The sequence below is a fragment of the Cynara cardunculus genome (genome assembly GCF_001531365.2).
Source record: "Cynara cardunculus var. scolymus isolate 2C chromosome LG 13, CcrdV1, whole genome shotgun sequence".
NCBI lineage: Eukaryota > Viridiplantae > Streptophyta > Magnoliopsida > Asterales > Asteraceae > Cynara > Cynara cardunculus.
This window is the reverse complement of record NC_037540.1, coordinates 10859638-10931726: the sequence shown is the minus strand read 5'-3', so window position 1 is coordinate 10931726 and position 72089 is coordinate 10859638. Positions and strand designations below refer to the sequence as shown.

The 72089-nt window shown below is 33.8% G+C and overlaps 6 protein-coding genes across 8 annotated transcripts; 4 read left to right on the top strand and 2 right to left on the bottom strand.

Moving 5' to 3' along the window:
* The first annotated feature begins 2058 nt into the window (after positions 1–2058).
* LOC112524702 (spliceosome-associated protein 130 A) lies at positions 2059–8555 on the top strand. The gene is made up of 4 exons (XM_025134655.1): positions 2059–5136; positions 5834–6325; positions 7923–8061; positions 8317–8555. The coding sequence occupies exons 1-3, from the start codon at positions 2128–2130 to the stop codon at positions 8058–8060; spliced, it is 3639 nt and encodes a 1212-aa protein (XP_024990423.1). The 5' UTR covers positions 2059–2127; the 3' UTR covers position 8061; positions 8317–8555.
* Positions 8556–11114: 2559 nt separating this feature from the next.
* Positions 11115–13461, top strand: LOC112524676 (60S ribosomal protein L35-2-like). Its single transcript, XM_025134609.1, has 4 exons — positions 11115–11196; positions 11282–11417; positions 12065–12221; positions 13233–13461. Exons 1-4 carry the CDS (start codon positions 11193–11195, stop codon positions 13305–13307), a joined length of 372 nt encoding a protein of 123 aa, XP_024990377.1. The 5' UTR covers positions 11115–11192; the 3' UTR covers positions 13308–13461.
* Positions 13462–21361: 7900 nt separating this feature from the next.
* LOC112525550 (ankyrin repeat-containing protein ITN1-like) lies at positions 21362–25416 on the top strand. The gene is made up of 4 exons (XM_025135717.1): positions 21362–21479; positions 22440–22937; positions 23323–23732; positions 24461–25416. The coding sequence occupies exons 1-4, from the start codon at positions 21458–21460 to the stop codon at positions 25289–25291; spliced, it is 1761 nt and encodes a 586-aa protein (XP_024991485.1). The 5' UTR covers positions 21362–21457; the 3' UTR covers positions 25292–25416.
* A 7828-nt stretch (positions 25417–33244) lies between these two features.
* Positions 33245–42442, bottom strand: LOC112525606. Of its 2 annotated transcripts, XM_025135797.1 has the most exons (8): positions 41918–42426; positions 41255–41366; positions 40084–40125; positions 39966–40002; positions 35830–35978; positions 35594–35745; positions 33802–33916; positions 33245–33717 (listed from the first exon to the last, which is right to left on the bottom strand). In XM_025135797.1, exons 1-8 carry the CDS (start codon positions 42397–42399, stop codon positions 33580–33582), a joined length of 1227 nt encoding a protein of 408 aa, XP_024991565.1. In that variant the 5' UTR covers positions 42400–42426; the 3' UTR covers positions 33245–33579. The 2 variants fall into 2 exon arrangements, with proteins under 2 accessions (XP_024991565.1, XP_024991564.1); XM_025135796.1 differs by having other exon boundaries at positions 39966–40125; positions 41918–42442.
* A 7401-nt stretch (positions 42443–49843) lies between these two features.
* Positions 49844–58289, top strand: LOC112525527. 2 transcript variants are annotated; one of them, XM_025135690.1, is made up of 12 exons: positions 49844–49922; positions 50279–50381; positions 51575–51702; positions 51785–51935; positions 52081–52190; positions 53433–53516; positions 53617–53665; positions 53779–53870; positions 54237–54369; positions 54597–55695; positions 56147–56257; positions 57640–58289. In XM_025135690.1, exons 2-12 carry the CDS (start codon positions 50289–50291, stop codon positions 58236–58238), a joined length of 2649 nt encoding a protein of 882 aa, XP_024991458.1. In that variant the 5' UTR covers positions 49844–49922; positions 50279–50288; the 3' UTR covers positions 58239–58289. The 2 variants fall into 2 exon arrangements, with proteins under 2 accessions (XP_024991458.1, XP_024991457.1); XM_025135689.1 differs by having other exon boundaries at positions 54231–54369.
* Positions 58290–58683: 394 nt separating this feature from the next.
* LOC112525398 (AP2-like ethylene-responsive transcription factor TOE3) lies at positions 58684–62152 on the bottom strand. Its single transcript, XM_025135517.1, has 10 exons — positions 61563–62152; positions 61238–61263; positions 61133–61163; positions 60967–61054; positions 60735–60880; positions 60525–60569; positions 60322–60425; positions 60074–60204; positions 59658–59765; positions 58684–59072 (listed from the first exon to the last, which is right to left on the bottom strand). Exons 1-10 carry the CDS (start codon positions 62150–62152, stop codon positions 58833–58835), a joined length of 1509 nt encoding a protein of 502 aa, XP_024991285.1. The 3' UTR covers positions 58684–58832.
* Between the last annotated feature and the right edge of the window lie 9937 nt (positions 62153–72089).

The window sequence follows — 72089 nt, the reverse complement described above, 5'->3', positions numbered from 1 at the left end:
AGATCAAGATGACCAGGGCAAAAACGGAGATTGTAGCATCATAGTTGCACTCTCTGGCTCGAGTCTCTCTCACTAGCGCTCCAACTCCTAGCTCTCTCATATGTCGTTGATGCCATCTTCCACCCTTCACCATCGTTGCTCCCCTCCTTGTTCCTCCGTCATAGTGATAGTGTTGAACTTTGATCGCATGTTGAAATACCTAAAACATGTACAATCTTCCTTCCTTTTTTATCATCAGTTGCCTTTTGTTTGTTGTGCTTTTCTTCTTTTGCATTGATCCAACTTCAATTAATTGATTGTTTTTTTCTAACTTTTCATAAAGTTCCTAATTATCAATATTGGGCAATTCATATTAGAGCTTGCAATAATTTGTTTTCAATTTCAAGAATTATATGGGTTGTGTTCATTTTCAAGAATATTTGGGATTTTTGAATTAGAAAATGTTGTTAAGCAACCATATTAAGGGGGTCATTTTGTCCGATTTTTGATTTTATTTATGGCTTGGTTTGATGGAATTAGGGGCTTGCATCGGGCGGAACAGGAGGTCAAACCAAAAACCCAATCGGATTTCATATATGGAAACCAAGCCCTGAATTTTGAGTTTCGCATTTCAAATTGTTTCGGGTTAGGTTGCTTGGGTTTCGAGTTGGGGTATAATTATATGCAAAATATATATATATATATATATATATTTGTGTGTGTGCAATGTCATAACATATTGTGATCATAGACATCCTCTTTGTTTTTTTCTTATATTTTTATGACTGTTCTCATTTTTTTTAGCAAACTCGAATAAATAAGAAAATAGATGATACCATCTTGTGCTTAAATTTGTTCACATCAAGAAGCGGATGTTGAAGGATTGTTGTCTTTCTTCCTTAGCCTCTTCTGTGGTTTCTTCGCTCGCTTTCGTTTCAGGTCTTCCTCTCGGTTTTTTTAATTTTTACAGTTCTTTAACTTTCTAGCTTGTTTTACGTTGTTTTGTCTTTTTTTCAGTGTTAAACTTGGAGTGATGCTTTTTAACTTAAAGCTCATTTGGTGTTATTTTTGTTGAGTATTTGCTCATGTGTTTTTAAGGGGTGTTTGAGATTGCTTATTTAAACTGTTTATTGACTTATTTCGGTGTTGTACTGGTAATAAGCAATTTTTAGTGTTTAGATGGGGAAAGAAAAAAAAATGTTTATACCGGTACTAAACTGGTAATAAAGAGTTTTTGATAAGTTACACTCTTCTGAGTTATCAAAACAACTTATTAGCATTGCAAACCAAATTACATTTTGACTTTTTTTTATAACCCTAAAACTAAATTGATTTTCCTGCAGAAATTGATGAAATCTTGAAGCTTACGAACGATTTTACTCATCATAATGTCCATTGAATCACACAAATCCGTTCGTTTTCTGTGATAATTTCAAGAAAATGGGTGTTGGGGGAAATTTTTGGGATTTACTTATTAAACCCTGTGCTTGAACATAAGGGTTTCATATTCTAAGAAACAAAAGGGTCACCATTGATCTAACGTATTGGATTGTTCAGCATGAAATCGTCATTAAAGCTCACACAAGAAACCCTCATCGCAGACTCACTTTCTTCCGTACCATCAATCTGTTCTCCTAGGTAAATCGACCTTCTGTTTATATTTTTGCTCGATTCTATTGCGATTGCTTAAGAAGGCGATGAATCATGGTCGTCTTCATTTTGAAGACGAGGGCGGAAGGGTGTCATTTTACATATATAAGCAAAAATTGACAAACACTAAAAAAACAACTTATCAACTTATTATGTTTTAGTACCATCGTAAGTTAATCAAAACACTTTTTATAAAACTCCAGTTTAACACCACATAAGTTGATAAACACTTTTATTAAAAAAAACGTAAGTTATAATCCCAACCACCCTTAATATTGTGCCTAAAAAATCTTTGAATTTAAAGAAATTAGTTTATAATATTTACATTTTACTCGCAAAGTCCACGAAACCGCAGCCATCGTTGCCTAAACCCACCCCTCTTCCTTCTATTCTGTCGATTTCATAGTAAAAGCCCTAGCCTTGTCATTACATCGAACATTTGGGCTCCATTCTTCCCTCCTCTTCTTCACTGCCTAGGGTTTTAGCAAACCCATTACCATGTATCTCTACAATCTCACTCTTCAGCAAGCCACCGGCATCGTTTGTGCCATCAACGGTAGCTTCTCCGGCGGTAACAAGTCTCAAGAAATAGTCGTCGCCCGTGGAAAAGTCCTCGAACTCCTGCGTCCAGACGAAAACGGTAAGATCCAGACCATACTTTCCGTTGATGTTTTCGGTGCTATTAGATCTCTAGCTCAGTTTAGGTTAACCGGTGCCCAAAAAGACTACATCGTTGTGGGTTCTGACTCTGGTCGTATCGTGATTCTTGAATATAACAAGGAGAAAAATGTGTTTGATAAAATTCACCAGGAAACTTTCGGGAAATCAGGAAGTCGTAGAATTGTTCCAGGACAGTATTTAGCTATTGACCCAAAAGGTCGTGCTGTTATGATTGGTGCTTGTGAAAAACAGAAGCTTGTTTATGTTCTTAATAGGGATACTGCTGCTAGGTTGACAATTTCGTCGCCGTTGGAGGCTCATAAGTCGCACACTATTACCTACTCAATTGCTGGGGTTGATTGTGGGTTCGATAATCCAATATTTGCTGCGATAGAGTTGGATTATTCAGAGGCTGACCAGGATTCTACCGGTCAAGCAGCAAACGAGGCTCAAAAGCATCTTACCTTTTATGAACTAGATTTAGGGCTTAATCACGTTTCAAGGAAATGGTCTGAGCAGGTTGATAATGGTGCTAACATGCTGGTAACTGTTCCGGGTGGTGGGGATGGTCCAAGTGGTGTCCTTGTTTGTGCCGAGAATTTTGTTATCTATAAGAATCAAGGTCATCCGGATGTTCGTGCAGTGATTCCTAGAAGGGCGGATTTGCCTGCTGAGCGTGGGGTTCTTATAGTTTCGGCCACTATGCACAAGCAGAAGTCCATGTTTTTCTTTCTTTTGCAAACTGAATACGGGGATGTCTTTAAGGTGACACTTGATCATGATAATGAGCGGGTTACAGAGTTGAAAATCAAGTATTTTGATACTATACCCGTGTCATCTTCGATGTGCGTCATGAAGTTAGGGTTTCTGTTTGCTGCATCGGAGTTTGGTAATCATGCTTTGTACCAATTCCAGGCTATAGGAGCTGATCCTGATGTGGAGTCATCATCGGCTACGTTGATGGAAACTGATGAAGGATTCCAGCCAGTATTTTTCAAGCCTAGAGGGTTGAAAAATCTTGTTAGAATTGATCAAGTGGAGAGCTTGATGCCTATCATGGACATGAAAGTTGTAAATCTTTTTGAGGAAGAGACTCCTCAGATTTTTACACTTTGTGGTCGAGGGCCTCGTTCCTCTCTTAGGATATTGAGACCGGGACTGGCTATTAGTGAAATGGCTGTTTCACAGCTTCCTGGTGTTCCCAGTGCCGTATGGACTGTGAAAAAGAATGTTAATGATGAATTTGATGCTTACATTGTTGTTTCATTTGCAAATGCAACTCTTGTGCTTTCTATCGGAGAGACTGTTGAAGAAGTTAGTGACAGTGGGTTCCTTGATACCACACCTTCGCTTGCTGTTTCGTTAATAGGTGATGATTCTCTCATGCAAGTTCATCCTAGTGGTATTAGGCATATAAGGGAGGATGGGCGTATTAATGAGTGGAGAACTCCTGGAAAAAGAACGATTGTTAAGGTTGGATCGAACAGACTTCAAGTGGTTATTGCTTTGAGTGGAGGGGAGATCATATACTTTGAGGTAGATATGACCGGACAGTTGATGGAAGTTGAGAAGAACGAAATGTCTGGTGATGTTGCTTGTTTGGATATAGCTCCTGTCCCTGAAGGAAGGCAGAGATCTCGTTTTCTTGCAGTTGGATCATATGACAACACTATCAGAATATTGTCCTTGGATCCTGATGACTGTATGCAGGTTCTTAGCCTGACAAGTGTTTCCTCGCCTCCTGAATCGCTTCTTTTTCTTGAGGTTCAGGCTTCTGTAGGTGGGGAGGATGGTGCAGATCACCCCGCTAGCCTCTTTCTGAATGCTGGTCTTCAAAGTGGGGTTCTCTTTAGGACAGTTGTGGACATGGTCACTGGCCAGCTTTCGGATGCACGTTCCAGGTTCTTAGGACTGAGAGCTCCTAAACTCTTCTCAGTGTTAGTGAGAGGACGAAGAGCCATGCTTTGCTTGTCAAGTAGACCATGGCTTGGTTACGTCCACCAAGGACATTTTCTGTTGACACCTCTTTCATATGAAACTCTTGAATACGCTGCCTCATTTTCATCTGACCAATGTGCTGAAGGTGTGGTTGCTGTTGCTGGGGATGCTTTAAGAGTCTTCACAATTGAAAGATTAGGGGAAACATTCAATGAAACTGCTATACCTTTGAGGTACACACCAAGAAAATTTGTGTTTCATCCTAAAAAGAAGCTTTTGGTAACAATCGAGAGTGATCAGGGTGCGTTTCCAGCAGAACTGCGAGAAAGTGCAAAGAAGGAGTGCTTTGAGGCTGCTGGACAGGGAGAAAATGGGAAAATGGAGATAGAGAATGGCGGTGATGATGAAGATAAGGATGATCCTCTTTCTGATGAGCAGTATGGCTACCCTAAAGCAGAGGCGGACAAGTGGGTTTCTTGCATCAGAGTTCTTGATCCGAAGTCAACAGAGACAACTTGTCTGCTGGAGCTTCAGGATAACGAGGCTGCTTTCAGCATATGCACAGTAAACTTCCATGACAAGGAGTATGGAACTCTTTTAGCCGTGGGTACAGCAAAAGGACTCCAGTTCTGGCCCAAAAGATCTCTGACGGCTGGATATATTCATATTTATCGGTTTGTAAAAGATGGAAGATCGCTTGAACTTCTACACAAAACCCAAGTTGATGGCATTCCTCTTGCATTATGCCAGTTCCAGGGAAGATTGCTTGCTGGAATAGGGTCTGTGCTTAGGCTTTATGATTTGGGGAAAAGAAGGCTGCTTAGAAAGTGTGAGAATAAGCTGTTCCCCAATACAATCAATTCTATTCATACATATCGTGATCGAATTTATGTTGGAGATATTCAGGAGGTTTGTTATCTAAGATCTACTTCTCTGTTACCTTTTTTTCTTTCTGCTAGTTTTCCTTTTCCGAGCATGCTTGGCACAATTCTATGTTATGATAGCATCTGTGTGTTCATTATTTTTGCACTTTGATCTGCACCTTAAGATGTTGAAATGTTCCTATACCACCTCCTCTTTGCCACTAATTTCTCTACTTCAGTGCATATGTTTTAGAAAGCATGTCAGGTAGCATGAACATTGTTGCAACTTGCAACTGGCATATATTTGAGCCCAGTTTAGATTACCATGATGGATTGGCATCCCCTTATAGCTTATCATGTTTCAAAAGGTAGACTGCTAAAACACATGAATTTTTGTTAAACATCTTCTAATGTAAGGTGGTTTATTGTGATTGGAACATGGACGCATGAAATTCTGTTAATTTTCTTCTCACATTTTTGAAAAGATCGAGTTTGCAGCATTTTCTCACAGATCATATTGGTCAAGTCTGGTTTGATATGGTTCGCTTTGTCCTTTACAATCACATCTTTGTTATTTCATTTAAATTAGCAAGTTGATGGTCGTAGCTCAATCTTGAAATCCAATATTATGTTATTCACACTGCAAAACATCTTAGCATATTCAATGTTCATTGAAGCATTCTCTTTAATGATAGAACTCTCTTCTGACTAGTGTATGCTTCTTTTCTCTTCTCTTCTTACAGTCATTTCACTATTGCAAATACCGACGAGACGAAAATCAGCTATATGTATTTGCTGATGACTCTGTTCCAAGATGGCTTACTGCAGCATACCATGTAGACTTCGACACCATGGCAGGTGCAGACAAGTTTGGAAACATTTATTTTGTGCGCTTGCCACAAGACGTATCAGATGAAATTGAAGAAGACCCAACTGGTGGGAAGATTAAGTGGGAGCAAGGCAAGCTTAATGGAGCTCCAAACAAGGTTGAAGAGATTGTGCAATTCCATGTTGGTGATGTGGTCACATGCTTGCAGAAAGCATCCCTAATTCCAGGTGGCGTGGAGTGTGTGATGTATGGAACTGTGATGGGTAGCTTAGGGGCATTGCTTGCATTCAACTCCCGTGATGATGTGGACTTCTTTTCCCACTTGGAGATGCATATGAGGCAGGAACATCCACCTTTGTGTGGAAGAGATCACATGGCCTATCGATCTGCCTATTTTCCTGTTAAGGTAATCACATTAACTCTTGGTTTATTTACAGTGGATGTTGCATTGATGTAGCCTGCTTATCTATGTTCGTAATTTATAATCACAAATTTTTTTGGGTTGCAACAAGCACTAAATTCTTGAACCCAGTGCAACTAAGTGACTAAGATATATAGAAATGCTGTGGTTGCTTCAATGTTTAGTGACTGGTTTAACTGTTAAAAGAGATAAATGAAGTATGGCATGTTTTCATTTTTAAGTATCCATTTTGAATTATAGGCAATTCTGTGTTATCAAATGCTATTAATGACACGTGCATACTTTAGATATCTTAAATGCATTTTATGGCTGGTATCTATTATTATTTGGTTAATGGTGCCAATGGAAATTTTCCTTTGGGTATCCATCATTTTCACCAACTTAGGTGATTTTAATGTCAAAAGCTATATGCTGGTGTTGTAACAAAATCTTAAAATATCCACCAAATTGGTTCCACCTGTCATGTTGTATTGATTTGGAATACTTGTAATCCAATGTGCTTCTTTCAATCATCGTTTTTGTCAAGGTGGGTGAGGTACAACGGCCCATCCACAGCTTTTACCAAGTAAAGTGATTTTAAAGCCATAAATCGCAAGCCTCCATGTTTCAAAAATTAAAAGAATCCACCAAATTGGTTGGGGCTCTCATGCTGTGATATATGTAGAAATCTAATATTGATTCCTGATTCTTTTTGTCTTCTATTTATATCAAGTTTGCTGGTGTTTTAATGCTTATTGGGTTTGTAACTTTTGTGAGAATGTCTACAGATTTTTTATCTTCATCTTTCTTCTGCTTCTTCCCGTCTTATTTCTCTGAGTGAAGCATTTTTATTCGATTTTTATTAAAAAAATTCTTTCGGAACTTTTTTATATATGGGGAGTATGAAAGAGACATCCACAAATTTCTATCTAGTAAAGTGCTTGCATTTCTCTTTTAACAGTCTCAAAAGATTAAGAATGGAAGTTCCATTTGTTTTGTTGCACAGTTGCAGTTGCTAGTCCCTTGTTCACCGTTTGTTTTCTTCTTTCTGTTTTGTTTCTCAGGGTAGAGTACATGTTTTCTCTTTTATTGATTTTTCTTGTATTTTGTTTTCTATGGAAAGTTGGAAACAGATATCTATGAGGCTCTATCCAGCAAAGTGCTTGCATTTCTCTTTGAAATGGTCTTAAGGAACAAGAACTACAAATTTCAATTTGTTTAGGTTGCACTTGCAATAAAATAACAGATGGGTACATAACTATGATGTCTAGGATTCCTTTCTCATACCCGTCCAAAAGAAGATGTTAAACCATGTTATTTATTTGCAGTTACCAACCTAATTTGGTCAGTTGCTACAGAAACACGGTAAAAGCAGTTGTTGTATCTACTTAATGGAGTGCGAATAGAAATATAGGTGCCTTGTCAACGCCAAAATTTCATTGTGCATGGAATCTGCTCTTCTCATTATCTCTCTAAATACAAGACCTTATTGGCCGCATATCATTTTAAAGAAAAGTTTGATCGTTACATGTTGCTTCTACAGTTTTCTGACAGTTTATATCTGATTCTTGAGTAACACCAAAAATATGGATACTTTTGGCAGGATGTGATTGACGGAGACCTGTGTGAACAGTACCCCACGTTGCCACTAGACATACAGCGGAAAATCGCAGATGAATTGGATAGAACTCCTGGGGAAATTCTGAAGAAACTGGAAGAAGTTAGAAACAAGATTGTTTAAGGTAAAGGTTAACACCCTGCACTGGTTTCCTATTATACATGTTCATATATTCCTTTTAACTAATCGTATGCTCATTACCTAAGTGGGTGTTCATTGGACATCCAAAATGGAAAAGAGGTTGCAATTTTTTTTAATTACATTGAAGCTGACAATGTCGTATCTCTGATTTGAGGACATAACATAGCTGAAGAACATGTTATTTGTGGAGATTTGTGTGCATAATGGCAACGCTGAGCCTGGTTTCTAATGCATGCAGATTGTGCTATGCGGTTAGCCTCTTGTTCTACGGAGATGGGTGCAAGCCAAACGATTAGCAACCATACAACTACCATAAACTTGAACCACTGAGATCATACAGGTTAAAATTGTACTCGGCATTCAACTTACTTAGCAGCCTCCTATCGTTTATTAGATGCTTTGTTGTAATTATTGCAGATATTGTTTTTTTTAATGGAATTTACTCGAGAGCTTTATGTAGAGCTGACTTTTTCTAGTTCTCTGTTTTGGGTAGTTTGTTAACTTGTTATGAAACAAGGTTAAAGCTTCTCAAAAGATTTGGTGCATTTATCAGTTCCACTTTTCCATCATTTCTGCAGCCAGCAGTTTAAAAGGTAATTCCTTTACATACCTCTGGAGTCATATCCAGCATCGTTGTTATTATAACGACTTGTACCGTATACAGGTAATGTTGTGAATTGCTACTGATTTGGTAAAAAGTTGTATGGTATATGAGATTTGGTCATCTCCAAACGAACCATTTGAGTCGACCATTTAGACATCTAGTGGATCGTTGTATACCTGATTTGCCTCATGTGAGGTGATCTATCTAAGGATTACAAACTTTTTTTTGGCTAAACAATCACATAGGGTTTTTTTATTAGAATAAATGAAGTATTTTTAAATCATGTTACATAAATGTCCAAAAATATGTTCATTTGAAACACGTATTTTTATATAATATAAATCAATGGTTATCAAGTTTGTACGAAATATCAAAAGGAAAAGACTTAAACCCGACTCGGATACGAGGAGTGGGTTTAACCGGGAGACATATTTAGGCGGGTTTTCTTTGAAATATAACTCGGCTTGTATTGTTGGAACCTATCGATGTTGTCAACTTATCGGAGGATATTGTTCGAGGAAGATCGATTAAGTTGAGCCCTTTAGTTGAAATCAAACAAGCTAACATGACCCTTCTTGACTTGGACTCGTGACCTTAAACTCATCAGACTCTTGCAGTAAATTAAACCATAAGCTCCAATAAAACAATCACCAAGTCGTACATTTATTATTACTAGAAGGGTAATTGCGCAATGAAGCGAGATAAATCTTCATTTTAATGTTTAGTTTTTATTCTTCTCTATCGATATAATACGATTTTATGTGGTTTTAAGAAAACGATAATGTTTTTATTTTTGAAGGAAATATAAATTTGAAAATAGCATAAAATTTGAATAGAAAATCGATATTAGTATCAAATTAACTATTTAATATTTCTCATTTTTTTGATGTATTTCTTTGATTCAATTTTTTATTATACGTTATTTTAGATTTAATAACAAAGTAATTTAATTTTGGTTTAATAATATAATTTTTATAAATATAATAATTAAAAATTCTGTTAAAACTCAATGATTATCTTAATTATAATTTACATTTTCTATATTTAAAATGAATGTTTATCCTGTATTTGATTATATTTATCTGCAGTTAGTTACACGAATTTAAAAATGGAGCTTTAATAAGTTGTACTTATGTAAAATTACTTGTACTCCTGAATTTTAAGTAATATGCATCAATAAACAATAATTTATACATAAAAAATGGTTTTTAAAAGTTTTTATCAAATGCTTTATAATATAGTATAAATTCTTTTATATCTTTACCTCCTTTTAATATATAATTTAAATAGGACTCAGTGTTTTATTTGTTTTTTTATTTATTAAAATATATTATATAAAAAATATGATTTTGGTGTACAACAAATATATTGTGGTTTATCAAAATCATAAATTTTCAGCCATCGTTTCGAAAACCAAAAACTTACATCACTTAAAACTTGGTCCTGGGATGGGCAGGGCCGAAGCCGGTCTCGGTCATCAAACTTGAGCCCGTTAAATTTGATCCATAGTCGGTTATGGGTAATCGGTCCCTACCAATTTATTTATTTTAATTTATTTTATTTTTTAATGATAGAGTTTTTAATACATTAAGATATTTGTAATTGGGTCAGTCAAATACACTTTAAAAATACGTTTTATTATAATTAAAATTACATTCAGATATTCAACTATTTGAAAATACACTTATTCATCATCAGTATCCCATGTCAGATTGATTTGAAGACTTCCGGTCTCTTAAATTCTTCTAATAGTCTCTTATTCATCAAGATCATCAATGTCGAGTTCCTCATCATCGTCATATTGTGAGTAAGTGTTGTTGGTACCGGTAGTTGGCAACGTGCTTAGTCCCATGACAATTTCATTTTTTTCCAAATTTTTCTAACACCTATTCAATCTCCACTTCTAACGATAGAAATAAATGAGAATTGTGAAGTGGAAGCGATAAATGAATACGAGCCGAAGTCACAAAATATAGCGACAAACCGAAAATTGTTAACGTTTTTTGCGTTTTGTAAGTTGGTATCTTACACCATACTCCATGCCACTTATATATATATATATATATATATTGTTTAGAAGGCCAAAAAGATTAAAAAAAAAAAAAAAGGGTCAAAAATCCAAAAACCGGTCATATAAACGTTCCCAACGGTAAAAAAAAACCGGCTCTTTTTTTAACTCACCGAGCCAGGCCGGGCCCATAACCAGTCCTGGTCCCACAAATCCATCCAAAAGCATAACCTGTTCCGGTTCTCCGGCGGTCCCGAATCGGACCGGTTTAGCCATCACTAATAAGTAAATAACACAGGAGCTAAAGCTTTAATTGGGCTAGAATGGGCCTTTATTTAAGGAGAATAAACTGGGCCGAGCTCAAAATATTTTACATTGCCCGAGCCTTTCCTATATACAATTACCACTATCCCCAAAACCCTAGCCTTCTTCCATTCTTCATATTAGGGTTTCAGAGCAACCCTACATTGCAGCTGCGGCTCGTACTACTCACGCATAATCCATGGGTAACCCTCCATTTTCGTATGTTGATGACATTTTTCTTTCGAATTTATGTTTTCTACGTTGTTTAATTTGTTACGTGAATTGCAGCTCGGATCAAAGTTCATGAGTTGAGGGACAAATCGAAGGCTGATTTGTTTGCTCAGTTGAAGGATCTTAAGGCTGAACTCGCTCTTCTTCGAGTTGCCAAAGTCACCGGTGGTGCTCCCAACAAACTCTCCAAAATGTAATTTTTCTCTTTCCGATGTGTGCGTGTGTGTGCATAAACACTCTCACACTCAGATCGTACATGTATGTTATCATTAGTTTATATTTTTTGTTCAAATTTATGTCGAAAGAACGTCATTCTGATATGACCTTGACTACATACTTAGAAACAACCAACGATTCATCAAAATCGACATTTGTTGATCTAGCGCTTAGAATTTGGCTTAGCAACATCTAGATACTTGAGTTTGTTACTACTGGACTGCTTCTTAGGTTTTGAATTTCTGATATCTAGCATTTGTAGTGAAGAATGTTCAATCTAAGTTTGATGTTTTGTAAATTGTAATTGTATATTATTACGTCTAGTGAGATGGGTTATGTCTCTTTTCGATTGCTATGCTGTATTGGTTATTATACATACTATTATGGATTCCATACCACAGTTTCAAAACTGACTATTGTTGATTCATTCATTTTCAAGTTCTTTGGCAATTTAGATTTGCCATTTTTTGTTCTTGTTTACTTTTTAGACTCTTTACAGTGAGTTTTGTAACTGTACTGGGTTTATGTTTTTAGACTGCAATGGAGTAATTTGTCTCCAATTATTCACTTAATGATTGGCTTCAACATATTTGTTCTTTTTAATGATTTATCTTTGTGGTGCAGAAAAGTGGTGAGAACATCTATTGCCCAGGTGCTGACTGTCATTTCACAGACACAGAAGGCCAAGCTCAGGGAAGCTTACAAGAACAAGAAGTACTTGCCTCTTGATTTACGTCCTAAGAAAACCAGAGCCATCCGCAGGCGTTTGACCAAGCACCAGGTATCCATCACTGTTTCTTTTACTCGTATGAATGGCGATCATACCAAAAGATTGGTTTCTAAAATGTGCCTCAATGTTTATCATGAAAATGAATTTTTTTCGCTTGTGGAGAACAGGTGAAGTCTTATCAGTTAGTTGAAATGCCATGTTAATTTAACCTGATTTGAACTCTAGCTGTTTTCACCGACTTCATTACTACTTGCTAGCACCAGTTCCGTTTCATGTTTTAGCCTTATAATAAGATCAATGACAGAAGCTATTTTCTAGTTCTTGGTTCAACTACGTAAATTTAAAAAAAAAGTTATTATAATAACCGAGTCTGTATGAGGTGCTTAAGCTTGGCCTAATATTGAGTCCATAGTTGATGGCAAGTAAGTTTTACCGAAAAAGATGAAAACATGCTTAAGACAAGAAGTTGCAATGAAGCAAATGGCAGGATGATTTAATCTTCAACCTTTTCAGTTGATGAAGGGATTCTCTGAAACAATTTTGAAAATTATATCTTCAATACCCTGTGTGTTCTTGGTGCCTTATCTGAAATCTCTATCCAGTGATTTATCTTGACCAAGTAGAAAGCTTTTAGTGATTTCTTTTTAGGGTTTCATGCTGCTATAGATCATTTCATAAGCTGAAGAGTTTATCTTAATGGGGTTGTTTGTTTACTTCTTAATAGTTCTATTAAGAGACAACCTCTGAATCGTCAAGAGGTGAATCTTGTTTGGTAAAAAAAGTCTGCCTCTTAATGGTTCTAAAATTCTTTGAATGATTTTGCATCATGGGCTTTCCTTAACCATTTAACCCCCTAATTTCATTGTAAATTTACCAAACAATTATATTTCATTATGTACTATATCATGAGAGTCTCTAAATCATTCTGACCACCAAACCATTAGGCAACTATCAAACAGCCCCTTATTCATATATATAGTTTAGGAAATGTAGATACTTGTAATTTGTGGATTTTATGAGTAGTCAAGTGTCAGCAACATGAATCCATATAATGCGATGCAGGTATCTCTGAAGACTGAACGAGAGAAGAAAAAGGAGAAGTACTTTCCATTGAGGAAGTATGCTATTAAGGTTTAGGGTAGCTTAGGTAGTACTTGATTTTTGAACTGGGTTTTATTTAAATTATATTTTCATGTTTTGGATCAAATTGAATTTTGGGAGTTGAAATTATAGTGTTCTGTTTTCTCCTAGTTTTACAGTGGTTAAATGAATGGTAGACAATCTTTGTTACATGAGGTAAGTTATTTATTACAACTGTCATTGCATCCTCAAAATAAAAATTGGATGGTTCTGATCTGATCTGATCTGCTCTGCAGACCCATTTATTCAATGCACAATAAATCATAAAAAGGTAGTTGGTAAAATGGTAGTTGTTTTGTTGTACTCATTTTACAGAAAAGGTGTTGTAATATCATTGCATTAACAGTATAGTTTTTTAGAACCTCCATCTTTATAACATAACAACTTCACAATAGAGGTTCTTGTTCTTGTTCTTGTTAAGAACCTCCATCTTTATTATTTAAATAACATGTTTGTCTAATTTACCCTATGTCATCTATGGATTAGATTATCGGCCTGACCATATTCACTCGATAAGGTACATGACATCCGATAAATGTTTGTTAAATGATCCCTTAGTCTCCATGCATTGCCTCATCGTCGTCACTCCTTGTACGCTCCAGTGGTGGATCCGAGATGTAAATGCAACCTTGGGAGAAAGGTTGTTTGGATCGTTTGAATTGAACTTTTTAAAAGTTTTTGGCGCTTCAAACATACAAAGACGGAAATAAGGTTTGAACACAAATATTCTACTGCATATACAACTATAATACAAATACGTAATGTAAAGAGTTGAGGGTTTGAGATACTTTACACTAGTTTTATCGTGGTTCACCCAACTTGGCTATGTCCACACCAAGTTACTTCTCAAGACACTTCACTGTTGTCGTTCTTTAACAAAACCTTACAAATTGATCTTATAAATAAGGTGCAAAACATTCAACCTCTGGTAAAACGGAGAACACTCAAACCTTTCACAAAAAATGGAGAATCACTCAATGGTGATCTTCGTAGGGAGATGACTCAAACCTCACACACAGATGATAAAAACACAAAGATAACAGTGGGAGAAAACTTCTCAAACCTAACATAATATTCACATACTTTCAAAACACATGTACAACCGTAAACCTAAAATTCTTTTTTCAGGTCTATTTTTAAAACCTCAATTTAAAAAATAATATATCCAAATCGAGATAATTATACCATTTGATATCATGTAAAATTCGGATGACAACTTCACATTGGCTCGGATTTACACGTTCTAATGCAATCTTAGACTTTTGTCTATTGGTATGGCTCTCGAGGCAATGTGACACCTTTCCCTAGACGACGTCCTTTATGGATTAACTGACTGAACACGAATCTTTACTTGACTCTCAACATATCTTAAATGTGCACATCAAGTAAAATCGTTAGTCCATTAAACATTTCTTGTGTTTATAATCATCAAAACATATATGTAAAAATACATAGATATGTGGTACACATACACCAACAATCTCCCTCTTTTTGATGATGACAAACAATACGAATAGTTTGAGAGAATACCAACTTCTCTCCCTCTTTTGTCGAATCGAAAAGGCGAGGGAAATTTATAAATGCACTCCTTATCGAGATGCTCCCCCTCAAGAAAAGCATCGATCAAGGTGTTTTAACAGACATGTAAACACAAACTATCATGCATAATGGGTAGACTACTAGACACTAAAACCGATAAGAATGTTAGCACATAAGCATACCCGATAAGCGCTTATCTATAAGAGTTAACACTATGATTTATTTTGATGCGCAAGATTATAAAGCACATAATCATTCATGACATTGAATTGATGGATCAAATCACATAATCTAATCTATGTACAAAGTTTTTTAAACCAGTATTATCCAACTGACAGTTTGATTGTTAAAACAATTTTTTAAACATGTGGATACTCAAATATATTGCACAAATTAACTGGTGATATCCAACTTACAATTGGATACGTGGATCATAACTCACACTTGGACATCATCTAAAAATATTTTAGAAACCAAAGCGTCTAAAAACATTTTAGAACTTGTGACTTGATTTTCGAAAATATAATCGTCAAAACTGTTTATTTGATTACAACGGATACCAAATTAGGCACTCGAGATTCAAAGGCATTGGCTAGCTACGAGCCATGTTAACACGTGAAATCACCAACAACGTGTTCTCAAAAACTCTCTTTCAATACAAGGCATTGTGGGAACCGTTTATTTCTTAATTTCTCATTCAAACTTTAAAGGTTTTAACGCTTAATAGTTTCAACTTAAAATATCTTACGGTTTCACCCTAAAAGACTTGTTGCTTCACGTTTATATACCTTAAAAAACTTATAATTAGGCCCTGCATTTACGTTGGCCACAATAGTACTGATATTTCTGCGGCTGTTGGCACGGAGTTAGTCAGGGCTTCTTGTCATGATCGCGCACAGTCGTTTCTAAGGAATTTCACCTCTTCCTTCCCCAGGTTACTTGACTAGATTTTTTTGTGGTTTAACGGACAACCATACCCTAAATGATGGGCCTAATGGCAAGACTCCGATTTTGAACATAGCGGCAAATGGGTTTAGGTTTTTATATATGCAAGGATTCTACTGAAAACATAAATATTAGTTTATTGCAGACCAAAGATCTTAGTATTTATTAGTTTTTTTCCACCACCACAGACTCCATTTGGGCTATCTGCAAAACAGGTGGTTGTCCTGAGATTAGTCGGCTCGCATAACAGGTTGAATATCCAGATTAATCAAAAAAAATTATATTAAAATATATAATAAAGTATGGTATATATAGTATACAAAAGGATATGAGTTGTAAATTATAGCCTTCACAAGAAAATAGATACTTATATTAATACATTGTTAATACACTATAAAGATAATAATACTTTTGTGTCTTACAAGGAAACTCCATTCTTTTTATTTATTTTTTTATTAACCTGGATATCCAATTTGTTATGCGAGCTGACTAATCTCAGAACAATCATCTGCTTTGCAGATAACCCGGAGTCACCGCATTTGAACTTCTGTGGTCACAAGAGAATTTTTATTCCTTCTTGAATTTGAACCTGAGACCTCCTGATACTTTTAACCTTTAAAGCCATACTCAAACCAATCAACCACCATTCATGTGGTTTTCACTCCATTCTTTTGTGTGGCTATACATACATTTTTACAAATGGACTACCCAATATTAACGATTATTGATGCATCTTCATAATAACTTAAATGAAAAAAAAAATACTGATTCAAACTAAATGCTTTTAAAATAATGTTACTGTACGAATAGCAATTATTTATTTATTATTTTCATCTGGTAAATAATTATTAAGTATTTAAAAATATATTTAAACTGTCATTACATAAAATACGAATTCAGAGCCAAAATCAATTTTAATTAAAGTCTTGAATCTTTTTATGAAACATAATATTGTATGTTTCTGAAATATCGAATTTGACGTCTCTACACAAATTTAACGCATAATGTCATGTAATTCTCATTTTTAAAAACCCGTCAAACAAGTCATACCCGTTTATAAGAATCATTTAGTAAATAAATAATCATATTATTCATCAAATAAAATAAAATAAAATAAAAATAAAAATCCGAAACCAAATAATCATGTCGTAAAATCTAAAAATATATGTCAAATATGGTGTTTTAAAAGGCTCGTCACGGCTGCCTCGTGACGTGTTATAGCTCAAAGCTCGCGTATAACGCCACGTTAAGCTTATGCCACATCATGGCCCAATGCACGGTTGGTAACGCGATATTTGATTTCTCTTATGTTTATGTTCAATGTCTTGCTTTTTATTTTTTATTATATAATCTGATTTAAATTGTTTAATACTATTGACTCATTGAGTAATAACATAAAACATATGTGTATATATATACTTACATATATTAGAAAGGTACTCGCACAATATCTCGATTTTAAGGTTTCGTTTTATTCTGTCACAGTAGATATTTTAATACGGTTTTTATGTGGTTTTGAGAAATGGATAATGTTTTTTATCTTTGAGTAATATATAAATTTGAAGATATCATAAAATTTCGCAAGTAAATATATCAATATTAGTATCAAATTAATTATTTAAAATTTCTTGTTTTTTGTGTAATTTCTTTAATTTAATTTTTTTATTATAATTTAATTTAGATTTAATAACAAAGTAATTTATTTTTGATTTAACAATATATAATTTTTTATAAGGATACTAATTAAATATTTTTGTTATATTTTAGATTTTTTATATTTAAAATGAAATGTTTATCTTGTATTTGACTATGATTATCTGTAGTTAGTTACACAAATTCAAACGTGAAGCTTTAATAAGTTGTACTTACGCACAAGTTGTTTGTAACTTTTAGTTTTAAGTAATATGCATCAATAAATAGTACTTCAAGCATAAAAAATGATTTTCAAGAGTTTTTGTCAAATGCTTTATAATATAGTATAGATTAATAACGGAGTAATTTATTTTTGATCTAATAATATATAATTTTTTATAAGGATAATAATTAAGTATTATGTTAAAACTCAATGATTATTCTAATTATATTTTAGATTTTTATAATTAAAATAAAATATTTATCTTGTATTTGACTATGATTATCTGCAGTTAGTTACACGAATTCAAACATGAAGCTTTAATAAATTGTACTTACGTACAGTTTGTTTGTAACCTTGAATTCTAAGTAATATGCATCAATAAACAATACTTCATGTATAAAAAATGATTTTCAAGAGTTTTTGTCAAATGCTTTATAATATATTACAGATAATATACATATTTGTCGTCATAAATCATGTTTTAAAAAAACATCATCATCCAGCCATCAATCCTAAAAGCTTGAGATATGATCCCGCCGTCACGTCACGTCTCACGTCATCTAAAACCTTGAATAACAAATCCTCAAACTCTCTCGATCATTGCAACTTGATCTCCTCTTGCCAAACCGGATTTGGGATTTTCGGTTTTCCGTAGACAGTTCAATTATATTACAGAATAAAACTATTAAATCGGATAATCATATTATTTTTTATTTTTAAATATTCACAACAAAAAAGTGCTATTTGTCAATGATGACAAGCATTGTGGTTGAATCTTTAAAGTATTCAACATGGGAAGAAATGTAAGTCCAATTAGGTGACCACAAGAAGCCAAGGGGGAGCATTGCATGGAAAGTGTTAGGAACTTTACCAAAAGAAGATAAAAAATTTGTTATATATTTTCATAAATGGTCCTTATACTTTAACCAAATGTTCATTCTCTTTTCTTTTTTCAGAACAGTTACTTTTGGACATTTAGGGGGTGTTCGGGATTGCCTATAAAAACAACTTATTGACTTATTCCGGTATAATATCGGTAATAAGCACTTTTGAGTGTATGGATAAACAACTTATACCGGTGTCAAACTGGTAATAAGAAGATTTTAAAGAAGTTAAACCCTTCTGACTTATAATAAGTTGATAAGTGCTTTTATAGAAGAAAAAAAAAACATAAGTTATTTCAAATAAGCAATCCCAAACACCCCCTTAATCCAAATTATATCATTTGGTTGATTAGTCAAATATTCTTCCCTCTTTTTGTCTTTTCAACATGAGTTAGGTAACCCTATACAATAAATAAAACTTTCATATTATATGAAATTAATATTTCTAAAAATCATTTAAATGATTGGAATGAGGGGCACCAACCAACTACACCAACAATAAACAATTTTCCACAACAAATGTTATGGAAGATGTTTCGTATTTTGAAGGTTAGGTGGGGGATTTTGAAGAATAATAAAAATAAGATTATAATGATATGTTTTTTTTAAAATATATAATATATTTTATATACAGTAAATGCAATAAATAAACTCATACACTCTCTTCATTATTGGTAAGGTTTAAACTATTTACCTTCTAAGAAGCAAGAGACTCAGATACCACTAGGCCAATGGCACTTGTTGTTTTCTTTATAATAACAAAAGTAAAAAAAAATAGAGATGAGAATAATATCATGTATATTGCCTCATAGACTCCAATTAGAAATTTATTGCACAAAATGTGTTTGAATAGTGAAGTGCTATAAATTGACGATATGTAATAAATTCATGATTTGCGTTACATAATAGTGAAGTGCTATAAATTGCAGATCAACTAGGGAATGAGTTTTTGGCATTTTCTACGCTAATCTGCAAGGGATCAACGAGGGATTGTCCAGAAACTCATTCTCTCGCTGATCCATCGCAGATTAGCGAGGGATTAACGAGGGAATGGTCAAAAACTCATTCTCTTGTTGCTCCTTCGCTGATCTGCGAGGGGTTTTTTTTCTTCGCTGATATTCGTCGCTAATACCTGGTTTTCTAGTACTATACATGATTATGTTTTATTATTGATTTATTATTTAATGCATTCAATAATAGATATGAGAGACAATTGTGTATTTAAGATGTCAGCCTACGAAGGCTTTAGTAAATATGGTAAACTGTATCGGTTTTAAAGCGGATAACGACTTTAATTCTAGATAATTACATAATCTAGAATAAGAACTAAAAGAACCAGTTCCTAATTCTAGTATATTGAATTAAACAGCACATTGAAATATAATCGTTTGATAATTGTTTAAATGAAATTAGGGCGCTGAATGGTTAAGGGAGGCTTACGATACAAAATCATTCAGGTGGTTTTAGAACCATTAAGAGACATTTTTTTTTGTCAAACAAGATTTATCTTTTAACGATTCAGATATTGTTTCTTAATGGAACTATTAAGAGGTAAACAAACGACTCATGAATCAAGTAGTCAAGGATTGAGGGTGAAAAAAAAGGTTGGCAAGTTATCTATGATATATTAAGTGGGACGAATACTAGTGGGTTTGGTTATGACAACTTGAAATATTGTGTGATTATCGAACCATCGGTTTGGGAGTTTTATCTAAAAGTACACGCGAATTTATTTTGTTACTGAAAATATTAATTGTATTTTACATGTTAGATTTGTAGTTAAACTTTGCTTATTTTCAGCTAAACATTATATCAGTGAATAAGTTCATAAAAAAGCTGCTAAGTGGAAAACATGATATTTTCTCATTTTGAATATTTATTTATTGTTTTTGAAAAGATCGATCTCAAAAGAGTATAGCCAAATATTCGTTGAGAGGAGGATGCAGATGTGAAAGAACAAAAACAACATTTGGATTATAATTTGAACGATATGACAAAAGATAATGCATATTCCACTGTTGACTGTACTATAGATGTGCAAAGTCAAGAATGTACAAGTGGTAGTAGGAAGGGAAAAGATGAGGGTATTTACTTGACGAAAATCAATAATGTAGCTACCAAGGACAAGCTTATGTAAGCATTGACAACTTTGGTACGAGATAAAGTGGATCTACAAAACAAAGCTACCATTATCACTTCTAAAGTTTCAAAAATGGCCCAAAGGGCTATCTGATCTGGTCATGGGGGGATAGGGTACCTTCGATCGGTGGCTGGGCAGTGATCTTTGTGGGAGCGGTTGAGGGAAAGAATTGGATGTTTATGTTTAAATTTTGATTAATAAATTATGAAAGTCTTGAGAACCGGTGCATGATTTGTTATTTTACATAAAAAGATTCATTGAAATATAATAGGTCATTTACCAAATGCTTACTCGGATAACCGCTTACCAAATCACATTACCATACCGGATGCATATGACAAGGATCAAGAATCTTACTCGGTAAGAGCAAAAATAATGACCGAGAGTCTTACCTAGCAAGTGAGGGTAACGACTATTAAATTACAACTATCATAATATTTGTAGTTGTTATTTGATTAAGTGTGGTATATATGATTATATGGTTATATTAGTAATTAGTGCACATACAAACATCTTTTGATACGAAAAATAAAACTAAGGGTAGTTTTTAGTAATATCGTTAAAGTTGAAGGACTAAATGGAATCATCCTTTTAAGGCGTGGGATTTGAACCTTCTTAACACCTTCCTCTTGTCTACTTTCCGGTGGGTGTGTATGGAGTGTTTGTTTAACTTTTTTTTCTCCTTCGTAAGGCAAATGCCATCGAAACTCTTTCATTTGTAAATACTTGTGAAACACTTCAGATTCTAGAGTTTGGTCGTTGTTTTTCTTCTGCAAATCCAAGAATGGGTTCAGCCATAGATGAAGGTACTCTTCTAAGCTCTTTCATACGTGTGTGTTTGTGCTTGCTTTTTGTTAATTCTGTGATAGATTACAATATGTTCGTCTACGGATTTCTCAAGTTTTTTATATCATTGTTAGCCTGAATGTATCAAATTGAAGTCTGAAGTAGTCGCGAGACGATGATCAACATGATTAATGCATTTCGTGTTTCAAGAGACGGAAAATTTTGCTGAAAATCGATTGATGTTCTTAGTTTGGTTTAGGTTTGTGCTTGCCTTTTCCAATTTTGTGATCGACCAAAATCAGTTTATCTGTATCTAGGGTTTTAAATCATAATATTAACTTATATATATATATATATATATATATATATATCAAGTTGAAGTGCTTGTACTATGAAGATTAACTAGATAAATGCATTGTTTGTATTAAAAGATGGAAATAATGCTCAAAACCGATTAATGTCTTTAATTTGGTTTAGGTTTATGCTTATTTCTTTTAATTCTGTGATTAATTAAAATCAGCTCGTCTGAAATTCCGAACTTCTTTATTTGTACTTCTAAAGTGTTTACCAGATGAAGAGTAACGAGATTAATGTATTTTGTGTATTAAGAGATGAAATTTATTCCCCAAATCAGTCAATGTTCTTAGTTTGTTTTAGGTTTTATGTGTAGTTATTGTATTCGTATAAGTTGTAACTGGTGCTAGTAACTTGGTAATTTGTGGTCTGTGTTGGATCAAAATTTGTTTATTTGCAGATATATATACATATATATGTATGTATAATATATGAGTGTTTCGTCATAAAAAACTTTGCAGGCTGATTGATTGCACAGTTCTGGTTGTTCATATTTGTGTATTTGTATCTGTAGGAACAAATTATGCTAAAAGCAGTAATTTCTGTTGCATCGAATCTAATTTCATTTATCATGTTCTGGGAATCTCTGCTATTATTAATTCGACAATTGTTATTCAATGGAATAGGTGACTTAGAGAAAGGGCTCATGACTCCATTAAAGCAGAATCAAAATTCCAACCCTATAGGCGAGCCATCACCGTCACTGTCCCCATCTTCCATGTCTACTCCAGCATTGGTACTTACAAATTCCGGGAAGCGGATTGATCAGGTTGGGAAGAAGAAGTACGTGAAGCAAGTGACAGGCAGGCATAATGACACTGAGCTGCACCTAGCGGCCCAACGAGGTGATCTGGTGGCTGTGAAGCAAATCCTGGACGACATTAATTCCCAAATGGTGGGAACGTTAAGTGGAGCTGATTTTGATGCAGAGGTTGCCGAGATCCGGGCATCAGTGGTGAATGAGGTGAATGAGTTGGGCGAGACAGCATTATATACAGCTGCTGAGAGGGGGCATCTTGAGGTTGTGAAAGAGCTTTTGAAGTACTCCGATAAGGAAACAATTACCAGAAGAAGCCGGTTGGAGTTTGATCCTTTGCATATAGCTGCTAGTCAAGGACACCATGGTAATGATCTTTAAATTTGTTCTAATTTTTCGTCTTCGGTTAGCTTATTTCACTACGTGAAGGTTCAAATAAAAAAACCATAAATATTTTGAGAACTGTGAGAACCATGCATATACAGTTATACACTACGAATTGCATTGAATATATGCACCAATGCATATATACTACATATACATTGATGAATATACTAATTGATTGATACATAACTTGATAGTGTATATGCATCAATGCATATCATATTGGGTCTCACGGATCTCAAAATATTAATGGTTCTCGTTTGAACTTTTCCCCTATTTCACTAATGAGCTAGATTTAAATGGTATCCTCTCTTGTTAAATATATATCTGCTGTGATGCCAACATCTTTGTGTTGACTCTTATTGCAGCCATAGTCCAACTGCTACTTGACCATGATGTATCACTATGCCAGACCAGATCACAAGGAAACGCAACCCCTCTCATTACTGCAGCTTCGAAAGGACACACAGCTGTTGTTCACGAGCTGCTGTTAAAGGATCCTAGCTTGTTAGATATTTCCAGGTCCAATGGTAAAAACGCATTGCATCTAGCAGCAAGATCAGGGCATGTTGAGACTTTGAAGGCTTTGCTTGACAAAGATCCACAACTGGCCAAAAAGACGGATAAAAAGGGGCAAACTGCACTGCATATGGCTGTAAAAGGGATTAGCACCGAAGTTGTTAAATTGCTGCTGGAGGCTTATGCAGCTATAGTAATGCTGCCAGACAAGTCCGGTTTTACTGCATTGCATGTAGCTACCAGAAAAAAGAGAGCAGAGGTACACTTCGATCCTTCCAAATACCTGTATTCGTCTTTGGTACTTTTGTTATATACTCGTTGTAGTTAGTCATTGACATTGCACCGATCATGCTCTAAAATGAATGCCAATGTGATTATGTGTTATAGTCTCACATTGGCCAGACTTGGACCCTTTATGCTTCAATGTATGTTGGAACCTGACTTCTCTCTTCAAGGACTCTTTTAGGGAGTAATCTGCTGGGGTTCTACATATTCCAACATGGTATCGCATCCAAGGTCTACCTTTGGGACATTTGTGCCCGTCTAGCCTCCATTGGAGGGGGCGTATTAGAGTCCCATATCAACTAGACTTTGACCCTTTGTCTAAATATATGTTGGATACCCCATTCTCTCCTCGAGGGCACTTTTGAAGGGTAACCTTATGGGGTTCCACATTATGATAAAAAGGTTATCCATTTAACGCGCTTTTGAAGAGTAATCTAATGGTGTTCCACATATTCTAACAAAATAGTTATCCATTTAACGCTCTTTCGAAGGATAATCTAATAGGGTTCCACAAATTCTAACAAAATGGTTATCCATTTAGGGCCCTTTTGAAGGGTGGTATGATGGGTTCGACAAATTCTAACAAACTGGTTATCCATTTAACATGGTGATGAGTTAGGCGTATATTTTCATACATGCATTTTCAACATGAATATGGTGTTGTAAATGAGAATCTTACCACCTATTTGCACGTTCTTGCAGATTGTAAACGAGCTGCTTAGTCTCCCTGATACAAATGTTAATGCACTAACCAGAGATCACAAAACTGCTCTTGACATAGCCGAAGGCCTTCCCTTATCTGAAGAATCCGCAGATATAAGGGCCTGCCTCGTTCGCCGTGGTGCAGTCCGAGCAAATGAACTGAACCAACCAAGAGACGAGTTAATCCGAAACACCGTGACTCAGATAAAAAATGATGTCCACATCCAGCTCTTGCAGACCAAAAGGACAAACAAAAACGTCCATGGAATCGCTAAAGAGCTTAGAAAACTCCACCGTGAAGGGATCAACAACGCCACCAATTCAGTAACCGTGGTGGCCGTGCTCTTCGCAACTGTCGCTTTTGCCGCCATATTCACTGTTCCAGGTGGCGACAACGATGACGGCATGGCAGTGGTGGTCAGCCGGACTTCTTTCAAAATCTTCTTCATTTTCAACGCGATTGCTCTTTTTACGTCGTTAGCCGTGGTGGTGGTTCAGATCACATTAGTTAGAGGCGAAACGAAAGCGGAAAGAAAGGTGGTGGAGGTGATCAATAAGCTAATGTGGTTAGCTTCTGTGTGCACTTCGGTGGCGTTTATGGCATCGTCTTATATAGTGGTTGGTCGGAAGTACGAATGGGCTGCGATTTTGATTACGGTGGTTGGAGGGGTTATAATGGTGGGGGTGCTGGGAACGATGACGTATTATGTGGTTAAGTCGAAGAAAACTCGATCAATGAGAAGGAGGAAGAAGATCGCAACGAGTGGTACAAACTCGTGGATGGCGTCCGAGTTTTCGAACTCGGAAGTGGAAAGAATCTATGCTATTTGAGGTACAACATTTAACGTTGTTTATAGTTAGATTTAGGAGTTACGTTGAAAGCAATTCAAGTACATTTTGGTGCATTTGTTTTTGGACTAAAAGCTCACTTGGTATTTAATTCTTTTAATTCGTGATTTGATTCGTGCCACCGAGAGCTTATATGGTCAACGTTTGATAAACGACCCTTGTTTTGATGTTTGTAGACTTCATGTATTTAGAACTTTCAATCGTCATTTTTAGAAAAAAGAGGCGGATTGAATTAGGTCGAGTAATATATAGAGTGAGGTGATTTATTATACAACCCATTACATGTGTACAACCAAGACAATCTAATCTCAACCGTTCATTTAATTTGATGAATATGTGATTTCATAAATATCTTGATTGTTTTCTAATATAAAGCATTGATCATAATTAATGAAGTCTAATTATATTTCATGAATATTCAAATCATAATATGAACTTTTATTATTTTTATAAATATCTTAATTGATTGGATTACATTGGTTGTACAAATGGAATGAGTTGCATTTGAAAGCATGTGGTCGCCCTAGGATTAGTCGGCTCACATAGTGGGTTGGATATTCAGGTTAATCAAAAAAAATTATCGATTTTATAGAACCAAACAATTAACTATTTTTAGACTATTTTTACCAGATAAATGTATGTGATTTAATAATAGAACGTACAATTATTTGGTCTTATAAAGTCATTCAATTATATAAACAAACTATGTCATATATAAAAGTATTACAATCAGTTTTTAGAGTGCTTTTAGACATTTTTTAAGAGACTTTTTAAAATAAAGTGTCCATTTAATTTTTCTCATATAACAATTTTGAAAAATGACATTTTTATATGGAAAGATGTCATTATAAATAATTAATTAGACACTTTATTTTAAAGATGTTCTAAAAGACGTCTAAAAGTATTTTATAAACTTATTGTAACATATTTATATGAGATATACATTTGTTTGTAATAAATTAATGAGTTGTGAGACCAAAAAATAATACATTCTATTAATAAAATACATACATTTATTTGGTAAAAATAGTGTAAAATTCAGTTAATTTTTTGAATATAACAATTCAGAAAAATGACATTTTTATATGACGTCTTTTTGCATTTATATTTTAAAAACATACTCGTTTATATGGCATTTTTAAAAGAAAAGTGTTACAATAAATTTGTTATCTGATATTTTTTTAAAAATTACATTTTTATATGACGGCTTTTCGGATTTATATTTGAAAAAAGATGTGATTATAAAAAAATTAATTGGACACTTTTTTTAAAAAAAATCTAGAAGACGTCTAAAAGTATTTTTATAAACTTATTTTGACACATTTATATAAAATATACATTTGTTTGTAATAAACGAATGATTTGTAAGACCAGATAATTATATGTTCTACTAGTAAAATATACATTTTTTGGTAAAAAAAAGTAGTGTAAAATTAGGTGGTTGTTTTTTTTATTAATTTGGATATCCAACCCGCTATGTGAGCCGACTAATTTTAGGGCGACCACCTGCTTTGCAAATAGCTCGGAGTCACCGTATTTGAACCTATGTGGCCACAAGGGGATTTTTATTCCTCTTTGGATTTAAAACTGAAATCTCCTGGTACTTTTGATTTTTGGAGTCAAGCTCAAACCAATCGGATACCACCCTTGGGGTTAAATTAGGTAATTTTTTGTACATATGAAAAATATAATCCTCTGATTTGTAATTAAAAAGAATTAAAAATACTTTTATATGAGATACACTCAATGGCTTGTCATTGAACGATGTTAATGGCATAAATTGTAATCATAAGAAACTAAAATTATAATGATTACATAGACGAAAATCATTTTAAAAATAATATTAATAAATAAAAAAACTAACTGTTTTAAAAATATTTAATTATTTATCATAAACAATAATAAAATAATATAATTTTTGTATTGAATTAGTTTATTATCAAAAAATATATTGTTTTATTATATTAAAAAGACTAAAATACTAAAAAGGAAAGCAAAGATATATTTAATAAATCAAAAAGATTAAAATACTCTTAAAATAATATATGATTTTTAACATATTTGATATTAGAAACGAGAAAAATAATAAATTATAAATTATAGAAACGAAAATTACAATTTTAAAACCACATAAATCAAAATTAATTATAAATTATTTAAAACCTGTTAACAAATTGCCAATTTAATAATCTTAAATGTAGTTTTGGAATCTTCTAGAAAACAGTTAAATTATTATAAATATAACAATATTTAATGGTTATAACAACAAATAATCCACAAAATAACAAAAGAATGGTAATTAAATGTGAAGCTTAAGAACAGGGGTATTTTAATTACCGACCAATCCAATCAACCCGGTTAACTCGATCTGGAAAAACCCAAAAAATTCAATTCGAGCTAATTCGATACATAGTTGATATAAAATTAGATCAACCTGTTTCTATTGGGTTGAAATTGGGTTAAGATTTTTTCGAACCCAACCTAACCTGAACCATTTCTATACTATAAATTTAATATGATTTTTAAGTACTTGATTAACATATATACATTAGACATTAGATCAATTCATAATTAGCTATATTCAAAATTATATTACAATATCAATCGTAATTTTATTTTCTTATTTACATGAACCTTCAACTTTCTTTTTTGAGTTTTTTAGTCTTTTTTATATGTTATCATTTTGATTTTACTTCGTTTAAACAAAAATACTTAGCTAGAGTTTAAAATGATATAGCAAAGTTTCAACCCAACCAACCTGCACAGTTTGAGTTAGATTGGGTTGTATTTTTATTTTTTATTTTTTTTTGGATTGGGTTATGTTAGGTTGAGATTTTTCAAACTGTAGACATTGGATTAGGTTATTCAAATGTCTTCAACTCGATCAATCCAACTCATATACGACCTTTAAGAATATGGATGGCTTTTTTCCTTATAGTATATTTAACAAACGATATAGAGAAAAAACCAAGTGGAAAGATGACGAGCATTGTCCAATCTCGAAAAGGAAAAGACGACCATGTTGTCTTGCTTTTACTGTGATATGATATAAATATTATTCGTTCTTTTTTATATTCGTCTTTTATATCATCTTAAATATTAAAAAAAAATCAAAATTCTATCCTATCATCATTTTAATAATATGATTATGTTTCCTTAAAAAGTAAACTACAATTTGGTCCTTCAAGTGTACTGAAATCTTTGAAATTGGGACCTAAACTTAAATAAGTCAGGTTTTCATGTAACATCTTCGGCCAACCGTACTAGTGCCGGATATTGTTCGCTTTATCCATACACCTGGAATCACGGTTTTAAAAGGTGTCTGGTAGATGAGGTATCTAGTCCATTATAAGGCAACTTTAGTCCCTTATAACGCGTTTTAACTTATTGTAATATAATAGTCGATCCTTGTACCATCGGGATAGTGGTACAAGCCGCGTCGGCTTATGATGAGTCCTCGAGGGGAGGTGTTTATAACATTTTAGGCGAATATCACATCGCTAATGACAAAGAGGAAGATTTTGGACAGGTCTGACGAGGACGTCAAAAGTTTAAGTGGGGAGAGTTTGTAACAACTTGTTATACATAAATAGAAAATTGGATTTGTAAGCTTCTTGTAAGCCTCAAGTTGTAGGCTACCAATAATTTACATTATGGTTTGAAGTTAGATTCAAGTTATTTGGTCAGCCTTTGCTTTGGGCTTCGGAGTGTTACATTTCATCTTCCAAGTATGCATTTTGGGTTGGACGATTTTACCCCTGACTCTAACGGAGAAATTAGATACTTAGATCACAATTCCAGAGCACAATGCATACCTGGAGGACGAAAACTCAATTTATCAAAGTTTATATATTTCTTTCAAAGATTTCACTAAATCTCAAAACATCAAAATTGTAGTTTAATTTTCTTTTAATTTACATATCCAAACAAAAAAGTTATAAAGGGCATATTACGACCACAAAAAGGATCTGAAGGCTCTTGGGACGTACCCCGATCCCCGATCCAAAAAAAGAGTGATATACGAAACTATGTGTAAAGTCACAAAAAAGGTCTTTAGCAAGGCTTAGAATGTTCATTATTCATAGATTTAGGGGCCGTTTACCAAACGCTTACCCAGATAAATGTACATTACTTACCGGATAAATATGATAATGACCAAGAATCTTATCCAGTAAGAAGAAGACAAGGACAAGAGTCTTACACGGTAAGTGAGGACGATGACTCTTACCATAGTAAGCACTTACTCTGTAAATTGTTGCATACGATGCCGTTTTGATGGACTAAAGTCTCAACCCGGTAAGTAAGTAGTAGTGTTAAATTTTACCAGTAAGCGCTTACCGGGTAAGTGTTTAGTAAACAGCCCCTTAGTACCATTTTGAGACATCCTCTCAAGTGTTTTGCTAAGTTTCAAAATGTGTTATTAGACTACATACCATTTGCTATCTCGATAACATGTAGAATAAAACGCTTTTGATCTACTGACTCTCTCTTTTATGACTTTCTAAAGATGATGCAAAATGTGATTGGTTTTCTATCGGCATGCATTAATGTTCGTCAATTAAACTGATTCCTTTGAGCATCTGAGTAATAATATTTGATGACGGACACCAAACATAAATAGTTGTTTTACAATTTATTTTTAAGAGTCTAAAACTTACATGCATGGACACATGAATATATATATATATATATATATATATATGTATATATATATATATGTATATATATATATATGTATATATNATGTATATATATATATATGTATATATATATATATATATATATATATGTGTATATATATATGTGTGTATAGATATATATAGATATGTATATATTATAGTAAACTACAAATAGAGTTCCTATGGTTTGTAAAAAATGACACTTCTAGTCCATGTAGTTTTGAAGTTACAATATGATCATCATGATTTATAAAAAGATCTGGATTTTGCCCCTTCCTCTAACAATTGTTAAAAAAAATCCATTAGATGACAAGCCAAAAAATGGATAAAGAAACAAAAACCCCCTACGATAACAAGGTCTTTTTAATGGCTGTTAGAGGGAGGGAACAAAAAAAACGATCGTTATTTTATAATTTCAAAAGTGTAAGGATGAAAAATGGTATTTCTAACAAACTAGAGGGACCAAGTTTGTAGTGTACTTGAGATCTTATATACTTGGTTGCTGCTAACTTCTTACAATAATAAGAAATTATTAGGTATACTATATAACATTAATCCATTAACATGGATGAAATATTTATATACCTTTTTTCCCTATTTTTTAATAAGATATATGATTTAATATTTCACTAACAGAGGCCCCCATCAGGGGCGGATGCAATGGTAAAAAGGAAGGAGAAAGAGATCTCAGTCAAAAATTCAAAAAAAAAAATCATAGGTTAAAATTTAGGTTTTACATTATTTACCTTTCACTTTCCCCCATTACATTTTTCCACGGGTCCCAGCCCCAATCGAAACCGTTACTCTAGCCAAAAAAAAACTGTTGAAATCAATAATAAAAAAAACCAAAAAAGTTATTAGAAATCGACAAAAACACTAAAAAAATACCTCGAAATCAACCAAAAAAACTTTAAAATTCCCTCGAAAACGTTGTAATTAGGTTAAAAACACATCGGACGATTTTAGGGATCGTTAGTCTACCTTAAAGATGACCCCACTAAACAAAAATCATGGATCCGCCACTGTCCCGTATTACTCGTGTCTTATCGGCGGAAACAAAACGATTTGCTAAACATTTTTGTTGATGGTATTGATTTTATTATTTGAATAATTAAAAATATATCGAAAGTCATTAAATAACAAGACATGTGATATCGTACCACCACCCAATTAGTTCACGTGACCATAAAAAGGTGGTTAATAAAATAAAGATACACAAACCAACATGACAATATATCTTTTTAAACACTATGAAAGGTCAAAGACCATGGGCATGGGGGCATGTTTCTAATAGCATGCCCTATTTGGTATTATTTATATACATATAAAACATATAATAGAAGAAGTTATAATGTAATAACATCTTCTAACAGCTTCTTTGAAATAAAGAAAATAGAATTTTTGAGTCAATATTTTGTTATAACAGTTTTCCTAAAACTATCTTCAAAATGGAAAAAGTATGAAAGTGAAGAGTTTTTTCTCCAAATATAGAGAACACCTTAAAAATGATTACCAAGTGAGACCACCAATAGAACTTTAAAAAAAATATTTAGAAAGAAAAATAATATTTAAATAAATGAATAAATATTTTAATATTATAATCAATGTTGAATTCTCCAAAATGAGAAATATGTTGGTTCTTTATTTTGAAGAAATTTTAAAAAACTTGTTGGAGATATTAATAATAGTATCTTTCTGAGCCATGTGCTTGGTTCTTAATTCCCACTTAAACATTGTTCTTTTTACAAGAATGAAACATTCTTTTTTATGTATCATTTCCAAATTGATGACCTAACACATGTTTATCAGGTAAGTCTTTACCGTGAAGAGCAGAGCAATCATCGTTACTTATTTTATCGCATAGTATTCTTGGCTATCAAAATATATTGTTGGTAAATGTCTTTTACCAGATAAGTATTTATCGTGTAAGATTCGCGGTTCGTGTTATGTCTCTTTACCAAGTAAGATTTTTGATTTTTATCGTGCTTATAAGGTAAGCGTTTGATAAACTACCTCTTACAAGTTGATATAAAGTAATAAAGATGAATTTAATAAGGGTCGTTTACATATATAAGCTTAAACAAGATTGCAATTAAACTCGTGACCTCATTGATATATTGAAGCTCTATATGGGCAATAAAAAATATGTTTTAATCATTTTCAACCGATAAGAAATATTAAAAATAAGAGAAAATGATATTTTATTAAATATTTTTGATAATATAGTTAATGTTAAAATAAAATAGATCTTAGAGTTTAATATAATTTTCTTTTAATAATTTTGATTTTCAAAATTCTATTTTCTATGGTTGTTAGAGATCTTTGTTTGTCACTTGCTGAATAATTTAATGTAAAATGATTAAGTGATCAAAATAATTAAGAGGCTATCATGATACAGTAAAAAATGAAATATAATTATTGTATAAATGTTTACAATAAAACTAGGACGTTTAATGGTTAAAGAATGCCCAAGATACAAAATCATTCAAAGAGTTTTAAAACCATTAAAAACAGCATTTTTTGTTACCAAACAAAATTCACCTCTTAATGGAACTATTAAGAGGTAAACAAGCAGCTCTTAAGTAACCTAAAAACCTTTCATTTAGATAGATAATGAATGCTTATTGTTTCAACACAAGTTTTACAAGAATGTAATTTTACAAATAAAAGTTCAGTTTACCAAGCAGAAGGATTTTACAAAAAAAATTAGAGCTCTCTCTAAATGTTTTTTAAAAAAAATAAAGCAAAAAATTAAAAAGATTTACAGTTAACTTCAATATATATTTTTATTTTTAAACATAATTATATATAGTTTTATCATCCCAATATATTTTATAAAATATGATGGGATTGCTGTAGATATACATGTCTCCCTATAACAACTCACTACAGAGATGCACAAAATACCAGTCAACTGATTTTGGACCGCTCCTAAAACGGACTAGTTGGGGGACCAGTTAGGACCATCGTCCTGATTTGGTCCTAAATTTTTGGCTTAAAGCCCGGCCCGCTCTTCTTTTTGGCAAAATAGGGCCGGTCTTTTTAGGTACGGTTAAAAGCCGGTCCTTGTGCACCCCTACAACTCACAAAAGTTGATGATAGGCCCTGCAGGTGAATTCAAACAACAATACTTCTATTCTTCAATTATCATGCTAATCCTCTCAATCACAATCACAATCACAATCACATTCACATTCACATTCACATTCACATTCACATTCACATTCACATTCACATTCACATTCACATTCACAGGTATGAAAAAACCATTTACTAGCTCATTCATTATCTCAGTAAATATATAATAACAGCAAGTAAAATCAAGTTACCATTACAAAGGCAAAGATATAAAGTGGTGTTTAACTCTTTTGAGGACAAGAGAAACTATAACTTGATGGTTGTGCATTTTCTCCATATAAAGGAAGGATTTATGATGGTCATTACTCTAATCATACCGTAAAATTCAAAGCAGAAGTTAAAAAAAAGCCGATAAATTGAAGAAAAAAGGCAAAGCAGATGGAAGATGAGGCGACCTCTATATACAGACAGCATGGCTGAGCATCAACGAGTTGAGCAGAACACTGATACATTCTATAGGGATGTGACAGACTTATGGGCAATGTCATAAACAGATATAAGAATTTCCGCACCTATGAGTATAATAATCAGCCATTCCAGAAAATCTGATTTACGGTTCTGAAGAATCTCTTGAAGAAAACGAATGTTGTGCTGCAACAACGATATAAATATAAGTGTCATCCCCATGGCCAAATTGTTCAATGAAAAGAAATTAGGAATGAAGAAGCATCTTACCTCCACAAATTTCAACTTGAAGTCCAAACTTGCAAATCTCTGGGTTAACTCAAACTCATCTCTTAGATACTCCCATATCTGAGCATATTTGGCATCCTTCCAGGCAATATCAGATCTATTCAAGCCAATACAATTTTCCATCAAATTATATCCATTTATTGATTTTACACAAATGAATTCAGAGGAAGGGGCTGTTTGGTTGGTTTTCCATCCTGTATTAAAGTTGTATTTGTGGATTAATTTGTTTGTATAGATTGGGAAGGTTCCTTTTTGGGAGGGTTTTCTCCATAGATGGAATGAGCATGTTTTTTAAGTGGGAAGGGCAAGTTTGGAAAAAACTTGGCTTTCTGCATAAAGCTCCCCTTAGAAGCTTATTGAATAAGTCACTTTCTATATCATTAGGCCACTACCAAACAATCATGTATAGCTGACCGAATAAGCCCTGAGTTCTATTACGCTCATTAAGTTGCTAACATACAGGCCAGAAGTAAAAGATCGCTACAGATATCGAGCCACCATTTCATACATAACACAAAACCATCAATGACAGCATGCCAAAAGGCTCAGGAATACTCTCACCCGAAGGTAAGTAAACAATTCTTGAAACACATGCTTTACTAAAACCATGGAAGGTGAAGTCATTGATGTTCTGTTTTATATTGTTAGATATGTAAGCATTGTTAGTTTGTTTGTTCAGTTATTAAAGTCTCTTTGATTATCCATCTCATAGTAATATTTACAATTTCGGCAAAGTAGCACATGCATTTAACATAGACAACATTATACATTAGTCTAGGATTGAAACCTATATGTTGTGGTTATAGTTGATAACTTTCTTAAGAAAAAGTAAGTTTAAATTTAAAATTAGAGGCGGTAAATAGGCAGTGTCTGGCAAATATGATAACGGGTAGATTAGTTTTCATTTCTCTAAAACATTCAAAAACTTATTTTCATTTTATATTGAAAGGAGACGATTCTTACAAGAACAAATACATATCATAAGAAAAGCAAGAAGTTGAATCATATTAAAATATGAAAGTATTTAATTATCCTTCATGAATAATATTCCCCACTCCCTCCATCCCAAAATAAATGTCCACATTGAAAATGGCACACTGTTTTACGAATGTGTAAATATTACACTTTTTAAGTAAGCAAATGACAATTTTACCCTTAATAATAAAGAGAGAATTTTCTCCATCTTATAATTAAAGGGTCATATGGGAAGGTAAATATTTACTTTTGAAAGTTGGCGCTTATTTTGGGACAACCTAAAATAGAAATGTGAATAATTATTTTGGGACGGAAAGAGTATCATTTTCCCGGCATCATAAAGACAAAACTCTAAAAGAAACATTAGATATGGCCGATATTTGCTTCTAAAAGAAAGTACTTGCTAGTATTTACATTAGTTTCCAATTTCTTTTCGTAAAACTATTTCTGAAATTGAAGCATGTTTTTGCAGGAAGAGAATCACAAAAAAACTCTTACTACCTCCATTCTAATAAAATGTAATTTCATACTTATTACACTTTTCATATTCACAAATATTTGACACCCTTATGTAAGATATGATATTTTTCTGGAACAGTGTAAAACCATATAATGTTTCAAATGACTCACGACAATACATGTCATATAGTAAATGTTACAACTGTATTGAATGGAAAATGATTTAATCAGCTTTTATTTTCTTTTTATCGTGAGCTAAAATGTGGCAGGAAACAGGGGGTTGGTATATTAGACAACAGAACATCACTTTCCCACACTTAGAGCGTCAATTAAAGGTTACCTCTCGAAAAGTCCAAGCTTAAGTATCACATCAGCAAGATTTGAATTTGCCTTCCCTACCAACTGAAATAGTTTTTTCCTTTTCATCGTGAAGGTTCCAGTTTTTTCCATGCCGCGATTTATATCAGTGAATTCTGCAACCATCCCATCAACCTAAAACAAGAAGTATGAAGAACCGGACCAGGCATTCATAAAACTATTAGAAACTTACAATGTAGAACCCATGAGTTCACCCACCTGGCGAACATAGTAATCAAGTGCTATACTCTGACCTAGAACACTGCCAATTGTACGTATCCCATCAATGTTCAAATACTGCAGCATTATATAATCTAACCCACCTTGCATCCATGTGCCCAAAGTTGGTTTCTCCCTAACCTCATACTCTGAGTTCAAACATCAAAGAGCTCAGAAACATATCAAGTAAATGAGATAACTAGAAAGCATGTATATTATTTCCTCAAGTAGCAGAAAAGAAGTATCTCCACAGAAGCCAAGAAAACAAACTACATAAAAAAGATTGAATCAAAGCAAAACAATCCAGTGATTCACAACTTCAAAATGTTGAGTTTACATATTTGCAATGCACTACAAACATCTGCCCAAGCCATGTTACAGCCTTACAGGTTCCTTCTTATCAGCATCTTTAAATGCTATCAACCAAAAATAAAATATAGAAACATGAAGTTCATATTAACAAACCACACACCACATCCATCAACTCAAAATTCCTATTAATAAGTCAAATAAAGCAAGAAACTAGGGTAGTAAACTAGGGGTTGAGATCGAGATGGGAGGATGAAAACTAGAGAGAGAGAGAGGGTAGGGTTAGGGTTAGTGAGTCGATAGTTAAGTTTTACGTCATTCCTGTACTTGCCCCTTTCCGTATTGCAGTTGCTTACCTATATACAACTCTTCTAAATTTTGATCGTTCCAGCTTTTCTCTTCCTAAGAGTAGTTCGCACACTTTTTACAAGCTGGAATCTTCACGGATACAACCACTGTACCTTTGGGTGGGATTTGCTGGTTTCGTTTTGGTTGGTTTATATAAAGCAAGAAAATCCATAGTAAATGGATTATAGTAATATAATACCCCCTCAATGCAGACATCAATAAAAAAAGCTTTAAATGCTTAAAAGGATGCGGTAAATCATAATATATCTCAAAGATGCATTGCTGATCTCAGACTAGGTATATCCTTACAGTCAAAAGGGATGCTAGATGTCCTGAAGCAGATTATTTACATGTGCAGCTTCAACATACAAGCTTTTTTTGGTGGGGGGTGTTTTCACGGATGGTGGGTAATTTTAGAAGCTTTCATGCAACTAACATGCATTTGATGTCACAATCAGATATCACAATCCAATGCCACTACCAGAGATGCACCAAGGTTTGTGCTTAAGAGTGACAAGGGTTCATCTCCTAAAAATGCAAGTGAGCATAAAATATGTAATTATTTGGTATATATTTGTTCCACAAACAAATCTGTAAAAATAAATGCTTCATAAATTTATATGCAGTTAATAGCACGCTTTGGCGGATAGCAGTCCTAGAGAAAACAGCGGTGTGTTATAGCGGTACCCAAATAGCTGCCGCTATTGATCGCAATTTTGGTAATCAAATAGTCGTTGCTATTACCGATCTCTTTCGGACTTCTTCTTTTAATTTAAATTCTATTTGGGCTTTTGTTGTGTCATTTCTGTGGGTATTTAGAGCGAAACTTAGGCCTGCAAACAAAAAGGAAATGGTTAAATCAGCAATAGGAACAATTAGGTCAAACTTTGGTATAGATTCCAAGTCCAAAGCTCTGCTCATCTATTCCAGGTCCAAAAAGCTTCAACAGCTCGAATCTTCTTCTCTACTCCACAGTTTCACGGGTTTTCTGCTGGATTTCTAATGAGTTTTCTTCTCGACTTTTCTTCTCGTCTCGACAGCACAGCACCTGCTTGATTTTACAGCTCCTGCTCGATTCCTGCTCTGGATTTCACAGCTGTTTGGTTCTGCTCGAACCATTCCTACTCCTAATCCAATTCTACTATGAGCTTTATAAACTCTATTACTATGTTGCTTGTGTGATTTGAATTGTTTCACTTGATATATATTAGACATACAATATTTTACGTTTTATACATTCGTATTAATATTATGAACATAATTCTTTTACCGCTATATCATGACAATAACCGCTATTTCAGATCAAGGTCCCGACAGCTGTTTCCGCAATCAACCACGTTAACTGCTTATATCATTCTTAAACATATTCAATCCAACTTGGTACTAGCAAGACTGATGCAATCACAGGTGTAGGTTGACTTTCTTTTATTTTGATTATGGCAAGTGAAAGTTCATCATGCCAGCATAACAGAAGTATTAAAAGTATGAAACTATAATTGATAACTGAATATGTCAAACCGCAACCAAAAAGAACTAATTGCGTGAATGAAGACTTAAATGAATAGCCGAGAAGGGGAGGCTCGCAGCTTCGCTCAGCAGAAGAGCCTGATTTTCTATTAGGCTCTAGAATAGTCAAATTAATGGTCAGTCTAACTCTTAACTCGTAATGGCCTGGTGAGTTCCAACTTGAGCTTACCTTTAGAGCTTCCTGGGCTCTAGGCTCCACAACGTGCACAATCTGGATTACAGGCCAGCAAGCCCGGAATACCATGTGACATATGCTACTTTCTTCTTGCAATTACTATGTTCCGGGGAAGTGAAAAATATTATTTTTTGACCCTATAGTATTGTGTGGTTGAAGACAAATGACATTACGTGCAATAAGAATAGCAGATGTGTTATTGTTGCTTCAAAAGAAAACAAATGAAAATTGAGGAGAATGAATAGAAGAATGACTAGCCGAAGGTACACATCACAGTGCTCATCTGCTCACCGTCCTATGTTTCCATGATTTTGTCACTGCCATATCTCATGACCTAATTGCCAAGCTTTGTGGTCGATTCTCTCCCAAAATTAATTTTAACCTGATTGCCAATGGTGTATTATTATTTTTTAGCGGCACCAGAGAATCAAACCTGGCCCAACAGAAGTCAAGAAATCTATCGGACTGGCTTTCCCCAGATGAATCAGCAGCACCTGACCCAGTACCAGACCGGTGAAGGGTCTTCGCCAATCGCCATGGTTGGCAAACCCATAAACCAAGGATGAGAAATTATACTAGTTATGCGTATAAAACACTATGGACATGTAAGCCATCGAGAAAAGGTACAGAACTTCAGGCCCTCTGTTTTACAATAATTACATAATCAACAATGGTGGACAATCTCAATTTTCCACAAAGCTTAGTAATGCAAGACCCAACAAACCCATAGCATAACTGATCTTTCCCAATCATGCAACAAATGCCAGCTATAAAGCTAGATCCTAACCATGTAAAAACTAACTTGAGCATTTACTGAACTTGGTTCACCTAACACAAACTATTATTCCTCAAGGCCTATCAAGAAAACTTCTAATAACAAGAATCCTGCAGAAATAGAGTGCCCTTTAAAGAACCTATAGGTGATAAGCTTACACAGACAAATTCATATAACAGTAGGATGTCTGAAGATGGTAGGATTACTTGCTGTCCTTACTGCATGTGCTATTTCCTATCATGCATATTGAGAAATTTCAAGGTGAATGATATATTTAGAGGCTGTTTGTTTACCTCTTAATAGTTCCACTAAAAGGCAATCTCTGAATCACTAGAGGTGAATCTTGTTTGGAAAAAAAACACTGTCTCTTAACGGTTCTAAAACCCTTTGAATGATTTTGTATCTCGGGCCTCCCTAAACCATTCAGAGCCATAATTTCATTCTGAACAATTACCAAACAACCATATTTCATTTTGCACTATATCATAAGAGCCTCTTAATCATTCTGACCACTTAATGATCTTACACTAAACCATCCAGCAACTGCCAAACAGCCTCTTAGTGTGCATATGGTGTTGACTCTAACCTAATACAACCCTGCAATAATAGTTGGCATCAGGAGGACCAACCATTCAACCAATGCCTGAGGCCCCTATTCTCAATGTGATGCAAGCTATAATTATGTTATAACTAGATAGATGGGCCAATATATGTATAGAAATAATACCTCTAATAGGTCACATATACCACAATTATTCAACAATCAACAGTTGCATTGCATTACAACCTACACAAATACAATAAGACATTAACAATCCGTTCACAAATCACAACAAAAACCTTGTTGTTGCTATGTTACGCTAGGTGATCCTTGAAGGATGTTACAATGATTTGAGCATAACAGTTTGTAAGACCTTATTTAAATTAAGAGAAAATGAAGATTACGTGGATCTGAATAAAAATTAAAGAAAAGTAAGCATGATAAACTCAATGAGACCTCACCATCCTTTCTCATCTCAGGGAGCAATCCTGACGCATGCTTTTCTACAATTTTCAGATACCCGTCAATTTCATGATCACGGACATTAAACAAGACAATTGAACCATACTGAAAAACTACCATATAGCTGCAGTCACACCCAGTTATGCTTGCACCCAAACCCTGAAAAGCATATAGCATCAAAGAAACTTCAGGAGTATGAAACCTTCAACTATGTGGATAACGAACAGAGATTTTCAGTTCCGTGCACCGCAAACAGTAGTATGCAAGTGCCAGATGATAACTCCACAAGACAGTTTGTTTATGATTGAGAGTAGTTGACTCGCTCACATGCAAAAGAATCTGTATCACCTCTATATATTAAGATGTACTTTTTGGAATTATATAACATTTATATACGCCAAATGAACTCAAGCGAAAGGCAAATATGTGATGCAAAATGATGGCCAACATTAGTTGTTTCTCTCATGTTGCATTTGGATAATAATTTAAGTATATTGTTTGTCAATCACATTTTAATAACACTACAAGATATCGCATAACATGTCTAACTAACAAATGAGCATGTTCTTGAGGAATTATCCCAAGTAATTTAGCAGCTTTTACCCTCTTAATTACTCCACCAAGCCCAGTGGCAAGGTCAATAGTTACTTGGTATGTTGTTAATTCAAAAGAGTATGTTCAAGGTGATCATTGTAATTAATTATGAGCGCTCTCTTGGTCCCTCATTTTTGCCCCCATGGAGAAGGAAGATGATGTAACATCAAAACTGTACTGGTGGTGTAACATACGCTATGACTTCTCTAGGTTGCTGACCAACAGAAAGAACCACGCTTTGATTCTACATTTGTCTGCTGTAAAGGCCATTGCCCTCCTGAATCAAACAAAAAAAGAATGGGCTCACAAGGCACAGCCAGAATATGGGGCCAAAAAGTGCAAAAGGAGCAGGATCGAGGCAATGGCTGCTAAAAGAATGGAAGGAAAGAAAAGAATTTCCCAAGGATCTCAAACGGGAAGCGTGCAAATAGCACGAGACCTTCAACTATGATAGCCATTTACCACTTTGTTTTGACAAATAAGACAAGAAACCATATAAGGTTCAAGATTCAAGGGATGAGAAAAAAAAAAGCTAGGTTAGTAACTGTCCATTTCTATTACAACTTTTAAGACTAAAAGCTTGTATGATGCTTGTCCAGTGTTGTTATACAAATACCTTTTGTAAAATAATTAACTTTAAACATACAACAAATACCCCTGAAATTTTCTAATTACTTGAACAGAACAGACTTACAATAAGCTCAGGCTTGGTGCTGCCAAACCTTAATACAATATAATTAGTCATGCGTGATGTAGGCTGGATGAAATTGGGTCTGTTCTGTTCCAATAGACTTCTCAAATCAACACTGCAACCAAATCACGCAGTCAATATTCATCCAAGTTGAACGCACTAATCAATAGTCATGAAATATTTTTATCAAAGAAGTACAATAGTAAAACTAAGCCAGGTAAATGTGCATATACATGCTCTTACAAATTCATATATGTATATATATAGAGAGGTTTAGGGAAAACCCAAAAAAATGAAGAAACTGAGGAACACTAACCATCCATCTAGACGGTATACATGTGCATGCAAATAATTGAAAAGTTGTTCCACTTTGTTCCTCAGTTTTTCATATATTTTTTAAGTTTTCCTAATCCTATATCAAGAATACACCATAGCCTTATAGGTTTGTAATTCCAAATAACAACAGTCAAATGGTCTGTTCAGAAGTTCCAGAGAACCAATATTTGCTTGAAATTCTTAAGCATTGTATGCACTCTGAGATATAATGCAGCGCATTTGGATACATCTGTTGCTTATACACTACAATTCCAGTATGTCTTTTCACTTGTCAGAAAACCACTTTCAATTGCATTTAAATACGAAAATTTCAAGCACCTACTGCCATACCTAGTAGAGAAGAAATAAGCCCTAACAGGAATAGACGGTTTAACGTCCTCATCACTCACAACGTCATCACCAGAATCTTCAACCTCAGCGCACACAGCAGGCTCATCCCACTCCATCGTGTCTGCCACCGACACCGACGGGGATGAAGAAGACGAAGACGAAAAGGAAGAAAAACATCTAGCCACTACGGAGTTCGAACTAGAGCCGAATAATTCACGAGCCGTCGCTGCAGTCGGAGGAGTAGACGAATGTGAGAATCGACGTAGACTTAGGGTTAGGGAAGAGCGCGGCGGCTCAACCCGTACGTGCTGCTGTGATGGCTGCGATGGTGTGAAGAGGATAATAGGGTTTGAGGTGAGTGTGACGAGGGTTCGGAGCGATCCGAGAGTCAGATTTCGAGAAGAAGACAGGAATGGGATGAAGAGCATGGTGGCGCTGGTGATTTTCGTGCGGTTGCGGAACAATCTGTGGTGCCGCCACATTATCACCGAGGCCGGAGCATTACGCCGCCGTGTGTATCTGTCGTGGTTTTTGCGGCGTATGCGGTCTTATTGGGTTTAATATTCATTTTAAAAGTCAACAATACACTCGTCTTATTGTTCCCTTCAACGACTACATTTCTTCCCTTTTTTTTTTTTTTTTTTTTTATGTAAACTCTAATTTCATTGTTGTGGTTAAAGCACTCTTTGATAATTGTTAAATGGTTTGATACAAAATGATTTAATATCTTTTTTGATATAGTGTAAAATAAAATATAATTGTTTAGTAGTCATTGAGCACTGAATGATTAAGGGAGGCACTGAATACAAAATCATTCAAAGAGTTTTAGAACCATTAAGAGGTATATTTTTTTTTACCAAACAATATTCACATCTTAACGATTCAGATGATGTCTCTTAGTAGAACTATTAAGAGGTAAACAAACAACCGTTTAGTAAAATTTTTGAAAGTGCAATCTAAACTTTAACAATTATATAAATTGTTCTAGTGGCTCTCATTTGGCTTAAAAATGGTCCCCCATCAATAATTTTGTTAATTTTCTCTATTAGTATTAGGGGAACTTTTGTCATTTACTCATTTTCGTTTTATATATATACACACACACACACGCACACGCATCTACAAAACAGGAAAGACGAACTTTGGGGCTAAGCAAATAAAGATATTCGATATCCAAATAAAGCCCGATTTTCCCTGCCAACGAATCAGAACTCTATTGCCCTGTAATCTGGTTGTGATTTGACTCCAAAAATTCCGTTTTGTTGTCCTACTTGCTTTACTATTTGGAGTTGTAGGATGAGCATTTTCAATTGATTTGGTGGTGGATCAAAGGTTTTTTGTGTTATCTGTTGGAAAAGATGTTCAAACTTTGTTTTTCTGTTTGATCTGAACCTCGTGTTTGCGCTCTACCATCTGCTTGCACTCGAGGATTCTTACAAGTTGCGCGCCTCGAACACCATGATAAAGATGCATAATGAAACACATGTTCATGCATATATATATACTGATAGGTTTATGTTTCTTCACTTTTGACACTGGGCATTTTATCAAGGTGTTAATATACTTACATCTTTTAGGGTTGTGAGCAGGGGTGGTCGATTATTTTTGAATGAACCTCTATTTTTCTTTCTTAGGGGCCGTTTACTAAACACTTACTCGGGTAAGTGAATACCAAGTCATATTAGATTACCGAATGAATATGATAAGGACCAAGAATCTTACCCGGTAAGAGCGAGACAAGGACCAAAATTCTTACCCAGTAAGTGAGGACGAAGACTCTTACCACGGTAAGAGCTTACCAAGTCAATTGTTGCATACAATATCGTTTTGGTGGACTAAAATCTTACCTGATACGTAAATGATAGTGTCAAATTTGACCTGTAAGCGCTTAGAAGAAATGAGAAGTTCTAAGCATTAGAAGGTGCCACCTCATTATGTTTGGTTTCTCCTTTTATATATATATATATATATATATATATATATATATATATGTATGTATGTACGTATATATATGGTTATAAATTTATAGGTATAGTTAACTAAACCATCTAATTTTTAAAAAAATGTTACACAAAATAATCCATCTTACATAAATTATTAAACAGTCAATCGTTTAAGTTATCTAATTTAGGCATGGAACGAGCCCGGACGCGCTGAAAAACCCGGTCCACCCGCTCTGATCGAGGATGTCGATTCCCCACTAAACCAGAGACGGGGATCCTTGTTTGTTTCAAACCGGGGATGGGTATCGCACTCCTCGCCCCGCCCCGTACTTGTTATATATACACATTAATTAATAAATATTATACATATATTATTTATTTCAACTAAATCGGTATTTCATAATTTTTTATTTCCTTACTAGGTTTAGAATCTAAAATTGTTAATTTTTTGTGTTAGTATGTAATATTTTGGATGTCAAGTCAAAATACAATTACTCGATATGTCTTGGATATTTACTCGATGATTTTGTATTACACAATATGTTTCGTACATGTGACTGTTAAGTTTTTTTTGATGAAACTGAATTTCTTTTGATTTCAGGCTATTAATTATTATATGATATTGTGATTTTTTTGTATTTAAATTAAATTCATTTTGATTTTAGATATATCTGAAATATGTGAGATTTAAAAGTGTGTGGTCTCTCGTATATTTGATTTATAAATGCTTACATAAACGGGAAAAAAAATCCTTGTTCCCCCATTGGGTATGAGGATGAGGATGAGGATGTGATCATATTATCCAACGGAGATGAAGATAGAGATGAGGAATAGGGGACAGGGATGGGGATCGTGGGGCCCGCCCCATTTCTATGTCTAATTTAATTACATGGTTTTCTTTTTCGTCGAAAATAACTACTTATTATTCTCTTTTTTTTAACCAAATCTATTGTCATGCTAAACTTGGACTCTCATATAAAATATATGGTAATTATGTGTGTATTATTTGTCTGCAAAATAGAGGAAAAAGATGTTGAATGGAAAACTTCAAAGAGGTTGGTGAAATTCGTGTACCCCTTTCACGTCTTGCACGTTTTGAGAGACGTCATAAACTCAAACAAAAAATAAATACTACATTTACCCACCTCTCAATTACATGTAGTTCAAATAGTTTATATGTAAATGTGCTAGACTTTGAAGGAAAATTGAATTTATTAATCGGTCAGTACTTTCAAATCCAGAGAAGACATGATTAAAAATTCAATGTGTCSATACATTCATCGATCGAATCCCAACGTTTTGGAATTTAGAAGGTATTAAAAACTTTAGTGTTTTTTAACATTTTAAAAACACACACACACACACACACATATATATATATATATATAACTAATTACTTTATTCATTTATTTATTTTTTCCTTATAATAAATTACTTTCTTATTTAAATGCTTTGAAATTTATAAAAATTTTGAATTTTTATCTATTTTGTGATTCAACATTGTTACTGTAACGCGCGCACACACACACACATATACACACACCTACAATAACAATTATAATGATAATTAGTGTTTTTATATTTATCTTTTTCTAATTCTTATTTAAATGCATTGAAATTTATGACCTTCGTAATTTTAATTTTGACATTGCATGAAGGATTAACCATAATAAATGTTGATGAAGATTTGGAACACCGTACACCCATAAAAAATATTGTCTACCATCAAGTGTTCAATAACATTCATCCATTCACCGAATATACAAGGTAAGATTTTACTAAGGAACCGTTTACTAAACGTTTATCTGGGTAAGTGCTTACCAAGTCACATTGTCTTACCGGATGAATATGGAAATGACCAAGAATCTTACCCGGTAAGAGCGAAGACAAGGACCGAGAGTCTTATCCGGTAAGTGCATGTGGCGACTCTTACCATGGTTAGTATTTACCGGATAAATTGTTGCATACGATGTCGTTTTGGTGGACTAAAATCTTACCCAGTAAATGAGTAATAGCGTTGTCGGTAAACGCTTGCTGGATAAGTGTTTAGTAAATTGTCCCTAAGTTTATATATTCATATTCTACAAAATCCAATTTATATTATTTCTTCCCATACTTATTATGATTCTCACTACGCCTACAATGGTTAATGCAATTCTAATCCTAAAACATTGAAGCAGATAAAACGCCTTGAACACAATTAAAATGTAAATTGAAATCACTATTAGAGATGTTATATTTAAATGTGGAAACAATAACATAAATAATACCACTGCTGAAATAATACTCAGTTTATAATTTTGCATTCAGGATTTATGTCAGTAGGGACTTTGATAGTGTCAATTACCATTTTATGTTATGATGTACCTATCGATGTGTTTTGAAATTTAAGCATGTTCACAAAAAGCATCAGGTAGGTGATGTGCATTCGTATAGTAACGTCTTTTGATGTAACGGTGAAATTAAAGTTTATTAATATTCCTGTAAGCTAAGTTTGTGTCATAGCAACGCAAAATTACCAAAAGGAGCCGCTCATAATCTAACCCACATTCTCCAACTAAGGACGAAAAAGTCCTTTTCACGTATTAGTTTTTATTTATTTGCAAGTGATTAAAATTTCAACAAACTATTATAATTTATTGATCACAATATTTTACTAAATACATAACCAATGGTTGAGTAAGGACATGTGTCATTTGCTTTTAAAACCAACACAAAAGAAGCCTACTTATTTACTTTAAAACGTAGTTATTTTAACTTCCATGAATACCTCAGTATTAGCTAAGATTGCAGTTTATAGTTGATTTAAAACGGTTCTCCAACATTTGTTATCAATAGTTTTTTCTTGGATGACCATTTGTGATATTTGGTTCACTAGTTGATCTGGTTACGTTTCGATTTTATACACACTTCCAGACACCAATTTGTTCATTTTTATCAAATTATGTTTTGATGGATTCATCTATTGTTAGAAAAATATTGGTTTTCGATTGCTTGGATTCCACTGAAAGTCGTGTATCACTTTCAGATTGAAGTATTTCGATGGTACAATAGGAATTTCAATCGGATAAAATTCAGTGGATTTCCCGAACAAAGAGTTTTTCGTGTTATGAAATCTGTGTACCAAAAATCAAATGACCAAATCGTAGTTTTTCCCTCAAACGGTCGAAAAATGTCATACGGTAGTTAAAAAACCGGGTTTTCAAAACATAGTCAAAACCGGGTTTAAAATTTCAAATTCAAGTTTTTTGAAGCATTTTCACAAAGCAATATTACCCGAATAAAAAAAATTCAAACTGACCTGGCAACTCGACTATAGCCAGGGGCTTTGCCCTTTGGACCCCGCCACCACTTATTATTTATATAAGGCTTGGTATATCTTATATTGATGTTGATTTTAGATTTGATATTTGAAGTAACTATAGATTGATTAATAGAAAAGGATTTTACCCTCTATTTATCGTATTATTAAAAACTTTAAATCGGTCGCTCTTATCAATTTAAAATTATTATTAATCTTTTCAATTTTTACTTTTATATTAATTATTATTCAAATACTTGGTTATCAAAAAAAAAATATAACATTTTTAGAAATATTTTGATAAATTATATAAAAGTTAACATATTTATTTTTCTTCCATAAATAATAAAACTTTGATAAGTATTTTAATAAAATAATATAATTCATTTATTATTTTTGTGAGAAATTAATAATTGTTTAAGATATGTTAGGGGCCGTCTATCGAACGCTTACTCGGGTAAACACTTATGAAGTGACGTTACCTTACCAGATAAATATGATAAGAACTAAGAATCTTACTCGATAAGAGCAAAACAAGAACCAAAAGTCTTATCCAATAAGTGAGAGTGCCAACTCTTACCATGGTTTTACTGGGTAAATTGTTGCATCGATGCTGTTTTCATGGACTAAAATCTTATCCGGTAAGTAAGCGATAATGTCGAATTTCACGGGTAAACGCTTACTGGGTAAGTAATTAGGTAAAGGGCCTCTTAGGTAATGGTTAATTAAAATCATGATTTAATGTATATAGTGTCTAAAAATTTGTATTTTGTTATAAAATCCAAATTTATAATATTATAATATATATAGCAAATCAAATCAAAATTCTATTAATTAAAAACATTATATCATTAGTTATTTATTTTAAATATATTATGAAATGTTAAATTTACTAATTTTTAAGTACGTCATTTTTTTTATCATTTTACATTTTTAACTATTTATTCAGATGTAATTAGTTTGTTTATCAGCTAACAACTTATCAATTAGTTTGTCAAATGTAATCTTAGTAGCAAAAAAAACATTGGGTACCCTGGCCTCCATGACCCTCATGCCCCTCGCCACCACCGTTAACAATGTAAAATAACAAAAAAGTGAAGCCAATTATTTTAAATCGATATGGCCCACAGTTTTTTCCTGCCATGACTATGCTTTTAACAAAAACCTGGTCATAAACCGCATCTCGTTGAAACTCTATGTGGGTTGGATCGATTCACGAATTGATTTTAAGGATAGACACATACTTTTATTTGACTTAGGGGTCATTTACCTAAATACTTACCCAGTAAGCATTTACCGGTAAAATTCAACACTATCGCTTACTTACTGGGTTAGATTTTATTCACTAAAACGCATTGTATGCAACAATTTATCCCGATAAGCGCTAACCATGGTAAGAGTCATCGTCCTCACTTACCGGGTAAGACTCTCGATTCTTGCCTTCGCTCTTACCGAGTAAGATTTTTAGTCCTTGTCATATTCATCCGGTAAAGTAAAGTGAATTGGTAAGCACTTACCGAGTAAGCGTTTGGTAAACGACACCTTATTGGTTTGTAACCCGATCCAAAGTTAACCATTTCTAAAAGCTTACATATTAAACACTGTAATCAATTAATAGACCGTTATATGGACTTAATATGAAAAACGTGTAGTCTACTACTAGGCTTTAAGATTCTATTACATCAGATGCAATAATTACAATAAATACTACATCAAGGTTGTCGGCCCATGAAAATCGATGCCATAAAAAGGATATCTTTTAAGACGTCCCAAATTCAAATACTACAAAAACTCAAAGGACGTTTAATAAGGAATAACGAGGATAAAGTTAAGAATAAAAATCATTAATAATATATTAAGGGGTGTTTGGAATTGCTTATAAAATCAACTTATTGACTTATTTTCGTGTGACACCGGTAATAAACACTTTTGAGTGTTTGGATAAACATCTTATACCAGTGTCAAACGGGTAATAAGAAGTTTTTGAATAAGTTAAATCATTCTACCTTATAATAAGTTAATAAAGACTTTTGTAGAAAATAACAAGTTGTTTCAAATAAGCAATCCCAAACACCCCTAAAACAAACTAAGAGGCCGTTTACCCAAATGCTTACCTGGTAAGCGCTTACCAATAGAAGTCAACACTATAATTTATTTTGATGCGTAAAGTTTTAGTACATTAAAACATATCAAATGCAATAATTTATTAGGCAATCGTTTACCTGAGTAAGAGTCTCCATCCTCACTTACCGGGTAAGACTCTACATTTTTCTCAGCGCTCTTACCCGGTAAGATTATTGGTCATTCTCATGCTCATTCAATAAGACAATTTATGCGTTAAACACTTACTACGTAAGTATTTAATAAACGACCCCTAAAACAATCCCTTGGTTCCTTCAAACCCGATTATTTTGTACCTTTCTTGTCCGAAGTTGGCATGACACCAACTATGGAATGTGGTTGAAGACAAAAAAAATGTACCTTCGCCCTCATGGTAAGACTTAGGTGGTCCATCATCCACCAAATCAAATCTCTAAAGACTCACAAAAGGACAGAAGTACAGTATAAAAAATTAAGATAAAAGTAGACTCAAATATTTAAATAAATAAATAAAACCCCAATCTTCATAAAAAAACCATCTCAATCCTGTGGCTTTCATTTCTTTATGCCGTACTCTTGAGTTGGGTCTTTGCTTCTCTCTCTGGTTCCCCTTGGCAAATCTATTTCTTACTTTTCGAGATCCTTCGTTGAATCAATCACTGTAAGTCTATCGATCACTTCTTGTTAAGCTGTTTCAATTTCTAAACCCTAAGTATTTTGCATTTTAATGTGAAACATTTCATCGACATTTATGTATGTTTCAGTGTATAGCGTTTGTACGATGTTCAAATGGCGGGATTTTGTATGTTTTTGGTGTATTTAGGGGTTTACAGTGTGAGACGGTGTTAGTTAGGTGAAATGCATTTGCAATTTTGTGGATTTGGTGTGTATTGAGAGGGTTTATTGCGTATACTCATATTTATGGAAATTAGGGTTTCTTGGCGAATGTATGTGCACGTGGTTTGTGAGAAGGAGAATAATGTTGATTTTTTTTTTGTGTATTGATGCGTGTTTCAGAGGAGGAATCATGAACAATGAAGAAGAGAAAAGGTGTCCTCTGTGTGCAGAAGAGATGGATTGGACTGATCAACAATTAAATCCCTGCAAATGCGGTTACGAGGTTTGGATTTGCAGTTATGGAGCATTTATTTGCTCCTAAGTTGGTTTATTTGGTCCTGGCTTGTTTTTTTTTTCCTTCCAATTGTGCAGTTTTTTTTATACAGGTTATGCTATTTTGTTAGAATACTTAATGTGGAATGTTAGTTAGAAGGAGACGCAGTCTATTGCTGATACCATCATCCATCAAATTATGGTATTTGTTGTAGTAATGTTTTTCCTTGATATCCATTGCTTGGCACATTTAGTTGATGTCCATCTATGATTGTTGAGGGCCACGGGACCTCAGAGTTTGTAGATACTTGTATTATATCTTTCATCCTTTATATAACAGGTTTGGGAACATTTAGGTTCTATCTTTCGTTTAAATTTTTAATGGTAATAGTCCTGTCAAAATTTCCTCTAGTTTCTCTTAAGATGCAGCATTGTATGAATGGTCTGGTATTTATATTTGAAGACTTACTCTCATACTATATACAATAAGAAATGAATCAATAGCATTGGATCCAACTTGAAGTGTTTGAGTTTGCTAGGGCATTGCGTTACCATGAGAATTTGGCAAGCATTGTCTAGTGGGTTAAAGCAAACACTTTTGCAATGAGAACGCCTTCATTCGCAATCAAATTATGTGAAGGCAATAAACTTTAGCATCTTAGGTAGGCTGATTGTAGATACCTGAAGCTGGAAAAATCGTCATTGTTTTTAGTCTGGTTACGTAGATAGAGAAGATGGAAAATAGTATTTCTTCGAGTAATGATGCCAATATGGCATTAATGCTGCATAATTTCAGGCTATTAATTCCCAGTTATGGTAACTTGGTAATTTGGCTCTGCAGATAGATCCCTTTTGAATTTTATATTTGTAGAAGCCATTAGCAGTAATGCCCGACGCATGTCCATTCCTGAACTGGATCCTATATCATTATTTTTAGAGAGGTCTTATAGTATTGACCTGATGGTGGTGGTGTTTGAATGGTTGGTCTGGCCTAATTTTTTGAAACTTGCATTAAACTTTCTCTTGTAAATATTTCCCTAATTGTTTGATTTAATGAATCCTTCTGAGGTTATTTTAGATCTGCTAGATATTTTATACCACGTATGGTTTTATAGTACTTCTGTGGTTTAGTAGCACATGAGTATCAAAATTGTAGTAGGTGGTTCTTTTGATCTTGCATTCCCTGTTACACTACCAATGCAGGTGTGTGTTTGGTGTTGGCATCACATAATGGACATGGCTGAGAAGGATGCAACAGAAGGGCGTTGTCCTGCATGTCGGACACCTTACGATAAGGATAGGATTGTAGGGTTGGAAGCAAATTTTCAAAGGTCACATTATGGTCCGGTATCTGTATATATCGTTACATTACATTTGATGTGGAGATTTATAATGCATGCTTCTTGCACATAGGGTGGCTGCCAATTGTGCAAGTCGAAAACAAAAACTTCCAAAGGCAAAGCCAAAACCAAATGAAGGAAGGAAGGACCTTAGCAATGTTCGAGTAATTCAGCGAAGAATGGCATATATCATTGGACTGCCTCTTGATCTTGCGGATGAAGAAGTATGCACCTCTTAATTTGTTTCTTATTATGTTTATGTGCTGTTCCATTTTGAGCGTGGATGTTCTGTTTTCATAACTATGGAAGTTCTTATTTCCCTTCTAGATTTTATGTATCATTGTTAATAAGTTACTTCTTCTGGTGCAGCTATTGCAGCGAAAAGATTATTTTGGCCAATATGGAAAAGTTACAAAGGTTTCCCTTTCTCGAACGGCGGGTGGTGCCGTTCAGCAGTTTATCAATGATACATGCAGTGTGTACGTTTTACGGTCTTAAATTTTCATATTTAAGTTGCTCTTATACTGCTTCTAGGGCTAAACATCTACCTCATTGATGGACGAGTTTAGTTGCGGATAAGAAAGAGTGCTGGCAGCTTTGTCCTGCTTTTAAAGATAATATAGGAGTCTTATATTTTCTTGTCATATGCAGTTTATATTGGTGTCCTTTCAGTCACATCAAATCAGCAGGCTTCTTACTTGCTTATTTAATTATAACCTTATTGCCTATTTTGTACTTCTTTTGTTTCTTTATCTATCCTACCATTTAGTCACCTACTAGGTATTTCGCATAACAAGGGTATGTTGCTGTGACCTGTGAGTAATTCCCAAAATCTGTTTTCCTAAGAATTGTCGAGGTGCTTTGTTTAACATGTTTCATTTCCTGTAATCATTTTATGTGATCTATCTACATGATACAAGGATAGATGATGGGGTCCACTAAATGAAAATGAGAAATGAAGGAATATTGGCTAAACAAATGAAGGCTTCCATTTCAACTTCCATTCCCATTGTTTGGACGCTTCCATATCAATAATGGAAATGAGAAAAGGTTGATCCTGATACCCGAGGCTCCTTGTTTTGGGAGAACTGGGGTATGAAGTTGTATGCTGCTTTTTCTTGCGTGTTTGCGAAGAGCTATTTTCCTTTTTCAAATTTGTGGTCTAATGATCACAAATATACCTTAGCCTGCCAAATGCATCATATTTGTCTGTAGGTGCAGACAGCATCACAATGGTTTTGTATACATCTCTACCTCTTATTGGGTAAAGGCAGAAAGTCTGATTTCTTAGATGAGTTTATATGTTCTCAGCCTCTTTATCCCATTGTCTTCCTGAGGTAATGCCTTTGTGCCTACCCCTTGAAAACATAGATGGTCCATGCTTTGGACCATGACTCACTGCTATGACTCTATGTTAAATTTTGATTTGCTTTTGTGTTTCCCCTTTTGCTGTTTATCATACTTGTTTTGGCTTATAAAGTAGTTCTACTACAACATAATGATGTGGTCCCTAATGTAGGTTGCCACTAGTGTACAGATTATGTTGTTTGGTTAAGGATATTGTTGTCTTGTTTAAAGGTTCACCAACCATATGTTAATAAGCACACTGTTAGGTTGGAATTGTATGAGCCCTTTCTTCTCTCCAGTATGCATATTATCTGTATGGTCGTTTGAAGATGGCTAACCACTTGATTGAGATTTCCCCCCTTCTTTGTTCTCAGATATATTACTTACTCCAAAGAGGAGGAAGCAGTGAGGTGCATTCAATCTGTGCATGGTTATGTCTTGGATGGCAGGCTGTTAAGGTAACCACAGCACCTTCTATCCCCTTTTCACTTGTATTTATGTGCAATTGTTATCAGACATTTATAGTCTTGACTACCATTTCAAATTCAATTTTTGCAGAGCATCATTTGGGACTGCAAAGTATTGCCATGCATGGTTGAGGAATATGGTATATATGAGATGATGAATGCATCAACTTATTATTTTAGTTTGATTTCCTTTGGGAATTTTCGGTTCAGAATATAAATAGAAGTTAACATGAGATTTCCTTTTGATGGCCAGCCTTGCAACAATCCTGCATGTTTATATTTGCATACTGTTGGTGCTGAAGAAGATAGTTTTGGCAAAGATGAAGTAGCTGCAGTTCATACTAGGTATTACATGCAGAAATTCGATTTCCTTTTCATTTTCTCTCGTTATAGTTTATATTTGTTATGTCGTATCTGTTAAATTTTCTGAGATAGTGTGACTGCAAATTTAAAATTGTTATATTGATGTGCCATTGTATGGAAGACTGGCAACATTTAGCTAGTTTTAACTCTTAACAGGAAAGAGATTCTTTATAAGATCTGCTAGTTAAGTTTCTCATGCGGTCCTTGTGAATTTTTAGTTATTCTTTCCTGCTTTTGCTCATATTTTTTGTTGTTTTTTATTGCTGGTTCAAAAAAGTTTCAAGTAACATGTCTTGGGCTGACTTGAATGATGTTCCTTTTGCCTCAAAATCTTCTATTCAGGAATAGGGTTCAAGAAATAGTTGGTGCGACCCAATATTTGCATAGACGCTCTGGAAGCATGTTGCCACCACCTGTAGTTGAGCAATTAAATAACCACAGTGCTACTGCTGAGGAGCCTCTGTGTAACAATGGCCTGAAAGTAAGAGATTTACAGTTACCTCTTGTCTTATTTATCTTTTACCATTTGCAGCAGTCTGAAAAATGAGTTGATGATTAGGACCTCAGAAATCAGTTATGCTCTTATACATATATGGGCCAACTTTCTTCTAATTGTTAATAGTCATGTTTCTTCTACCATTTATAATGCCATACATAACATATTGCTTGGGATTTTCTGTCATAATTATTCATGATCTTTTTGTTCAGGATGTAGCTTATGCACCGGTAGCTTCAGGTGATCACTTGTCTTGTTCTAAGGAGAAGGATGGGTCTATCAGATCGTGCAAACAAATGGCAACGTTTGTAGATATTGTTGGGCGGTCATGTAATTCAGGTTCCAATAAAGATGTGAATTCAGATGAAGAAGAGCGGATATTGAACTTATTCTCTGATAGTGACCGTGTCGAGACCGAATGCTCAGATTCGATGCTATTGAAATCACCAGCTCCCAGCCAATTTGATAATGCAGCATCAAGGAGCAAATTATATGGCGAGCCTTTCAGGGAAGCTTCAAAACTGCTTTCGGTAGAACGATCTAATTCAAGTCTTGATGAAACATGCATCACAAAAGAACAATTTGGTCTGCCAATGGATTCCGGAAGACAAGTACTGCATTCTCCATTTAATACTACAACAGAAGATTCACTAACTTTTGATGACCAAAGATCAAAGAATTCCTTTAGATCAAGTCATAAAGTTTCTCTCCTTCCTTCTTATCCTGCCGAGACAACTAAGAACTGTAGTGATAATTCTTGGTGGCATACTGACTATCATAATCAGATTAGTGCAGAACCTGTACATAGCTATGCAGATCAAGAAGATCGTATACCGTCCCCGTATATAAGTTCAGTATTATTAAATGATGGGTACAATGAGAAGAAGTTCCAAAGTTCAGCTAAATCTGATAGGATATACAGGTGCTCTAATTCGTTTTCTAATGAAGAAATCGTAGAGCACTTGAGACGGCTTGATCATGAGACCCTGGTGAATAATGATGAAAATTCTGCTGCTGTGGAAAGCAGTATAATATCTGACATTTTGGCCATGGATTTAGATGGATCTGATAATTCAGCTTTCCCACAAACAGTAGCTGGACTGTTTGAAGCAAGAGATGGGCGGCATGGTTCTTTGCGAAATTTTCAAAATAATGATCAATCGAGATTCTCATTTGCTAACAAACATGGATTTTCTGGTCAACAAAATGACTTGGGCTCTCCTTCTAGCAACATTGGTCAAGAGCTGAATTTTCCTGTTCTTCAGGATTCTTGCGAGAACAAGGACCATTTGTACAAGTCCCAACATCATGGTATGTATAGCTCTCGCATATGCATACACACATTTTGCTCTAGAAGCTTTACTCAAGTGTATAGTTTTCAGGATTTTTGTTTCTGTTTTCTTACTAGATTATTTGTGTTTATTCTGATACATTCTTCTTTTATTTCTTGTGTGTGATAGTTTGCTAGAACTGACCATCTTGTCCATGCTCACATACCATCAATAGCTTGGTTAACAAATTGCTGTTTCTATGACATTTGATTTTTCAGTTATCGCTACTCCATGAATCGTTTATCTTCATAACTGCATTTGAATTACTCCATGTCATGTATACAAGTTTTTGTACTTCTACACCTCACTTGATTACCTTGAGCATCATCTATGTCTGGGGTTCTACCAATTTAGTTTAAATATGGGTTTTGGTGCTTTCTATTTATTATCTTAATAAATCTCCTTATTTATTATATTGTTTCAAACAATAGCATCTAGGGCTCCGAACTCAATGCCACCAGGATTTTCCATGCCCAGCAAACCCCCTCCTGGGTTTTCTGCCGCTTGCTTGAGAACTGAACAGGCTATTGCTGCCAGCTCTGGTAAGCAATCTCTTTGAACCCCATCTCTCTGTCTGTATATTTACTTGTATATGTTATGTATGCTCCTTTTGTCTACAAAATATTACAGAACTTCGATTTTGGGATGCCCCATCCGACATCTCCTTTTTGGTGTTTTCAAGCTATAGTTACATATTTACCAACTGTCATCACCAGAAAGAATTTGTTGGTCGTTTTTGGTGTTTATTTGTCATTATTGATGTGCATACATGATTAATGGTAAAACACTTGCATCAAACTAGATGCCGAGTGAAATGTTGCTAACCCCCATCCTTTTCAAAAGCAATGCAATGTTTTCACTGGACACATAGTTTAATGGAAGTATTAGACTATTTGCCAAATATATGAGATATCTTCTACACAGGGGCTAACACGAAAAACCAGCAAACCATCCTAAATCTTACTGAAACCGATGCTTTGAATACTTGAGTGGTTCAGTTTTAGTCAGTTTCTTTGATTAAAAAGATGGGTTTTGGCTTTTATAAATAGAATCAATTACCATAGTTGTGTGTGGGCTATATATACACATCGTATTTATTACTTTTAGTATTTTCTTAAAATGTGGGAAGTGCAAATCCCACAAAACTTAAGACTTCAGAAGAGTTAGGTAAAAAGTTCAATTTCAAACACTAAAAACTACGAAGCTTGATAAGTTAAAGAAGTTCTAACAAAGTCACAAAACCTAGAAAGGCACAAAACACAGGCCCTTGACTCGCAAAAAGTCAAAACCTGCTCGCCCGGCACCGTACTTTTATGGTCCGAGTTGTTCGACTCCAGGTTGACCACATAGGCACAATGTAATGCTGATGCAAGGTCTAGAGGTTCACCAAGAAAGCATCATTAACTGAATACTCTTACGAGTAATGTATTGTTCTGAATGTTATATTAGGTCTCTCTTATATGTTGTAGAAGTTTCATGAAACATGTAGAAGGCTTACACAACTTTCATGGTTGTTGGAAGGGTGGGTACCTCATTTCTGATCGAGAAACATAAAACAATAAACTACCAAGTGTTTCTTTGAGTGTCTTCCATATTATTTAGTGTTCTTTTTAAGGCTTTCTTGGCACAACTGAACATAAAATATTGTTGCTAAGGTTGCATGAAGCTCGAGAAAGACAATCCCTTTACATTAGGCCATGATATTTATGAAAAAAGTAAATGTTGCATTGTGATGTTCATTATATCATTCATCAAATTTGTTGTGTTGGGATTGTGTCATAGCTATATATATATATATATATATATATATATTGTTATTTGATAAAAAAAAGAATATATCATGTGAAAAGTTTTTGGATATTGGATGTTTTCAGACATAGATGACCCTAATTGAGACTATTCTTGTTCTTTCGTGTTTCTTCAGGAAGATATGTCAGGACTGGATATCATTATCGTTCGCCATCACTTGGGAATCTAAGCAATAGCAGCGATGATCTTGTTGATCCTGCTACAACGGTTGGTGGAGGCAAATCGTCAACAAATGGGCTGACCAACTCGTGGACCTCATCCTTTTCATCTCGATGCTCTAGCTCATTTGATGAGGACACAAAACACTGGTCTTTCATGCAACAACAATCTGCAGCTGCCACGGCTATACATCATGAGCCTCAATTTTCTCAAGCTTCAATGCAACAGCAGCAGCAACACCACACTCCCCAACAGCAATTTCCTTCTCATGATGATTTTGGTAGTGGTCTCACTTCTGGGCTAATGGATCTGCACCACCAGAGCTATGACCCATCTTTATTCACCCAACAGCCAAAGTTTGGAAACGGGTATCATCAGCATAACCAGTTGCAGTTGCAGTTACAATTACAGTTACAGCAGGAGGGTCAGCAACATGCTCCTAGAAGTGAGGTAGAAAGAGGATTTGGGTTTGAAAGTTTGTTGCCTGGTTATGGTGACTATATGTTCCAAATGCCCACTTCGGGCGATGTATACACCCGGGTGTTTGGAATGTAAAGAATCCCACCTCTTCTGTTTTGATGAAATGAAATGAGCAGGTTACTCTCAGTTCTGTGTGTGTATTAAAAAGAGCGAAGTTTGGTTGTGCCAATCTCATGAAAATTGCAACTAATTTTGTTGTTTCATTGTTAATTGCAATATGTCTAGGTAAAATTACATGAAAACCAAAACATAAGTTTACACCGTTTAGAGGATCGACAAATAATGTGTGCATGTACCCATCTTGCTTTAGGGTAACTTTGAGTTTGAATTCATTGAAGTTTGAACGTTTTCTGATATGGTTTTCTGGTACGGAAAAGGTCCTATATTGCATTTGAACATCTTTGCTGAGGTTTGCATAATACATGATGCATTAGAAACTTGAACATCCATGGAACAGCCAACTGGGATGAATCCCATTATTCAAAGCAGTGATTATAATGAAACAGAAGGAAATAGAGATGGGATGGTAAGAAGTTGTAAAAAACAACATGAAGTCATTTGTTGTATTGTTTATACACACAAGAGTCGAAGACAAAAGCAGAGAAATGAATTGTGTGACATATTATGATTATTATTATATGCCAGTGATTACTACCAACAGACGTGGTTTTAACCATTTTGGTTGGTGAAGTAGTGGGGGGAAGAAATACCCCCAGGCGTAGGCATCAGGATGGAAGCATCGTGATGAAAAGCCTTGTTATTTGATGATGAAGAGAATCCTGATGATGCTGCAGTAGATGAAACAGAAACTGGAAGTTGAAGAGACACACCATGTCCTCTCAGCATTTGAACCTGCCATGCTGAGTTTAAAGGAACCACGCTTGCACCTTCCTTTCCCATTGCTATTCCCTGAACGTACTTGTAAAATTAGTTACTACATTTCATCATCATATCCTTCAAAATTTGGGGATTTAAAGACATCAATGTCAGTTTAGTTTGCAGAATTTGGAACTGGATTTTCATTCCAATCTCTGTTTAGTTTAAATGGAAATCATTGGAATCCCATGGGGTAGCTAGTATTATCTGGGATTTCATAAGATTTATATGTAATGTTCTAAAATATGTTAAAATCACTTGTTTTGTAATAATTAATTAATAAAAAGATAATTTAATCATTTATATTCAATTTCATTTCAAAAGCTACAAACAAAACATATTTCAATCTTTCCAGGGAATCCAAATTTCACAAAAACATTCCGTCAAACCAACGGAGCCTAAGTTCTCTACCATGGTAATCGGTATTCAGTTAAAAGAAGTAGTGGTTTTTATACAAATCGATCTTTCTGATTTTGCTTATAGATTGCTCAATGACGATGATTGGTTGTTTTTATACTACAGTATCCATGTTAATATGGATCAGATTAGTTCAAATAAAAGATTTGGCAGATCATATAGTCGGGGACAACTAGCCATAGTTGAATAATTAATTATTACCTCATAATTTGGTATGAAACCAGAATACATGCTAGAAGTAGGCCATATGGGGTAGTGCTTGGATACTCCCGTGTGTCCACCCATACAAGCGGGAACACGAGTCTGGACCTGCAAATGGGGGATGAAAAGTCATCACTTGCATGCTAATCATGTGAACACCTTTTCCAACATAAATATGCTACAACTTGTATACAAACAAAAGATTTCCTTAAATAGTAGCGGAGGCAGGCTACCTTATGCTAAAACCCTTGTTGCCACACAAAGCAGTCGAGAAAATCACAAAATCTGAACTCTACTATAGATGATAAAAGGAGTGCCATAACTACAAAATTGCAGTCTCTTTCTTGCATGCAGCAAACGATCCATAAATATAAACGGGCATTTCTATATGATACTATTTCTACCATTTCACATACCTTGAGTCTTTTCTCAGAAGGTAATTCACAAGCTGTAAAGCACATATCCATCTTCTGAACATTGTCATTCCCCTTTTGACTGTCTGTAGTGGGAGAAACCCAAAGGTTGAGATCAAGATTGTGACCACTTGCTGCAAACAAATGGAAATTTAATAAGGAATGTAGACATCAATGGACTGTTTTAACGTTCAACTCCGGAACGAACGAAAACAGAAAGGAACGACAGAGAACTTATACACAAAGAATACCTTCATCCCTGGCTTCCAAACTTATATCTGTTCCATAAATGCTTGGGTCAAAGTTGGTGACGGCTTCCCTGCCATTGCATTTTATAGCAGCTTTGTCATAAGCCCTGAATTCAGAAAACACAAATTACAAACGTTGGATAATTTCCTGAGATGTTTTAACACATCATGTTTCAAGGATTATGTAAGCATAAAATTGCAAGAACCTTGCAGCTTCTACTTCGTTGTCGAATAATCCAAGGTAAACATACCTGCAAACCAAGCATTGTAATCTTGTAGATAAAATAGGGTCCTAAGTGCATTTACGATGAAAATATATTTTAAGAACCTAATGAGAAAGTATACTACTACTTCAAGCGTTGTATTTCATCTACCGAGCATCAAGATCACAAAATAGTTTCAGGAATGGTCCTTACTTTTTCCCAAGAAGCTGACCCATGCGAGCCTCCCATCTGCCACATTTATGAAGGGTTACTCCCCGGTATTTTGAACTTCCTCGTGAGAATCCAGTGCTCTGCCTACGCAGTATATGGATGAATTCTTCTTTAGACAAATTTTTAACCTGTTGCATCAATTTGGAGAAGTTAACCCTACAGTAGTCGAAAGTTTCAGGCCAATCAGACAGAGTATCTAAGAAATTCTCACCACCTGTGTCATATCTTCCTCATATTCGTTTATATGAAAATTGATATCAGCATCAATTCCCCGGAACTTGATAGCAGCCCGGTCGTAGGCTCTAAATTATAATTATTCAATCAAGTCAAAACCACATTAACAAAGAGTACTTAAAATGACAAGAAAAAGGAACCCTAACCTAGCTGCAGCCAGGGCAGTGTCAAACCCACCTGTAATTAGATATAATTGTTAATATATAATTGTAGGTTCAAACAATATAAGGGATATCAAGCAGGCTGCTTACCTAAATAAACTTGTTTCCCACAATCCCTGAACGGAGGAAAAACAAAAGATCCAAATGATTATTATCAAATAGGACAACAATAGACATTCAGAGCTTTGCCAATTTTACAATTATAGCTACCTCCACACACAATTTATTGATCCAAATCCCAGTTCCAACTGGAAATAGGGCACAAATGAATGAATGATATATGTGGCGTTGCTTAACATTGTTTGTATTTTGATTGGCCAGCGTTCCAATTTTATAGTATTCTGAATAGGAAAAGTAATAATAAGTTCAGTTGGCCAATTAAAACTTCCCAAATTAGAAAGAGAGTGCACTATACCAGATATGTGATTCCCATCTACCAGTCCGACGATAAAACGTCACACCACGATACTGTGAACTTCGAGACCTTGGTCCCCGCCGGCTTTTCTTGGCCTGCTGCGGTGCCGGCGACGGCACTTGCAGGTGTTGTGGAGCCTGCGCAGGTTCCGGAACCATGAGATTCAACCAGTGCGATCCAAGCATAGACGTTGCCAACGGCGATGATGTTATTGATCGAGAACCTAACTCCTCGTCCTCCAACTCCAATTCGACAACCGGAAAAAACTGCCTCGTAGTCAAACCACCAGATGTTCCATTAGAAATCTCTTTCGCGTATCCTGGTCGATCAACGATACCGAAATGATAAGAGCGCTTCTCGATATTTCTATAAGCAGTATACGATACTGCGTCTTCGTCGTCAGCGTCGGCAGCATTGGCGAGCGGAAGATCATCGTCGGCGTTTAAAACGTCTGATGAAACTGAAGTACCGGAATGAATCTCCGACTGACGATCTTCCAAAACGTTCTCCTTACTCTCAAAATCAACCCGATCGCAATTATTACCAGAATCATCAAAAGACACTGCTACATCAGTATTAAGATCCAACATCTTCAATACACCAATATTCGTATAGATTGCAAAAATGAACTATATATATGTATATATACACAGCTCGATTATACAATCAAACCAATCACTTTTTCAGCATTTTTGATTCATGAGCGCTAGTTTTGGATCGAATCAAAACTCAAACACACAGTGAAAAGGTGTAACTGTGTGAGAGAGAAACAGTTGAGATCTAAGAGACATCAGATATTTCGGGAGGCAGGGGAAATCCAACAAACCTTTTACACACACAAACACATTTCAGTGTGTGTAAGAAGCAGAGAGAGAGAGAAAGTCAAAGAGAGATGGTTGGTTTTTAGAAGGAGAAATAATACTGAAGGTGATATAGAGTTGCACAAAGCGACATCGTTTCGGTTTTCATTAGAAAAAGCTTAATTTGGATTTTGCGACTTCTATTTGTATTCGCTGCAACTTGCAAATCTTTTAATAAATATTAAATTATTTTTCTTTAAAGTTTCATTAAATATTTAATTTAATGCAATGATGATATTGGTTTGGATTTATAGAATTCTACTTTATCACAAAATATTCACTAGATTGTTTATTTACATTTTAATTGTTTTATTAAGAGATAATATTTGAATCATTAAGAGGTGAATCTTGTTTGATAAAAAAAAGTCTGCCTCTTAATGGTTCTAAAACACTCTGAATGATTTTGTATCATAAGCCTCCCTTAACCATTAAGCCTCCTGATTTCATTGTAAACAATTACCAAATAATTATATTTCATTTTGCATTATATAATGAAAGTCTCTTAATCATTCTGACCACTTAATCATTCTGCACCAAACCATTCAACAACTGCCTAACAACCCCTTAGATGTGGTTTCTGTTTCATATCACACCCTGTAAGTCGTTTATCTAATGTTTATCTGATAAATATTCATCGATTCATTTATTTGACCAGATGAATATGACAAGTATCGAGAATTATACCTGGCAAGAATAATGAATGATGACAAAGATCAAAAGTTTTACCCGATAAACGAGAGTAAATACTCTTATCTAATTAACGTTTAACGGGTAAATTGTTGCATACAACACTATTTTTGTGTATTAAAATCTTACCCGATAAAATAAATGATAGCGATGGCTGTCATTAATAAACACTTATCAGATAAGCTTTTAGATATATGATTTAAGTATCTGAATTTAAGGTTGCAAGTTTGTTACTCTGTATAGACTAGGGATGTGAGACCAAGGGTTTTTCGTGAGACTCGTAAGACCAATTCTCAACCCTTGGATTAGATCTACAATCTGAACATTCATAATCACAAAATTGCCACGAGACTTCTCAATAATAATAAAATTGACACCGTGCAACTTTGGACCATTAGATCATTAACTTATAAAGTTGATCAATGAACATAAATTGGTCTTACGGGTCTAACGAAAAACCATTGGTCTCACGTGAACCCAACCCTGATTTAAGTTATCTTTTTCAATCATATTATACAGAAAATTAAGCTTTCATATCCAACTAAATAACTTGATTTATATATCTCAATTAAATACAAACTATGAAAATACTACAAATCAATTACAATTGTCCAACTAGTCTAACTGTGTATATCGTTTTCTGAACATACTGATTGTTGTCTAATATAAAACATTGATCAAAATTAATGAACTCTAATCATCTTTCATAAATATTCAAATTATAATAAACTAACCTTTATCATTTCCATAAATATTAATTTACAGGTTTGTAACATTGAAATGTTTGCATTTAATTTGCCATATATACATAGGGGCTTAATCAAATGAGAACTGTTTGTTTGTGGTAATCGTAAGATCCAATCTCAACCACAAATCAAATGTTAAATTAGAAAATTAATAATTTTAGTAATTTTAACTTAAAATATTAATTAAGAGCATTTTAGTGATTTTATAAATATCATCTTTCATCTTTCCTCTTTCTTTTCTTTGGCGAATCTTATATATATATATGTATATATAGGGTTGGGTTCACGTGAGACCAAAGGTTTTTCATGAGACTCGTAAACCAATTTATGTTCATTGATCAACTTTATAAGCTAATAATCTAATGCTCTAAATTTGCACGGTGACAATTTTGTGATTATTAAGAAGTCTCGTGGCGTTTATGAATGTTCAGATTATCTGACTGTAGATCTAATCCAATGGTTGAGAATTGGTCTTACGGGTCTCACGAGAAACCCTTGGTCTCACATGATCCCAAGTTTGTATATATATGTATGTATGCATATGTATGTATGTATGTATATAGGTTGGGTTCATGTGAGCTAAACTGTTTTCGTTTGACAGCATTTTTATACTTGAAACTTCACAGCAAAACAATGTGAAAGTAAAAAGAAGATGAACTTTCACAGAAAAAATAATTGTGAATGTTACCTTAAGAGTGTTTTGTTGTAAAGTTTTAAGTGTAAAAATGTTGTCTCACGTGTCTCACGAAAACAATTTTATTTCACATAATTGTAAGTGTGTGTGTATATATATATATATATATATATAGGGGCAGGTTCAAATGAAAACCATGCAATTCTAAGAAACCGTGTAAACCAAATTCGACCAATAGGAAAATTCCATTCTTTTTTAATTAAATTTAATCAATAAGGGTATTTTGGTCATTTTCTATATTTTTATGATAAATAAGGTAGTTATTAATAAATATTAAATAAGGAAATTTAATAATGTAAATTTCTTGAATGGTAACATATTAAAAATTTTAATATATTATAATATTAAAAAATTGATTTGAATGGGGCATTCATAATGAAAATGTTTCATAATGAAACTGTTTCATATGGGGCGAACTTCATATGGGACGTTCATATGGGGCGAACTTCATTCCTAAAGTTCATGAAACTGTTTCATATGGGGCAAATTTCATGAAACTGTTTCATAATGAAAAAGTTCATAATGATGAAGCATGTTCATAATCTAATACTCTAGGCATATTGTCCAAATTAATACTCTAGGCATATTATCCACTTTAATGAAAAGGTTTCATGWAACTGTTTCATAATGAAAAAGTTCATAATGATGAATCATGTTCATATGAGTGGAATAAGGAAAATGAACTATTGATGCAACGGTTTCATCAAACGTTTCAAAACAGTTGAAAAATCGAAATAATATAATCTCTCTATTTCCTAATRAAAATATTGTAATGAATAGTTTCATAAACAAAGTTCAAAAAACAATGGTCATGAAACTCTTACAATGTGAAAATGTTTCATTGTAAAATGGTTTATTTGCTCCGTCTATGCATATTATACGTGTTAATGAAATAGGTGCTTTGTGATTGAAGTTTCATGGTTATHYTTGTTGCTTTGTGATTGAATGTACATCTAGGTTCATGATGATCCATGTTGCTTTGTGATTGAAGTTGATCTGTTTATTTGGTAGGATGAAAATGAAACGGGTGCATAATGTATTGTGTTCTTTTATGAAATAAATATATGATGAAATGGGTGCATATTATATTTTGTTCTTTATGGAATTAATGTTAATGTGAAAAGATTTCATTATAAAATGGTTCATTGATGTTATATTAATGTTAACTTTTGTTTTTGGAATTAATGTTATATTGATGTTAACTTTTGTTTATGGAATTAATATTATATTGATGTTAACTTTTGTTTATGGAATTAATATTATATTGATGTTAACTTTTGTTTACCAATTTGCCCTTATCATTGAAATAAAATAATTTTTTAATATYTTTWATTTTTTAATTTCCTAAAATAAAGTAAACTAATCTTAACCATTGATCAAGAAAATGGACGGATGAGATTGGTTTACACGGTTTACACAAATGGGGCAACTTTTTATTTGAACGCTCCTCTATATATATATAGAAGAGCGATCAAATGAAAACCACTCTAATTTGTAAAAACCGTAAAAACTACTCTCATCCATCGTTAATCTTATGCAATTTTTTCATGAAATTGTTAATCTTGTGAAATTGTTTCATATAATACTTTTTTTGATGAAGTTGTTTCATATGTGGTTATGAAATTGTTTCATATAATACTTTTTTTGATGAAGTTGTTTCATATGTGGTTATGAAATTGTTTCATATACTACCTAATGAAATTTTAATGAAATCGTTTCATGTATTTCTCTAAAATTAAAAAAATGAAGATGATAATATCCATGATTAACACCTTCCACAATAAAAATGGTTAATCAACATATCATAATTACAAAAAAATGAACAAAATGAAAAATTATGATTGGTTGAATGAGGTTTTCACGGTTTTTACAAATTGAGTGGTTTTTATTTGAACCCACCCCTATATATATATATATATATATATATATATATATATATATATATTATATTATGGTATAAATGCACAAAAATTAAAAAAAAAATCAAAAAAAATCAATCTGTCCACTTGACCCTGATGCATCTTAAATACAACCACCAATTAAACTGGGCTTTATTAATACTTCTTTTAAATGATCTTAAAGTTTTTTTGGTATGTTTTTAGATGGATGTAACAAATACGCTTATTAATTTGTTTTAAATAAATACAACAATATTTTTAATTTATATTTATGGTTTTTTCAACAAACAACATCACAAAATATTGGTGGTATTTAATTTCATTTGTAAATTTTTATTGTTAAAGGAATTAAATTGCTTATCAACTCAAAAATTTGTATTGGTAACATTCAAAGATTAAAATTTATTTATATAATTAAATAAAAATCATTTATTTTTATTAAATGTTTAAATTGTATTTTAAGAGAAAAAACAAGTGAAACTTACAAAAATTTACATTTTTTTTCGTTGATAGAATATGAATTCGCATTATATGAACATGTTTTTTTGATTTTATATTCAATAAGTGACGGTAAAAAATATTCCCAAAAAGGTAGGCGGATATGATGCTGACATCTTTCCCTTTTAAGCACACAACAATTGACAATTGTCAGATATATGGTTTGAGCTTAGCTTCAAAGGTCAAAAATACCAGGAGGTCCCAGGATAAAATCCAAGGAGGAATAAAAATCCCTTTTGTGACCACGGAGGTTCAAATGTGGTGACTCCGGGCTATCTGCAAAACAGGTGGTTGCCCTGGGATTAGTCGACTCACATAGCGGGTTGGATATCCAGGTTAATCAATTTTTTTTGTCACGTCTATCAACATTGGTTCGAAAACGTACCGGGTTTGGTTTAAATATCAGGGTTGTGTTTGATATTTTAAAGAGATCCTGTACAAAATATTAAATATGGCTCTATAATATTTTGTTTTTCAATTATATTACTCATAACTAAATTCAAATATAAATACTATTCTATATGATAATAAAATAATATTAATAAGTTGTCATCATTATTAATAACTAAAAATATAAATATTAAAAAGATATTGATTTAGTAATAAATGAAAATTTTAAAAGGATTTATCAGTTCTAAAAGATATTCGAATAAAATAAAAAATAGAGGTAATTACATTTTTGACCAGTTGCTATTCATTATCAGGTTTAGTCCCTATTGTAAACTGATTACAGTATTGGTCATCGTGATTGTCAATTTGTTTCACTTTTGATCCCTCTGACTAAGAGGATGTTTATGTACCTCTTACAATCTCTTACTTAATAAAAGGTTCTTATTTTGGATAAGAGATGGAGTGTTTACCAAATCAAAAGATTGCCATTTGTTGCTGACTGTGCTCTCACCATGGTCAGACATAAATATATCTGATTGTAGTAAGAGATAAAATGCTCCTTATTTACCCCGTCCAACTTCCAGCTTCTTTATCCCTTTTTCCGGGACATGGCAATTGACTTCCGTTTTACCATATCCACTTGCCCTTGTAGATGCTTTTGTACATACTTGTGGGATACAGTATAATCTCAATAGCCTCTCTTATGGGTTCTGTTTTTTTTCCCATGTGTTTGAGACCACCCTCGTTTTTCCGGTTGTATTCTGTTCCATCATCTTCTCTTTCATTCTCTCCCTCTCATCAATCTCTCAGGAACCCTCCGTTTTTATAAGGTTGGCGATCAAATGATCAAATACCCACATCAAATGAGACCAAAAAGCAAGAAAACAAAAGGGATTTAGAAGCAAATTCGAATCCAGGTGTACTTAGGTTTCTTCATAAAACCCTAAGAAAGTACAAAACTTTCCGTACTTATGTATGCTTAAAAGAATCAAATAAGGAGAATAATAAGTACAAGAAGAATGGTATTTGAGAGTGGAAGACAGTTGTTTGTACTGTGTACGTATAAAGTTGAAATGATGTCTTGAAAAAGAAAAGTTTGGAATTACCAGAGTAGTGATGTGTTGTACAACTTATGATAAAAAATGTAATTAATTTACTAATCGCATGTAGGAAAAAAGGGTTTCAAGGAGGTTTTTGGCGAATGTTGCAAATGAGTATATCATGAACTAATATAAGCAAATTGTAAAAATATTCAATAATTATATCAAATTAGGTAACAAAAACAATGTTTGCTTGATGAATATAAATATTTTATGAGAATATATGTAGGAGATAAATTGATATGTTTTATGATAAAACAATTCTCATAATACACCTCATGATTATAATCAATATTTTTCACATATTTCTTTTATGATTTTGAACCAATTACAAAGTTTGATATAATAAAAGATTGATATATAAAATTTATTATATATATATATATATATATACATACATACATATATATATATATATATATATATATATATATATATATATATATTAAAAGAACAACCAATAATGATAAGGTGGATTCATATATCAAAGGTAATATTGATTCTTATTAGTTTAATATATAAATRTGATTATCGACTCATTTAGCTAACTTCAATAATTTTAAAAAAAATTATCGTTGTGCGATGTCAAACACTAGTAAAATTATTAATGCAAACCAGAAGTAAAATAGATTTTAGATTTTTTCTCTCCATTTATATGAAACCAGAATTAAAAATGTAGGACGAAGGGAATCGAACCCGAGCTTTTAGTTTCCCATGCAAATGTGTTTACCAACTTGACTAGGGGTGTTTATGGATTGGATTAATCGGGTTGAAGACATTTTAACAATTCAACTCTATGTTTGCGATTTGAAAAATCTCAATCCAACCAACCCAACTCAAACAGTACGGGTTAGTCGGGTTGGTAATTTGGTACATCAAAATGTTCTTGTTACTATTCAATAATTTTAATATATTGTTTTTCTATACTCATAATTCATTTTTCATCATCAATTTTTTGGCATAGCTTATCCATACTCCTTCTAAGTGCATGATGGCATAACTGTGTAGTGTACATATCAATATAGATTTAACAATGATACTAAATCCAAGAAATAAAATGATATCAGGTTCATCGGGTTGAGTTGACTTCAAATGACCATAACACAATTCCAATCCACTAACTACGAGTTGAAAATTTTACAATTCGATTAGACATCGGATTGCTTCGGATTGAGTTATTACACGTTGAGTTGTTGGGCAGGCTGATCAGGTTTTTGAGCACCCCTAAACTCGACCATAAGGCTTTTCTCTTACAATTCATTAATTAAATATTTTATATTCAAATGTTATTACATATAAAAAAATAAAAATAATAATCAGATGGCCTCGATGATCAGAGGACCTGTGCAGTGGCACCACCGACACACCACCAAGGGAAATCAACATTATTTTCCTTTTCTTTCCTTAGAAAAACTCGAGAACACAACATTATTTTTCTTTCCCCTTCCTTCCCTCTCCCTCCTTTTCCTACATATACAAAGACTTAGAGAACACAATAAATTACGTTTTTCCGTTCTTATGGTTTGTCAAAAATTATGACTTTCATCCATGTGGTTTTGAAATTTCATTTCCGTCCCTATAATTTGTAATTTATTGTTATTTTTGTCCCTAAAGCTAACTTTTATCTGTAAGCATGAATATAGCCATAAACTTTGGGTTTGTGGATGGAATCCTCCGAGAAGGGTTAAAATGACAGTTCCTACTCCTTGAGAGGTACCAAATAAATGACTGCTTGAATCGGGATTTTGAGCATAAATATTCCACTGACCTGTAAATAAACTATAAGGATGAAAATCGTAATTTAAAAAATATAAAGACAAAATTAGCAATTATCAACAAACCATAAGTACTATACTTTGTGTTCTGAATGAAGTTCAATATCGTCCCTGACTTTAAAAACTCAGATTTAGGGGTCGTTTACTTAAATGCTTACCCGGTAAGCATTTAGCGTCAGGAGTCAACACTACGATTTATTTATCAGGTAAAATTGTAGTATATCAAAATGATATCGTATGCAACAATTTACCAAATAAACACTTACCCGGGTAAGAGTCGTCACCCTCACTTACCGAGTAAGACTCTCGATCTTTATCAATGCTTTTACCGAGTAAGATTTTTGACCCTTGTCATGTTCATCAGGTAAAGAAAGTTACCCGATAAACACTTACTAGGTAAGCGTGTAGTAAACGGCCCCTTAGTCCTCATGTTTGTTAATTTTCAACGAATTTTGTCCCTCTATATAACAACCTTGTTAAGTCAAATTAAATAAGGGGTATTTTGGTCTTTTTACCCATTTTAAAAAATATATAAAAAAGAAAAAACCATTTTATAATATATCTTTTTATTATTATTTTAACATCAATTATATGAATATCAAGCACATATGTGTAAATGAGTTCAATAGTTATGATTCAAAATCCAAATAATTTGAAAAACTAAAATCAAAACCTTAAATGTTAACCTTAGATGGAAAAAAAATCATGTGAAACAATACGTTAAGATAAAAGTTCTCACGATTATCACAATATTTACAGTTCTCAAATGATTTTAGCCTACATATATACATACATATATACGGGCTTAATCATTTTAGAACTCCACAATTTTTTGAGATCCATGAGATCCATCCTAAACCAATAATTCAAGATAATTAATGCATTTTTTATGGAAAAAAAATCAATTCCATTAATATATCTTTCTCATGTCTTCTTATTTCTCCTGTAACATTCTAACACACATTCACAGATAAATATTGACACAAGTTAAACATATTATGAACACCATGAAAACAACCTTGATAAATTTTGTATTAGGGTGTTTACAATGTGTTCACAAGTAGCAGTTTTATATTTAGCTTTGAGACTTTAGTTGGTGTTCATTATATGTAAACAAGTTATACCAGATCTCGTAGATACCGTAACACCTATGATTTTTTGGTGTTTCGTTTGGGTTCAGCATTCAAGAAGTGAGTGGAATGAGGTTTTATATGATTTTTATATTATAATACTTGGGGATTTGTTCGGGAAAGAAAAACAAAGTCTTCGTAAGAAATTGGATCTCACACAACCTAGGTTGCGTCATAGGTCACGTAGACCACTGTGTTGTTGACTTCAAGGACACATGTGACTTGACCCACGATTTAGGTTGCGGCCAGGGTCGGGGGATTGGTCTGATGCATTTAAAGGGGGCCGATTTTAGGGTTTCGGTTCATTTCTTTTCATTCTCTCTCATCTTATGGTGATTATACGAGCATTGCACAACTTTTTAGGGGAGTTTTAGAAGTGATCTAACTTTGATATTGCAAAGGATTTGGGCTTGGATCTTCCAAGTTGAAAGAGGGACGCTTATTGAGCATTTTGAGATCTATATTTGGAGTTTTTGGTGGATTTGAAGCTTGTGTTAATATTTGGTTTCTCTTTATCCTGGTTCATAGTCTTGAGAAGTTTCCTTAGTGTGATTTACTTGTGGATCTCAAAGCTTCATCTTTTGGAAGTCGGAGATGAGTTTGGAAACTAGGTTTAACTTAACATTTCAAGTTGCTTTGTGAAAACTATGTACATGTCAAAAATGTCTATTTTGAGCCTTCAGATGTGTTCCTTGTGATTTTATCAAATGTTGGGATTATTTGGTATGTGAGCATCCTTGGTACATTTG

Coding starts and splice junctions, on each gene's coding strand:
- LOC112525527 (XM_025135689.1), top strand. CDS start 50,289: ATGAACAATGAAGAAGAGAAAAGGTGTCCTCTGTGTGCAGAAGAGATG. Junction 51,703..51,784: donor TTGGAAGCAAATTTTCAAAG/GTCACATTATGG, acceptor TCTTGCACATAG/GGTGGCTGCCAATTGTGCAA. Junction 53,871..54,230: donor GTAGCTGCAGTTCATACTAG/GTATTACATGCA, acceptor TCTTCTATTCAG/GAATAGGGTTCAAGAAATAG.
- LOC112524676 (XM_025134609.1), top strand. Junction 11,418..12,064: donor CCCAACAAACTCTCCAAAAT/GTAATTTTTCTC, acceptor TTTGTGGTGCAG/AAAAGTGGTGAGAACATCTA. Junction 12,222..13,232: donor GGCGTTTGACCAAGCACCAG/GTATCCATCACT, acceptor AATGCGATGCAG/GTATCTCTGAAGACTGAACG.
- LOC112525550 (XM_025135717.1), top strand. CDS start 21,458: ATGGGTTCAGCCATAGATGAAG. Junction 21,480..22,439: donor GGGTTCAGCCATAGATGAAG/GTACTCTTCTAA, acceptor TCAATGGAATAG/GTGACTTAGAGAAAGGGCTC. Junction 23,733..24,460: donor CCAGAAAAAAGAGAGCAGAG/GTACACTTCGAT, acceptor ACGTTCTTGCAG/ATTGTAAACGAGCTGCTTAG.
- LOC112525606 (XM_025135796.1), bottom strand. CDS start 42,399: ATGTGGCGGCACCACAGATTGTTCCGCAACCGCACGAAAATCACCAGC. Junction 33,917..35,593: donor AAGCTTGGACTTTTCGAGAG/GTAACCTTTAAT, acceptor TGGCTTGAATAG/ATCTGATATTGCCTGGAAGG. Junction 33,718..33,801: donor TCAAGTTGAAATTTGTGGAG/GTAAGATGCTTC, acceptor TCGTTGTTGCAG/CACAACATTCGTTTTCTTCA.
- LOC112524702 (XM_025134655.1), top strand. CDS start 2,128: ATGTATCTCTACAATCTCACTCTTCAGCAAGCCACCGGCATCGTTTGT. Junction 5,137..5,833: donor ATGTTGGAGATATTCAGGAG/GTTTGTTATCTA, acceptor CTCTTCTTACAG/TCATTTCACTATTGCAAATA. Junction 6,326..7,922: donor CTGCCTATTTTCCTGTTAAG/GTAATCACATTA, acceptor TACTTTTGGCAG/GATGTGATTGACGGAGACCT.
- LOC112525398 (XM_025135517.1), bottom strand. CDS start 62,152: ATGTTGGATCTTAATACTGATGTAGCAGTGTCTTTTGATGATTCTGGT. Junction 60,205..60,321: donor TTTGGAAGCCAGGGATGAAG/GTATTCTTTGTG, acceptor ATTTGTTTGCAG/CAAGTGGTCACAATCTTGAT. Junction 59,766..60,073: donor CTTCTGAGAAAAGACTCAAG/GTATGTGAAATG, acceptor CCCCATTTGCAG/GTCCAGACTCGTGTTCCCGC.